This window comes from Simochromis diagramma, unplaced genomic scaffold (assembly GCF_900408965.1).
Source record: "Simochromis diagramma unplaced genomic scaffold, fSimDia1.1 OVJJ01000323.1, whole genome shotgun sequence".
NCBI lineage: Eukaryota > Metazoa > Chordata > Actinopteri > Cichliformes > Cichlidae > Simochromis > Simochromis diagramma.
The window spans coordinates 1-70933 of record NW_024386770.1 but is presented as its reverse complement, the minus strand read 5'-3'; the positions used below and the strand labels follow the sequence as shown (position 1 = coordinate 70933).

General features: G+C 42.0%; 4 protein-coding genes, 1 long non-coding RNA gene and 2 other non-coding genes across 12 annotated transcripts in view; 2 read left to right on the top strand and 5 right to left on the bottom strand.

The window, feature by feature from the left end:
- The window catches only part of LOC120737946 (rho-related GTP-binding protein RhoG-like), an 11300-nt gene extending 8628 nt beyond the window's left edge, over positions 1-2672 (top strand). Inside the window, exons 3-5 of the mRNA XM_040038903.1 lie at positions 295-454; positions 1814-1984; positions 2607-2672. Of these exons, the coding sequence (XP_039894837.1) occupies positions 326-454; positions 1814-1984; positions 2607-2672 (366 nt within the window). The 5' untranslated portion in view covers positions 295-325. The remainder of the gene's footprint in view (positions 1-294; positions 455-1813; positions 1985-2606) is intronic.
- A 24392-nt stretch (positions 2673-27064) lies between these two features.
- Positions 27065-27157, top strand: trnai-uau. The gene is given in 2 exon segments: positions 27065-27102; positions 27122-27157. It is a non-coding gene; the product is annotated as a tRNA-Ile (tRNA).
- Positions 27158-31112: 3955 nt separating this feature from the next.
- Positions 31113-34348, bottom strand: LOC120737593. Its single transcript, XR_005696774.1, has 3 exons — positions 33349-34348; positions 32965-33049; positions 31113-32555 (listed from the first exon to the last, which is right to left on the bottom strand). It is a non-coding gene; the product is annotated as an uncharacterized LOC120737593 (long non-coding RNA).
- A 7443-nt stretch (positions 34349-41791) lies between these two features.
- LOC120737307 (zinc finger MYM-type protein 1-like) lies at positions 41792-44650 on the bottom strand. Its single transcript, XM_040037924.1, has 3 exons — positions 43731-44650; positions 43193-43307; positions 41792-42985 (listed from the first exon to the last, which is right to left on the bottom strand). Exons 1-3 carry the CDS (start codon positions 44648-44650, stop codon positions 42458-42460), a joined length of 1563 nt encoding a protein of 520 aa, XP_039893858.1. The 3' UTR covers positions 41792-42457.
- A 4861-nt stretch (positions 44651-49511) lies between these two features.
- LOC120737315 lies at positions 49512-56765 on the bottom strand. The gene is made up of 2 exons (XM_040037932.1): positions 56604-56765; positions 49512-53154 (listed from the first exon to the last, which is right to left on the bottom strand). Exon 2 carries the CDS (start codon positions 52996-52998, stop codon positions 50326-50328), a length of 2673 nt encoding a protein of 890 aa, XP_039893866.1. The 5' UTR covers positions 52999-53154; positions 56604-56765; the 3' UTR covers positions 49512-50325.
- Positions 56766-56917: 152 nt separating this feature from the next.
- On the bottom strand, positions 56918-56990 carry trnav-aac. The gene has a single exon. It is a non-coding gene; the product is annotated as a tRNA-Val (tRNA).
- A 2950-nt stretch (positions 56991-59940) lies between these two features.
- Positions 59941-65224, bottom strand: LOC120737513 (complement C1q-like protein 3). Of its 6 annotated transcripts, XM_040038300.1 has the most exons (7): positions 64980-65222; positions 64744-64809; positions 63832-63894; positions 62261-62335; positions 60543-60674; positions 60365-60439; positions 59941-60265 (listed from the first exon to the last, which is right to left on the bottom strand). In XM_040038300.1, exons 1-7 carry the CDS (start codon positions 65188-65190, stop codon positions 60162-60164), a joined length of 726 nt encoding a protein of 241 aa, XP_039894234.1. In that variant the 5' UTR covers positions 65191-65222; the 3' UTR covers positions 59941-60161. The 6 variants fall into 6 exon arrangements, with proteins under 6 accessions (XP_039894234.1, XP_039894207.1, XP_039894225.1 ...); XM_040038273.1 differs by having other exon boundaries at positions 59941-60439; positions 64980-65224; XM_040038291.1 differs by lacking the exon at positions 62261-62335 and having other exon boundaries at positions 59941-60439; positions 64980-65223.
- Positions 65225-70933: the final 5709 nt, after the last annotated feature.

The window sequence follows — 70933 nt, the reverse complement described above, 5'->3', positions numbered from 1 at the left end:
GACAGAATAACCAAGGTGACCAAAGGTTTCCCACAGGGGACAACAACCTCTGAGTGGGCAGAAAAGACCGCAAAGAAAAACAACCACAAAGAGACAAAACATGAAAGAATAAAGACACCAGGTCACTGTGAACGAGCCAATCACAACCTAAAGAAGGTGAAAAGAGTCTGTTTATTCTTCGTGAGAAAAGATGAGGTAACCTCAGCCAGCGGAGCTGCAGGTTGTTTCCTATCAGGTCAGCTGTTTTTTCTGTGGTCTGATGATAGCACAAACTCACATTTCTGTCCTCCGCAGGTCACCGAGGGGCCAGAGGTCAGAGGTCATCATGCAGACTATAAAGTGTGTGGTTGTGGGTGACGGTGCTGTGGGGAAGACGTGTCTCCTTATATCCTACACCACCGGAGCGTTTCCCAAAGAGTACATCCCCACTGTGTTCGACAACTACAGCAGCCAGGTGAGTGCTCGCCCTCTCCCTCACCTACAAAGGTCACCTGACCTCTACAGCAGCCCAATCACAGCTTTGATCTGATGATTAAAGAGTTCCTGAGTGTATCTGATCACTGGCACGGGTGACACCTCTGTGGAGTCACCATGTAGCCGAGTTAGGCAACCAATCCGTGAAAGTTAGAACAAAGCGAGTCCAAACACGGGCCTCGAACTCGCGTCTACCCACACACGACATCATCGAAGGCCATGATAATGATCAGCTCGCGGGCCGGCGAGGCCGCCTGCAGCAGCTGCGTGTGTCTGATGACAGCCGTTAACCAGCTGATTAACAGCTGATAACGGACTGCAGTAAAAATCTATCTATAGTAATACTGTGTGAGTATTACAGTACCGTGCAGTACCACAGATACACGCTCACATGGCCTCCACCTTCGAGGTGGAGCGGGTCGTCTCCTCTCCTGCTCCAACAGCTCATGTTAAACATGTTTCTGAAGCTCAGGCCGCTGGTTATGTGGGATGTGGTCACCTGGCAGCCAATCAGAAGACAGGGACCATAAAGGGGTAGGAGCAGAACAATGTCCTTGCACCATTACATGATCACATGATCACGATCACAGCTGTGAGCTTCAAGTTTGTCTGTGTGATGTGAGCTTCACTGAGTCTGAAGCAGGTGACTGTACCGGTGAAGACTCCGCCCCTCGCTCTGCCCCTCGCATCCTTCGAGTCCTTCACACTGAAACCTTTCAGATAAAAACGACTTCACGTTCATGTTTTTCTCCCTGCTGGTAAAATAAAACGTGTCACCTGGGAAACAAAAACCCCTGAATCTGAAATAAAACCGTTACCAAGAAACAAATAAAGTCCATCCAGCTGTCGTCCACCAGGTGGGTCCGACACACCTGTGTGCTGGTCAAAGGTCAGCTGTGTGAGAACGCAGAATCGACCTGTGCAACAAAAAGCTGCTGTTGAGTCGGTGTCCAGCAGCTCTTAGTGCATACAGGAAGTTACAGCAATGCTCACTTCCTGTTAGATCAGATCCCGTCTCTGTGGAGCGTTATCAGAGCCGTAAATCAGTTTCTAAACATCAGGACGTCACACATGAGCCAGGAAGAGCCAGGTCCCTGTGCCTCATGCAAATTATATGCAAATAAAGGGGCAGTTTAGCACTGACCACGCCCCCAACGCCCCCCCCCCCCCCCACACACACACACACACACACAAACACGTACGTATCAAAACTGAGATCTGAGAGACAAAGTTACAAACAACACGACTGTGAAACTTTCTGTCATGAAACCAAACATAACTTTGTGTGTGTGTGTGTGTGTGTGTGTGCGTGTGTGCGTGCATGTGTGTGTCTGCTCAGGTGACGGTGGACGGCAGGATCATCAGCTTGAACCTGTGGGACACGGCAGGGCAGGAGGAGTACGACCGGCTCAGGACGCTCTCCTACCCCCAGACCAACGTCTTCGTCATCTGCTTCTCCATCTCAAGCCCCGCCTCCTACGAGAATGTCAAACACAAGTGGCACCCAGAGGTCAGGGGTCAACTCGTCAGCATCTTTACAGACTTCTGTTGGTAGACAGGGACGGACTGATATTTGTCATTCATGCACATCGAAGCCTCAATTTTAGCATTTCTCCGCCGCCATGTTGTTCGAGAGGGTCGAGTGCTAATTTATCTGCTAATGCTAGCTAGCTTGGTTGCATCACACAAACGCCTGCTGATCAGTAACATCCAATCAAAATCCTAGAATTTCATCAGAACTGGAGCTCAGCCTTCTCGTGCGGCTTAACCGCACAGTGGCCACGTTATTGGTCAGATCCTTTTAACTCAAAGTACCCAACAGGAACATGATTTTAGAGAGCACCTTCAAAATAAAAGCCCTGAGAAGTTACCAAGATTGTTTTTAGAAAGCCTAAATATTTTTCTTTCTAGTTTTCATTTACTAAAGGACAAAGCAGGCTTCCAGAACCTGACCAATCAGAAGAAAGCAGGGTTTTTTTTTACTTTAGTTTAAAAAGGCCCAGTATGAAATAAATAAGACTTATTTTGAACAGAGAATCATGCCAAGCAACTCTAGTGGAGCCCAAGAGTAAAATCAAAAGCTCTTTCCTGAAGCAGTCCAAAATAATAATGACCTTTGCTCTCGTCACCAGGTGTCCCAGCCACGTGTCCTCAATGATAGACAGATCTGGATAGATTCCAGTCTGGATTTAGGGTGAACCACAGCACAGAGACGGCTCTCCTAAAGGTTTTAAATGATCTTAGATGTAACTGGGACGCCCAAAAGCGCTCAGTCCTGGTGCTACTGGATCTAAGCGCAGCCTTTGATACAGTAGACCACGCTATTCTTTTAAACAGACTGAAACACATGGTGGGCCTCTCTGGTGCTGTACACAACTGGTTCACTTCCTGTCTCTCTGACAGAACTTTTATGGTGAGTATGGATACATGCTCCTCTAAGGTCCATAAAATGACATGTGGTGTGCCTCAAGGGTCGGTTCTAGGCCCTGTACTTTTTAATTTGTATATGCTCCTCTCGCAGTGTCATCAGGAGGCATGGAGTGAACTTCCACAGTTAGCTGACACGACAGCTCTGTACATCTCCGTGTCTCCTGATGACACCAGACCAATGGATGCCCTTTTTAACTGTATCTTAGATATACGATCTTGGATGGCAGAAAACTTTTTACAGCTTAACCAGGACAAAACTGAAGTTTTAATTGTCGGTCCTGAGGCTCAGAGAGAGAAACTCTTGTCTAAATTAGAGGCATTTTCACTATGTCCTTCGCTACAAGTGAAAAACCTGGGTGTTATTTTTGACTCTGAGCTTGGTTTTATCCCACATGTTAAACATGTAACCAAAATTGGATTTTATCATCTAAAAAATATAGCCAGAGTCCGCCCTATTCTCTCTCGGGCCAACACGGAGATGCTGATGCATGCTTTTATTACCAGTCGCATTGATTACTGTAATGCCCTGCTCTCTGGTCTTCCTAAGAAGAATATTTCAACTTTACAACTTTGCAAAACTCGGCAGCTCGCGTGCTGACGAAGACCAGAGGGCGGGCCCACATTACACCGGTTTTAGAATCGCTGCATTGGCTCCCCGTGTGTTTCAGGATCGATTTTAAAGTTCTTTTATTGGTTTTTAAATGTCTTAATGGTCTCGGGCCTTCTTATCTCTCAGATCTGCTTTTACCATACGAACCCTCGCGGACCCTGAGGTCCTCTGGCACTGGCCTTTGATTGTCCCTAAAGTCAGGACACATACTCACGGAGAGGCAGCTTTTCAGCGGTATGGTCCTCGTCTGTGGAACAGCCTGCCGGAGGAGCTCAGGGCCGCAGAGAACGTGCATGTTTTTAAGAACAGGCTCAAGACCCACCTTTTTAATTTAGCTTTTACTTAGCGTTTATTTATTTTATGCTTATTTATTCTATCCTGTTATTCTATTATTAATTTAGGATTTACCTAATATTTCTTGATTTTATTCTTATTCATTTTTTAATCTTCTTACTCTATTTATATTTATATTTATATTGTATCCTGTTCTTATTATTTTATCATTTTACCCTGTATTATCCTATTGTGTCATATCTCCAGTGTTTCCTCGGAGGGCGCTCTCTGCACCGGGGCTGTTATTGACCGTGGCTGCTGGGTCTCTGGGGTCCTCTCAGCCTGGTTGGGGGGCTCCTTGGCCTCCCTCCTGCTGTGTGCCCAGCCCGGAGGCTGCGGTCTGTGACCGGCTCCCGGTGCAAGGACGGCTCTCTGTTATAATGTTTCCTCACTTGGCTCATGCGAGCCCCAGCCCAATTTTTACTCTTTAAGTGTGCGCGTGTGTGTATGTGTGTGTGGGTGTGGGTGGGGGGATATATGTGTATTGAGAGTGGGGGGAGTGCGTTGGAGGGTGGGGTGGGCTGCTTTTAACTAGGTAAAGCACTTTGTGCGACATTTTTCTGTATGAAAAGTGCTTTATAAATAAAGATTGATGATTGATTGATTGATTGAACAACAGATGCGACGCTGTGCAGTCCTGCATCATGTTCAGAGGAGGCCATAAATGCACAGTTGGAGAAATAATCTGTAATCAGTCTGTAATGTTTATGATCATTTAATTTTAACAGAATATCAACCAAAACCAAAAAACACACAAGTTGATACTTGGGAGAGAAATATTTGTTGCCAAGCACAGCAGTAAGACGTTTGTTGCAGTTGGTCACCAGGGTTTTGGCCGCCTCCTCTTTACAGAGACTCTCTACATCAGTGTGTGAATGGCTGGATGACTGAATGTGTAAAGCGCTATACAAATACAGGCCATTTACCATTTTACATCTTCAGGTTTCTTGGCTTCTGCTTGGCAACTCAAAGCTTTAGATGAGATTTTCTAGCTAGGCAACTCGGGTCGAGCTGATGCCAAAGAGCCTTGATTTCATCAGCACTTCCTCCCAAGCCTTCTCTAATTGTTTAGATCAGTGGCAAGCTTCAGATGGGCTTTCGTGTGCCTTCTTGAGGATCTCAGTCTATTACAGTACAGTTTTTTACCAGTGATGTTCTTGGTGACTGTGGTCCAACTGCCTTCAGGTCATTAAAGCTCCTCCAGTGTAGTTTTGGGATGATCCACCACCTTCATCACGATCTCATGATGCACAGAGCTGGAGACCGAGGGCGATGAAGGTCATTTGATATTTCTTCTTCTTTCAGCCTTGTGCAGGTCTACAGTCTTCTCCCTGACATCCTTTGATAGCTCGTTGGACTTGTTGGACAGGTGTGCTGTTTACACATTCATGGTTGTGATCGATCAGTCACTGATCAGACAATCTGTGGGAGTCAGAATTCTGGCTGGGTTTTTTTTTCAAATACTTATTTTACTAAAAGACTGAGGTTTGGCTGAGTTTAGGGTTATTTTCCTCACTTTATATCATAGTGCTGGTCAATAAAATGTATTTAAACACAAACTTTTACCGGTTAGATACAGAACCGTTTACTATCCACAGTATTTTGTAGGCTCTGTGTCTGCGCTAACAGTAGCAGTGCTTACTGTTAATGCTGTGAGCGAGTAGAAGAGAGGTCTTCAGGCTGTATTTTCATTAATATGTGAGTCACATCATTATGTGAGAAATCAAGCAACAAAAAGCAGTTAATAAATTAAAATTGCTGCAGAGTGCATATTTAAAAGGCAAAAACATAATACTTCTGAAGTGCTGCTGTCTGTCGCGGTTTCAGTTTTACGCATATTTCAGAAAATGTATTAACTATTTAATATCCTCTCTGCTAAATACAGTTTGGCACAGCAAAGGGAAAGTGAGCTGTTTGTCTGCAGCTCAGCAAACTCAGCAGGGAGCAGCGTGTGACTCACACAAACAGGAGGCAATTACATTAAATGATCCTCTATAAAACAATAATAACGCTTTCTTATGTAGGGAACACACCGAGGAGAGCCTCAGAGTGACTTCATGAAATATTTACAAGCCTAAAACTGAGAAAATATCATGTTAAAATATTTGTACAATAAACAGAAAAGTGGCAGAAACACTTCAGCTCCTTCTCTACATTTATTCCAAACAATGCAGAAACAAAGCACGCATCACTTCCTGTGGAGACGGCGGTTGGGGGTTGATTGGCTTCGTGTTTAGACATCAGCAGGTGTCGAGGTCTTTTTTCCATCAGAGTATAACCATCAGAAAACCGGCGAAAAGTGAGGACCAACATTTCATTTTTCTTATTTTCCCCCTTTTCTTCAGTTTGTGTTCTTTTAGATTTGTTTCCACTTCCTGTTTTCTTTTCTTGTGTTTTTTAAGTTGATTTCCTTCCTGTTTTTGCCTTTTTCCTACCGATTTGATTTCATCATTGTTGCCATCTGTGCCTCGGGTCTATTACAGACATGTAAACGATGGCTGTGTTGATGTCAACCACTGGTTTAGTGACTGTTTTGGACTGTTTCAGTGGTCTGCAGTTAACAGCAGAGAAAATAAAACTGCACTGGAGATGCTCTTTAGATAGAAACTCCACAAACATGGTGGTAACGTTCGGCGCAGAGCACTAGCAGTCTACACAACACCTATACCTCGCACTTTTCATTCTTTAGCTCTAGTGGTCGGTGCTTGAAGCAGAACTTGTTGTAAATCTTTAGTTTTTGCTTTCTAATGTCGTCTCCTTTGCAAAGGAATCCCAGACTCCACGGGGTTGTTCACCTGTGCGTGTGCCATTTGTTTGTTATCTCAAGGTTGTTTTTACCTACTTGAGGCTGATGTAAAGACTGATTCATGTAAAGAACAAAAGCATGTAGTTCATATCTGGAATGCGCATATTTGGGTCTTTAATTTGGTATTTAATTGTGGAAAAACATGAGCTTGGCTTCACCTCAGCAAAGAAAAACAACCAATCAAAAACAGTTTACCAAACTAGAAATAAAGCCGCTGTGATGAAGCAAACAATGCTGTCCGTGTTGATGCGCTGGCGGCGTGTCGGGTAATGTTTTCCTCGCTGTTTGTTCTTTGTGAATCAGATTGTTTTGGGCCCGAGACAGAATGACTAAAAGACACTCTTAGATACTCCGATGCTACATCACTGCAGCTCCTTATCTCCGGAGCTCTTGTCCTACAGCTGTAACACGTGTACTTGCAGCTTGATCGACTGCCAGTGTGTTGCTGAACTGCTTCCAGATTAGGACTAACTGCAGTGTGAATTTGAGCTGCGATCATCCTTTTAAAGAGCACAATCATCTGTTTTCATTCACACAGTCATGCTGTCAGGGCAGGTGTCGAGTTCACATCTCACTTGTTCGGTGTCGCAGTTTATCGTTAGTCAGCAGGTTGTTACTGAGTCTGCCGCTCTCCTCTGGAGCAACACGGCCTGACTGACAGCCAAACGCTGCTCTGCTGGTTTGGCAGCGTTTGAATGCAGCAGAGGAAAGAAAGACAGAGATTTCACTGCTGTTCGAATGCTGCTGCCTCTGTTTTTACAACATTCAGCTGAACCTGTGCAGAGAATTAATTAACCAAGACGCTCTCTTGACACTGAAAATCTCTTTGTTAGTAAAATGGACAGAAATTGTTGCACAATGATTTTTCATGCCAGCAAACACAGCCAACAAGTGGAGAAAGAAGACGAGTGTTTTTAAACTAGCGCCCCCACAAGGTTGCAGCCATCTTTGATTCTAAACCCTAGGTCACCAATTAGCAGACCGCGGTCTGGACCCAGACCTTCACTCTATTTGGACACATTAGATTTTAACAAACTGTTTCTATTTAACTCTATCCACGGTTATTTTAATGATCTAATTATTTGTTCGCACAGTAGTCAAATTATGCACACAGGAAACACACCGACCAATCACATGCTTTGTAAATCATCCCATGTGACACTACTCAGCCAATCAGGTCATTTCTCCAGAGAAACGTCAAGAATATCTGTGTGTGAAAACAGAAACAGCGAGAGCAGACGAGCTGACGCTGTTACTAATATTTGTTCAGACTGTTCGTGTGAGACAGAGTTAAGGATAAAAGAGAAAGTGAAACTCAGAGCACACATTTTCTTTTTTTAATCAAGCGCTGAAGACACGTTTCTCAGAAGCTTCTTATCTTGTTGTTGACAGTAAATGAATGTTTGAGTTTTTTTTACCTGACTTCCTTAAATTTTAACTGAATACATTTTTCTAATAACCCTGAGTTCTAACCCCAGTTTGGGAGAATGATTGCGACTGGGAGGTATGAGACTGTGACGGGTGATGGGTACAAAAAAGCAGACTTTTTCATTTACAATTATTACACCTGCATTAATCTGAAATTCATATCAGAAAGAGTCAAAACAGTAGTCAGCGGTTTACACAGGTGTCTCTATACCAGGACTCCACGGGGAAAGATTAGCAGCAAGCCTGGGCTGCAGCGCTGTATCCAGAACTATTAATGCATCCATGGAGAAAAAGTAGTTTATTACATTAAACTCTGAATTTAGACTCTGTACCATTAAAGTTTGAGTAGTAGAGACCTTTTAATGTCTTTAATTCAAACCTGAAAACTTTTCAGACCTTCCACTGAATCAGAATCCAGATGATTTCCAAATTCATCCTAACTGTTGATCAGCTGACACAGCGAGATTCAGCTCAGGGTGTGACTCTAACATTAACAGGGTCGTCCTAATTATCCTTTCTTCATTCCTCAACAAAAATATGAAGAAAGAAGTAACTGAGATTTTTTTTTCCTTCTAGCTTTTCAGTGTAATCAAATCCTCTCAGCCATCAATACATCACTGCTGACAGTACACACACATCCAGTGATCGCACACAAACTCTGACAGCACCACACACACAATGACAGCATGTCCTCGGGCTGCTTTCCTTCTCACAGAGTGATTCAGTCTCCAGCTTTGCACACAGGCTGAAACACAACAAAGCCTCGCTGAGTGATCAGGGCTGGACTCCAGCATGTTTAACACACCACTGTGATGAGATGTTGTTCAGAGGTGCTTACTGCAGTTAATAAAAGCAAGCTGTTTGGTCTGCTTGGTGGATGGTGTGCTGCTATTACTCTATTTAAATGGATAATTATTGTAACGACTCAACAAAGTCCGAGACCTGCTGACTACTGGAGCCTCAATGGAAGCTACACAAACAAATAGCCCATCTACTCTGGAGCAATGGAAGACAGAAAGCAGGTTTAAGGCTCTTCTGCACCGGTTTCACATCCAGACGCACAACCCAAAGTTTGCTGGTAATAAATCACAAATTTAGAAACAAAGGAAAGTACAGGTCTGACTTGATTGGAAAACCTGAAGACCCCATCCACATAGAAAGTGTTTCAGTTGTTGCAAACGGCACAGGTGTTGGATGTAACAGGGGGAGGATACTGCAGGACCGCATGTGTTTCACAGGTCGAGAACTCTGCCCTGAACAAAATAAGTCATTATTGTTTCTACGTCGTTGTTTTTGGGAATCATGGATCAAAAAGGGAGCTCATCTCACACTGCTTCGTCACTGCTGATTGGCCACTAGTGGACACTGCAGGCGTCGGTTGCCAGGGTAACCCTCTAAGATCTTTCAACTCACATGCCAATGAATGCATCATTCACTCTCATTGGTCGACTCGATCGCCTGTCTCAAAGTTGGGAAATTCAAGACCTTCCAGCTTCCCATCCCAGCACTTACTGCACCCATCATCTCATCTTTAATCTCTGGTCACCACATCACTGCAAATGTCTTCCTTAAGGCTTTGAAACAAAGCTTTGGAAACCAGTGGATGATGTCAGTCTGTGCTCACAGCACAGTTACACATTTTCTACATAATCTTCTGTCAATGGAAACTCTCACTTCCATTGGTTGTTGCCAGTGTACTCGGGATTGCCCACTCTGAGTCGCATTTATTTTACCTGTGTTCACTAAGAGTCTTTGGACCTAACTGATATTTCCTGACTGTGTATGCTTCTTCACTAATTATGACTGACTAACCATTGAGCTCACAGTTACACCAAAGCGTCCATGCAGTATCTGTTGTGAAGCTCTGGAACTCAGGGCTTTGTAATCACTGAAGCCACTCCTGCACATCTTTCACTACACACACAGAAAGTTATTAGAAACCTCGGGTGTAGGATGAGGAGCAGTGCAGCAGAATCCTCCAGCAGTAACTCCTGAAAAATTTACATTTTCTCCGTGTTCACTGTTAGGAACGACAAGAATATGGTCAGTTCCTGTGAACTGTATTTAAAAAAGTTATCCATTATTCATTCATTGGAAAAGAAACATTCCTACCTACTACTGCCAGACCACTCCAAGATGAATGCATGAAGAGGCATTTAAAATAATGATGAATCCATGAAGCCAGACTTTAAGGCCAGTGGATTTTCGAGTAATGTTTGGTCTGTTAACCAGAGTTCCCCTACTCGCTCGCTATCCGCTCTGCAACCACAGCAAGCAACTCCTTTTCCAAACCAAGCCATCATGTGGTTTACATGAAAATCCACTTTCTGAGGAACTCACGTCAGCTCAGCATCAATGCTCACGTTCCTCATCCCGACATATACTACAGAAATGTCTCTCCTCAGCAGCAGCACGTAGACCATATGACAGCGGCTTTCTCCCCTACTTTGAGTCTAATGTTGTTGCAGTAAAAGCTGCAGTGAAATGTCGTAATCATGGAGGTTCAGCTTTATGTTGGATCCCTCAGACCCTGCTTTGCATTTCCTGATAAGGACTGACTGACCAGCACCATTAGCGTTGTGAGATAAACTACGGGGCATACTGTAGGCCATTCATCATTCATGCAGTACATACAATAGAGCCTCTGTTGTAGCAGTCTCTATTTTGGCTGATGCTCGCTCATATGAGGACTGCTCATGTGTAACTGTGCATGTTAGAGGTGGGTGGATCGATACCAATATCGATAGTATTGATACCAGTGCTGGAGAAATGAAAACATAAACCTGAAACATCCATCTATCCATTTTCTTCCGCTTATCCGGGGCTGGGTCGCGGGGAAAGCCTGAAACATGCACTATGGAAAATGTCTGAACCTTTTTGAGTTGATTGTCATTTCTGGTGATTTTAAGCCTGTAGCATATTTAAACACACACATTTATATTCAAGGTCTCCAAAAAACAAAATTTTAAATTACTGAAAGGTGTGTTTTGTTTTGTTAACTAATCATTGTGGAAAACCAAAATCACGGTGATTAAGCGGGCGTTTAATGTGTTCAGAACTTTTGAAACTCATGACAATTTAGGTTAAAAGTATCGGTATCAGCAGTAATGGCCCAGGAACCCGATCTACTGTTTGCAGTACGACATCATTAGTGTGCGTTAGGAAAGGAGCTTTGGGAAGAGAGGCTGATTGCTGTTGTGAAAGCCAACTTAGTGTTTGTTATTAATGTCATACTGTTAAGTCTGAACATATGTTAGTCAGGTAGATGTAGTATTAGGAACACTTTAACCTCCTAACACCCGAACTATTTCGTGGCATGTATTTTACTTTTTTTTTTTTTGCTATTTGGGTCGTTTGGGACCTGATGAATTTAAAACAAAGAATTACCAGATCTTTTTTTTTTTTTACCTTATTTTTGTTTCTGAGACAAATGACATCCACATATGAGGACATTGGTTTTAAATTTTGATAGAACAGTGGCAGTATAACGTCCTCGTAAGTGGTTATCAGGCCCTTGTAGAGAAAAATTAAGTATTTTGGTCTAGACATCCCAAAATGCGATGTCCACATATGTGGACGCCAGGTCCTAGGAGGTTAAAGGAGGACAGTCCAAAGCTTTCTTATTGTATTCTACTAAATTAGCTTTGCATGATTTTCACTTCACAGTCATCCTGATTATCTCTTGCTGGACCTCGATGCAGCCACTCGGTTCAGTTTTAACTTCTCCAACTTTAAGCAAACTTTTTCACTGATCCGAGAGAGAACCAGATTCACAGTGGTTACGTGCTCATACACCGACCTCCCTATCTTTTAAAACTATTACTTTACATCCAATTGGTTGGAATACATTAGGCTTTACAGGTGTTCCTAATGAAGTGGCTTGTGAGTGTTCTCCAATTTTAAATTTACACTGTGCTAAAATCAGCCTGGCAGGTTTTTCTCCAGTTTCATGTGATTAAATATTTAAACTCAGAGCTGTGATTTCCTTAACTTACCTGTTCACAGCGAGTCACCAGACTCCATTAAAACATCCTGAATTTTTCTCAAGTTTCTCTGTAGTCAGAACACACTGCATGCTCTACAAACCTCAGAATCAGTTTCTTTTCATGGCTTTCATGCAGATAAACACATCTGCTGTTTGATGAATTTATGATCCACAATCTTTCATTGTTTAATCATACTTTACTATAAAAAAAACAAATACTTCATTATCTCATTTAAAAACAAATGACAGTAGCCGACAGATGTGGTGGATTAACCTCAGAATAAAGTGAGACGTGTCATCGATTCCCAGGTTGTACTGAGCTCGTTAAGACTCTTTAAGGGTAATTAGGCAGCTGACAGCGAGTAAAAGCCTCTGTGGCCCACAGTGTGTGTGTGTGTGTGTGTGTGTGTGTGTGTGTGTGTGTGTGTTTAAAGTACTGTTAAAGAGCAGCTTATATATCTGTGCATGTTTGTCTGTTTCTAAAAGCACGTCTTCAGGTCTGCATGTGTCTGATGTTTGCCTCCGTGTATCTTCATGTACTTGTGAGGGAACGAGTGTGCGTTAAACGTGTTTTCCGCTGCTCCTTAATGTTTGATAGGTGGGGAGTGGCGGGCGCCGCCTCATGTATTTTTAAAGCAAAAGTTACCCCAGCATTCTCTGTGCTTTGTTCTGCCTTTTAGGTGGCCTACTTTAAACTCTGCTTCAGCAGCAGCAGAGAGCTGCGCGTCATAAACAAAGCTTTCACACCTCTGAAGCTCAGAAGCTTCAGCTCTCAGTAAACCAAATAAGTCCAGATGTTTCAAAAAGAAGAGAAAATATGCACTCACATGGAGCTTGTTGTTCTTATCCTATCACATAGTCTTAACTTTTCCTTTTGATTTGGATTATTATCTGAATTAAAGTAAATGATGTGGTGATAAAGCATTGATAAGCTATCAGTACGGCTGCAACACAAGGCTGTTGCTAAAACTAGTTCCAAAACTGAGTCGAGACAGAAAAACAGCAGAAATAAACAGTTTCCAGCCTGATAGAAAACTGTAAGGAGAGTAGGTGGTGGAGGAGAACCTACAGAGGTGGAGGTGGAGGTATGCTCCAGAGAGAAAATGAATGAAAGTAAGACAGAATTAATGAGTGACGCTGCAGAGAGGTGCAGGCAGGGTGGAGTGGGTGGAGTGTCAGCAGTCATCAGTATGTTATATGACTGATGACCAAGTTTGTCACAGATTTAAGATTTTTTTTAACATGCAGCAATGTTTGTCCTTCTGAAACATAAAAACTCTTTAGTTTCTGAAGTTCAGTGAATTCAAAAGAATGAATGTGTGATTGGTGTGAACTTAAACTCCCCTGTGAGGAAGATGAAGTTCGTAACACTGAAAGTTTCCTGTTGGACGACTCCACACTTGTGTTTCATTCCTTTCCTCTTTTTTCAGAAACAGAAGGTCTATTTCTTTTCTCCGTCTTGGCCTGAACACTCTTGAAAAATATTATTTTAATCTGAATAAGCTGAGACGTATATGGATTAAAAAAAAATTTATAATGTTAAATAAATCACAAGAAATTAATGTAAAGTCTTTCTTTTGGGATCCTCTTTTGCTTTTTCCATATAACCTCAAATTTATGTCTGTGAAGGTTCTCAGTCATCCAGGTCATCATAGTCAAAGGAGCTTGCAAAGAAAAGCGTCTGGACTTCTTTAAGTTGCTTGAAGAAGCTTCTCGGATGAGAGGTGAAACGTCTTCAAGCAACTTAAAGAAGTCCAGACGCTTTTCTTTGCAAGCTCCTTTGACAACCTCAAATTTCCAGGACCAAATGATTTTTATCATTTCTACAAATTCCCTCACTCAGGTCTCAAAGCCTGAACTTCCTGTGAACTTTGGTAACATAGACTTTAAACTTTTCTGGCAGCACAAGACATTAAAATAAGATGTTAAATGAGTTTATGTCACACTAAATAACCACACAATCTTACTTCCAGCGCCTCCTTATTTGAGGGGTGACTGCACAGAACTGTCATCTGACGCTTCGCCTGGGAACGCACTTCTTCACGGAGTCGTGGTTCAGACGAACAACTTCCTGTGTCCGTGTAAAGCTGCGTGTTGGCCTGCGGTGTGAGGGAGGGCGCTGTGTCGGTCATCTATAATGCAGGGAAAACACACACACAGTATCAGAGTGTGTGAGAGCTCTGCGTGGTTTCTTAAGTTCAAGGTTTTTTGATTAATGTGGAAAGAAATCATTGAGCTGTACACACGCACGCCGTCTGCCTTTCTCTCCATCTGAATACGTTTCTAAGGTTACTGTTAATAACCCCGAACTGCCTTTTTACCCCGAGTGTAAATTATAAATAACGCAACACATCCACGCTGTTGTTTGAGTCAGTAAGTCAGCCCTGAATACACGGCCCGTTTCATCCATATAATAATAATGGATTGCATTTATATAGCACTTTCCGGGGCCCTCAAAGCGCTTTACAATTCATTCACTCTCACATTCACACACTGGTGATGGCAGCTACATTGTAACCACAGCTGTCCTGGGGCAGACTGACAGAAGCGAGGCTGCCATATCGCACCATCGGCCCCTCTGACCATCACCAGTAGGCGGCAGGTGAAGTGTCTCGCCCAAGGACACAACGACCGAGACTGTCAGAGCCGGGGCTCGAACCGGCAACCTTCCAATTACAAGACAAACTTCCAACTCTTTGAGCCACGATCGCCCCTGTTATGATTTATTGATCAGAGTTCTGAATAATGAACAGTGCGTTTAAAGATTCAGGTGCCTGCTGGGACATGTTTTGTATTTCAGGTTAATATTTCATAACCAATCAAATAACGTGAATGTTGTTTGTGTGGGAAAAACAGGCAGATTTTCCTTGTTACTCACCCTAAAATAACAGGTCCCCGTCCTTCCTCCTTCCCCGCGTCAGCTCCTCTGAGGTCAGACAGATTAGATGACACATATGGATACAGGATGTCGTTAATGAAGCTCAACTCATCTTAAAATGTTTAATAGCCTGATCTGTAGGCTAATAAAGCACTGCTGCTATTGCTCCTGTGAGTCCAATATGAAGCTGTAATAATGAGAAAGCCTTTCACAGGGACAGCAAGGGGGCTTCTTAATTCTTACACAACTCTGTGTTAGACGATATCAGCCATATCGTGCTTACTGTACATGTATGTCTCGCTGATTTACAGGTTTAATTATGCACCTGATAACACTGGCCTGAAAGCACGGGGCCTCGTTAATCACACCCGTCAACTCTCCCAAACTTGATTAAGGGAAACTTTTGTCACAGTTACCGGAACCTAACTTTTGTTAAACCGTCCACTCAACATGACCTTCTCCAACGTGAGCATCTGTATGTAAGGGCGTCTTTAAAGAAGGCAAAGACAGCACGCACAACAACATTATAGAACAGCTATTATCCGAGCAGAGCGTTGCAGCGCATGGCCTTCATCGGGCAGACATAAAAACACCATGTGACACAGAGCTGAGGTTTACTCTTTTCAAATGCTGTTGTTCAGTTTTGCAAGTGAAAAGACCTCAAGGATGAATGCTGGCTGGATGAGAAGGTGCACTTTGGCTAACATCATCACCTTCCTTTAATAACACAGTCCCAGGAAACATGGCTGAAACCCTGACATCATCTCCTGGGTCAAAGCTAAAAAGAACAGAACCACAGAAAGACACATGGTGATGTTGTTTCCATCTACAGGGTGGGTGATTTATATATACACCGTAATAACATGGGGATGGTTGGTGATATTAAAGTCCTGTTTGTGGCACATTAGTATATGTGAGGGGGCAAACGCCTCAAGATGGGTGGTGACCATGGTGGCCATTTAGAAGTCGGCCATCTTGGATACAACTTTTGTTTTTTCAATAGGAAGAGGGTCATGTGACACATCACACTTATTGGTAACGTCACAAGAACAACAATGGTGTGCTTGGTTTCAACACAACTTTATTCTTTCATGAGTTATTTACAAGTTTCTCTTTGTTCACAGCCATTGACATGTTGAAGAGTTTAACACGTGAGGAGCGGATCGAAATTGTGTTGATATCTGGTGAACGCAGTAACCGGGTCATTGCAGCAGATTTCAATGTAAGACACCCTATGAGACCACCCGTCTCCCATGCTACAGTTAGCAAACTGCTTGCAGATCGGGATGACCCAGATCGGCGCACAGAATTTGCAGAATGGGCAAAACAAAAATTATGTATACCAGTGTATCAGCTTTGTCCATCAATATCTGAGCAGCAAATGCCAACATTGCACTTTAAGGTAACAGTAGCTCATTTTCACAAGTGCAGAGATCCAGCACAAGTCTTTACTGAGCTAATGAATGTAGTAAGGGAAATTTTCCATCTATCATTTTCTTCCACTTGAACAAATCTGAGTCACGACTGCTCATGAATTTATTCAGCTCACAGGGCAAAACAGATCCCAGCCAGGTCTGTTTGTCCCCACAATGGGCAACTGCAGCTTGGTGCATCTTCGTCAGATACTTGGTGTCTTGTTTGGTCAGCCGTACAGAACAGCATTTTCTTTCTTTGAGGACTTTGATGACAAGATGAACCAGAATCCGCCAACGTTTGAAAATGATTGGACTATGGCCAGTAAGATTTATTAGAGAAGACAGGACTGACTTGAACTTGAAGTACAAATTCCCAGTTTATGAACCCAGAGGATCTCACAAAACTCTCCCAGAAAACATCAGACATTAGCTGCTGACGAGGAAAGACCTGATGGAATCTCCAAAGAATGAGCCCAGAGTCAGAAGCACTTCAGCTGAAAAAAGGCCTGAAAAACACTGGAGATGCCAAATCGATCTACATCTTAACTCTCACAAATATCCAGGCTGTAAAAGAAGCACCACAGTGGTCAGCCATCTGCATATGGTCACTCTGTGAGAAGTTAATGCAATCTCAATCACTGCAAACATGAAATCAAAGAGTCTGGGCTGACAAGTATTGAACCAATTAGAAAAAATGCTAACATTTACTATCTATTCTAACTTATAAAGCAAGAACAAAAAAAATCCCCTTATTTGAGGACTCTTTGGGAAGTTGCACAGTGGCTGAGCGAGTGTTTGTACTTTCACACCGCCATATTATCATTACCAGATACTGCTGATCTGTTTGCCTCTGGGCTGATGTGGGAGATGGAGGAGCAATAGCTTCCTCCATCATCGTTCACTGTAAATGTCAGAGCAATTGTTGACGCAGCACAGCACCTGCTCTTATCCTCACTGTGTAAAGAAAAACCAGTGATGATATAATAAAAAATGACTCGGTAATGAGAGCTGAAAAAGGCACTATTATTTATAAGCTGTTTATTTCAAGCATTTCATGACAAAAACAGAAAACAGTAAATCCGCCTCAGTAAAACCCACAAAAGACCTTTAAAATATTATAAAGAAGCTTAAAGAGCAGCTCCAAGAACACCAATAGCCATTTAAGTGAAATCTGTGGTTTTTCATGATGAAGCTGCCAATGCTTCACCACAGCTAGCTGAGTCACAGACAGCTGATGGCTTAGATGCTGTTTGACATTGTTTAGTATCATGAATTACATTAGCTGGCGAAGTCATTTGACAACAATCTACAGTAAATGGTAAATGGACAGGTTCTTATATGGAGCATCCATACACTCATAGTTTTTATTTATTAAGCTGAGCTACTGTGATACACTCATTCTTTTTATTTTTATTTATTAACTTACTGAGTGGTGTTGTCTTGTTTGTGTTGTGTTGTGTTGTGCGTAGTGCCACCGTGGGACAGTTTCTAATTTCATCGGACTGTTCTAGGTATGACTGTGCAATGACAATAAAGAGTTATCTTATCTGTTATCTTAACTGATAGTGTTAGTGATTCACGGTTTCTAAGCTAACAGTAGCTAATGTTCCTCACTAACTTATAAACGTAATAAATGTTACATGATGTTACATGATGCACATGATGTTAGCAAAAACCAAACACTTTTTTTATGAAGTTAATGTGTACTTGGCATAAAAAGCATCTAATACATGAAAGCACCGTTGCGTAGAGCACATTTAAGTGCTTAATGAATATTATATCAAAGTAATGTGATTATTCAAGGACGTTTTTGGTTTTATGTTAGACTTTTAACACCTGAAACCTCCAACACAGGCTCTCATTTCACTAAAAATTAGATATTTAAAAAAAATACTAATTAAATATTATTTTGTAAACAGATTAAAGGTGGAACACTAAGCAGAGGTTCTTCCCATCCATGAATTCCCCAGAGAAACTCTTCAGGTTACTGCCCTGAGTGCATGAAACCACCTCTTTTAATCTGGTTTGGACCAAAATTCTGTGAGTGTGTTCAGTTAACAAGCAGGGCTGAATATTTCATCACGTCCTCACTCTGGAGCATTAATCCAGCTCTGAGTGTTGGGCTGCTGCTTTGGGAGTCAGCTGACTCCCTAAACAGGGTTGTCTTGTCATTTTGACAATTCTGTTTACCTGTCACCTGTATGTGTGTGTGTGTGTGTGTGTGTGTGTGTGTGTGTGTGTGTGTGTGTGTGTGTGTGTGTGTGTGTGAGTGAGTGAGTCTCAGCAGGTGAAGCGAACCAATTACAGCAGCCGTGCGCTCGCCTGCGTCCCTCTCAGCTGTAACAGGGGAATGTGCAGTGAAAGCAGCCGTAAGTGGGAGCAAAACTCTTCTGAAGCAAAATGTTTTTGCTGATTTCAGCACCTCAGCTGTAAGCACAACAAATTGTGTATTCCCCCTCCTACGCACAGTTTCCCTGACACACACACAAACACACACACACACTGCTGCTCTGTAGAAATGTGTGTGCTGTATACAAAAAGCATAATCTCATCACTTCCATTTTCCTTTCAGAATCTGGACATGTATACGGGTTAAAACCAGCAGCTTATTTTTTTCTATTTTCTGGTGATGAACAATAACTCTCCGTCTACATCCAGCCTTCCCATGCTGCGGTCTGCACGGAGGGTGATGTGTTCTCAGTTTTAAATAAACATAATAAGATTAACAAGAAATTAACCAGGAGAGCTAAACAAAAAGAGGAAAGGGTAGCGTGGAAACATTAACATTCTGCGGGGAGCACTCTGGTAGCCTCGGCTGAGCTTTGATTTATTAATCAATTACTTAACCAGCAGAAAGCCAAAAGGGAAACAGCTGACTGGGTCTTCGCTGGTAACCACTTCCCAAATGGGGATTTTTTTCCAATTTCCTTGTTTCTTTGATAACTAACTCAACATGTTTGGGTCTCTGACTGCTGGGCAAAGTGTAGAATATTTTGACTTTGACTTCAGGGATTATTGGTTAGAGAGGAAACTGCCACGGTGTCACTAATTCATGTGTTATTATTTAGTCTTTCATATTCATCTGTGGGTGGAAAGTTTAAACTTTATGACGTTGGAGAACAGCTGCAATAAAAGAAGAAAATAAAAGTAAAGTAAGTAATAAAAGTTTTTATCTTTGGTTTTCTCAGAGACAGACTGTGGAAGCGCAGCATAAAAACTTTAAACAGCAGAAATCAATTTGTTTTCCAGAGACTGAAGCTCGTCTGTTGCTTTGTTCCTCAGACACAGACAGCACGAGGTTTTCTATTTGTTGGACGACGCCTGCAGATGAAAACTGTGAACAGAATCAGACTCAACTAAAGAAAAACATGTGAAACTCTCTGCAAACTTTTCAGTGGTTCATGTTTTACACAAAGTAGTTACGACTTCAAAACAACACGGGAAAAATGCCAAACTGGAGATTGTGTTTAACGTTGAGGTTGCTGTGACACTAATGCCAAACAAAGTTTATCATAATTTAATTCAGAGCAGTTTCATCTTTATGGTAGAAGGTGTCTCTACACGTTATCATAGTAAAAATAAAGATAAATGCACTTAATTACTTCACTTGTCACCTCCCTGTCTCCAACCACTTCCTTAACAGTATGGAGGAGTAGTGGCGCAAACTCGGATCCTCCTACACACAGGAAGTGACTAGCAGCAACATGGCAGCTAGAGATGACTGACAGTCATGTCAATTCAGTTCGGTGTAACTTACATGGCGCTGAATCACAACAACAGTCACTTCAATGTGTTTAATATTGTAAGGTAAAGACCCTTTAGTCATACAGAGAAACCCCAACAGTCACACCACCCCCATGACCAAGCACTTTGGTGACAGTGGGAAGGAAAAACTCCCTAACCCGGACTTGGCATTCCACCTTTTCCCCATTTATAAGCAGATTGTGCCACAGATTTACAGATTTTCACATTTGGAGTGGTTAATTCTCAGCACTTTTACTTTGCATGCTTCTACAAACTGCCTCGGTGTAAGATGGAGGTTTTGCAAAAACACTAGAGAAGCGATCCCGTGGTCACCAAATACGACAACTTGCAGATGACTCTTCTTCTTCTTCTCAAGTTATGAAAAGAATCGATGACAAATGGTATTTCTGAGGGAGACCAGTGTCCATCATCAGTAAGTCTAACTGTGGACCATCTGGGCAAACTCACCCAGTATGTCAATCATCTGTGAGAGAAAGATGTGGAGTAACACTTCTGCAGCTGACAGCTATCCGGTCGTTAAGTCTGACGTCATTAGCCGTGTCTGGGTCTAAACTCCGCTGCAGGTCCATATATCAAACGATCACTATGGCATTACTGAGAGTTGAAAAACTGTCTAAAGTCTTTCATCTTTAATAAAATGATCAGCGTTCTGCTCTACCAGGTGTAACAATTGAGTTTAACATCCAGGCATCCATGAAAACGGAATTTATGACATTTAACGGAGTTAGAAGTTAGCAGGAAGTTAGCTCGCTAGCTTGTATCTAAATACAATATAGCATGTCCTGACTGCGGGGTTTTGGAAACAAATTAAAACGTACAACTCTGTTATCACTTCCAACATAAATGAAGACAGAAAACTAAACAGCAGTGACGTTTGTAGGGTTACTGAAGTTGGGCTAGCTGGTATTTAATGATGCACTACGTGACCGCTAGCGACACAGCTATGTTAGCATAATATAAACAAGCTAACTTTATTCCCACTTGATAAAAGTTAACGTGATCACTGACTGTTTTAGGAGCTTTTTGAGATCAAATAGAAGAAAATACAAAACATTAAACATGTTAACGACACAAAAGCCATATTAAACGCAGACTACTTTAGGCCCGGAAGTAGGATTCGTCACGTCATCACTTAACGACCGGATAATCAGTTTACTCTGGAGTTGGCTGATTATTGGATTATTAGAATATGTGCTGTTTATAACCCAGAGAGATTTAGACTTTTGTTTTGATATTTGGCTGACCCTGTGGGACTCTATACATACTGATTAAGCAAAACCCACCAGACTTCCATCATGGGTTCTGCTCTTGCTCTTGACGAAGGCGGTCGCACTTTTCTCCTCTCCTCCTCTCCCTTAGCTTCCCTGCTTAGCCTCTTATGTCCTTGTCTAGTCTCGTGGTTTTTTTGTATTTTCTCTGGAACAGTCTCTCACAGTCTGTTCTCTAAAACCTAAAAGAGGAATTATGGATTGGATCAACTGGTCCCTAAATGCAATTGACACCCCTTTCTCAACAAGAAGTTTGGGCTTGGGTGAGCCTGAGTGCTGAAGATATCTACCTATTTGGAACCATGGTAACAGGGTTCTGGCTGATCGGAGCTGGCTTGGCCCTGACTTATCGAAGAATTAAGAAAGCGGAACCAGCTGTTCAAACCCCCACAAGGCTGCCCGCTGGGATTGAAACGATGGGAGAGGCGTGAGTTTCTCAAAATGGGCTCATTGAGTGCAGCACGGATAAGATCTTGGAGAGGCTTACGGCTGCTGTAAATACTCAGAATAAGATCTCTGACTGCAGACTGGATTACATCTCGGGGAGGCACACTGTCGTGAGCTCTCAGAAATCGCCTCTTTGAGCACAAGAATGACAACATCACAGAACGCAAGTATGGCGAAGCTCGCGGCTCTCCAACGGGAGATTGAGAGACCAGTGTTGGACTGTTAGAACTGCTTTGAAATTCATATGAGCTGTTCGCACTAAAGTAAAAACCACCATCACTTCATGCGGAGACCCCTTTGGCACCAGCTGCGGTCTCAAGGCTGGAGCTGAACAACAACACCCTGATAACGACTGTGTTTAGTCTGTTCCTTCCCATTCCATGCAAGGCCACCTGTGTTGGCTGGAAGACTGTTTACTTAGCCTGGCAGCGCGAAGGACACTGTCTCAACTGAACTCTGGACACGCACACACACATACATATACACTGATATGCACACACTCCCCCCCTCCATCTCCCTGTTGGAGCTCAGTCTGGGGGGAGTTATTTTTTTCTCCTTATCTTTCCTCATGTGGTGCATTTTCCATTGTTATACCTCTCTGACCTGTCTTCCCCATGTGATGTTTTGTGTAATGTATGTATGGTCGGAGGGTAAGATGGCGCCGCCATTGCGTGCAATACGTCGGCAGCCTTATGAAATTTCCCGTTGTGGGACTAATAAAGGTATATCAAATCAAAATCAAATCAAACACTCTTCTTTCTGTCTTTTCCACCTTTAATCTGATTTCCTCTCCTCCTTTCTTTCACCCTCTCTGCCTCCCAGAGATGGTGAGGTAAAACCAGAGAAAAAGAGGGAGAGGAAAGCGAGGGGGCGGAGAAGCCATTTGATAACTGAGTGACCTGGAAATGTCAGAGATGAGGAGCGAGACTTTCTACAAGACACACGCACACACTTTTTCCTCTCACACACACTCGTACAAATTTAGAGTCTCACACTCTTTCTTTCTTTCAGACACACTTTTCAGGGTGAGACGGCCCCGCAGGTGGTTCTTCTTCTTCTCTTGTAAAAGGACGTTTGCCTTTGAAGCAACTGAATCCAAATCAAAAGGGAGCTACGCAGGAAAGTTGTATTACATGAGATATGAGACGTGTTTGTACGCCGGCAGCCCCACATGGTGACGGGAGGTAAGTGCTGGCCCCCTGAGAGTGTCACTACCATAGACAATATAAAAGACGAACGTATCCACGGTGACGCCCCCCACTGGTTTGTCTTGCTATGGAGCCTCTAGATGAGTGTTTGTGCTGTCACCATTTTGGTATTTGAAACAGGGTGTGACACGCAAGGCGTGGACTCGACTGTGAATCCAAACAAAACAAAATGTATATTTTATGCAGTATGACCCGAAAGAGACTGAGCCATAAACTCCTGGCAGTGTTTACAGAGCCAGGAGTTATAACACCTGGTTATAACGAGTGTCGTTATAACCAGGTGTGTCACACCACTACTGAAGTTCAGCTGAATCACGAGAATGTGAAGAAATGGGAAGTTGATTTAAGTAACTTTGAATGTAGCATGAGCAATCATGCTAGGGTGGGGTTGGTACTTCAGAGACTGTTGGTCTGCTGAGATTTTCCCACACAACCATCCTCAGTGTTTACAAAGAATAGTCTGAAAAAACAAAAGTATATCCAGTGAGCGGCAGTTTACAAGCTAAAGTTTGGAGACAGTTACTTGAGTTGCAGTTTTGAAAAAAGCGTTTATATCCACAGTAATGATGAAGTGTCACCATTGAAGGCTTAGTTTTATGCTAATGTTGCAGACTCATTGGTTCAGTATGTTAATGCCTGAAAAACAACAGCACTGGCAGAGTGTTTAACAGATGAACCTCACAAGAGGATGAATGATGACTCACCACAAAGCCTGCTAAATAACCAACACCTCCACATCCACGGCTCACTGTGCACAACAGAAGCTGTTCATCATAAACGGGGCAACACTTTTTGGCGTTCTAAACCATCAATCTGACACCAAAACTCTGGTACCAACAGCAAGGAAGGGATCAAGAATATTACCTACAAAACAGCATCTGGAAACCATCTTTGCCTTCAATAACTTTAATGGCACTGTGCACTGAAGGGTCCCTGCGAACAATTTGAATGGGATGGATAGCAATGACTCACTTCCTTCTGATAAGTTGATGGCGTAAATCCAAATTGAAATCAAAACAATTACGAGGTCTTTGAGGTCTGACCTGTATAGTTGTTTTTTTTTTACTATTGCCACAAATATGTGCCGTTTCTCATGACACACATTGGTTGGTTTAGGCAGGTGGAGGGACTCACAGAGGGGCTGTGTAAGTAACAGGTTATTTCACACAGAGGAATGATTCTGCATTTTGTCATTTAATTTCCTCGTTTTATACACACAACTCTCACCTTCAGTATTACAGTATACAGTTGCTCATGTAAAGGAGGGAACTGCACAAAATAAACCTTACACTTTATTTTGTGCACTTTTCAAAATTTCTGGTTTTGTGTTGCAACTCTACAACTTAGTCTCTTAGGAAGTGTAGCCCTTCCTACAGGTGACAGCTGCTATATCTTAAATGCGATCACTTCTAAACAATAGTTTTGGCCATGTGGTATAGATGGTCCATGAAGTTTGCACTTAAAATTGTCGAGCTAAATTCTAGTGCGTGATTAGTTTTCTGCGTAACATTGATGCAACTTGGCACACATACAACCACCAAAATTGCTTGTTTTAGCTGACAGCTTAGAACTCCACAAGGTCACTGCTGGCTGTAAAAACCAACCCTGACACAGGAGGAAGAGTGGGTCAGAGGGTCGCCGGTCCAATTACTGGTGACCCTGTAGTATCCTTGCTACTAATTCATCTGTTGGAGTGTGTGCAAATACCAGACAAAGTACTTGTCTGCACTGTATGTACATCATATGTACATCAGCCCATTTACCATTTGAGAGGCTCACAGTAGAGCTGCTACTCATCCACATTGAAGGACTAGGATGCCCTTTAGTGGAAGCAGAGAAAGCCCTGGGGCAGACCCAGCTTCAGTGTCCCCCAAGATGAGCTGGATAAAGTGGCCGTGGGGAGGGAAGTCCCGATCTGCCTGTTTAAACCCAAACCTGGATAAGCAGCAGAGAATGGATGGATGGATACGTCAAAGTGCATCAGTACTAAGAGTTTCTCTACAAGTGACTGCACGTTCACGTTATCTCAAAGAAAGCTGACCAGTAAATGCAGAGTGAAAAATGTATTCAACAGACTTTATTTCTTCTGATCTCTGTTTAAAACATAATATCTCCGGCCGATTAAAATCAGCCTTAAGGCGGGATGATTAATCATAACACAGCACTCGCTGCATTATTTTTCAGAGTAAACACAATCTCCACACATGATTGTGACAGCATGCCCACTCCTGTTATTCTCCTTCATATCAAACTGTTGCCCTCTTCATAAACCCTTTGGAGTTATACTGTGTTGTGTTTATTTTTCTCATCTTAATCCTCTTCATGTCTTTGTGAAGCCGCTGAACTCGGTTATTTATTTGCACACTTACTCACTTTTCCCATTGTTCTCCTCCTCGCTTGGGAAATTTGTCAGGTGGAGTTTTTGTTTTTTCTGACTGGAATATTTTTGGAAACACTTCACGGTTCATGCTTACAGTTCAACCATCCATCCAGTCTGTTATCCATCAATCTGGAGAGCCAGCAGGGCTCCATCCATCATCCTCACATACAGCATCCAACATTTACTCGTCCATCCATCCATTCTGACAGCACACAGGCAGGCCACATGTTTATTCATCTATACTTCAATCCATTAATCTCATCACTCATTAGTCTATTTTGTCTACTAATGTTCATCACTATCAATCCTTCTATCATTAATCAAGTCACACAGTTGAAATTATTGAGGGTATGCAATATATATTGTAATATATCTATATCACTAAAGCACTTCTGGATGGATGGAAAACTGCATTTCGTTGCCCTGTACCTGTGCATGTGCAATGACAATAAAGTTGAATTCTATTCTATTCTATTCTATTCAATGATTCGCCCAGTAATTAATCAGTTTTCCTACTTCACAGCCTGATATCTTGACGAAAGATGAAATGGCCACAATAGAAGGATCGACCTGTCTTGAGGGACTAGGGATACATTTTAATGTTGGTGTTCCTGCTAGTCAGCACTAAAAAAATTAGTTGGTAAAACGAATTGTTCATGTTTTATCAACATAAAACTCCAGTTCCATGTTGGTTTAAACATGTTGTGGTGCTACTGAAGCGATGTGTAACCACATTTGGCACCTGTGTGTGGATGCTAGCATGCAACAAAGGAAAACAACTGGTGCTAGTAATGCTAACATTAGCTACCTTTGGTAAGCTAATCTTTTCATGTGCGTGCAGGCTTATACTAATTATGCCCCACATGTCCATTGGACTGGGCTCTGTTTTGAATGCAGACTCGCTGAATATTTGTTTCTCTCAAATAAACTTTGAAACCAATATAAATTAAACTATGATACAGTATGTTTCACGCCCTGTTTGCAGGTCTACCAGATGTTTTTTCAGTCCTCCGGGATAAATCATCCTTACAAACAAGAAAAAGTAGCAACAATTTTTTACACCCAAACCTAGTTTTATTTACAAAGTTATTTTATTTTCCATCTAAACGGTTTGCCTTGTAAACCTAACCGAGTAGTTTTACTCTTGAAACCTGATCAAACACTAATGAAAGATTTTTAATGGGAAAGTAATACCACAGAAGGTTTCTCAGGGGTGTCAGAAGTAAAATGATCTCCACCTTTAACACCCCCAACCCTCCAAATGCAGACATTTACCTGCTTTAAAAATCCTCACTATGGGGAACATGACAGGTTAGATTAAAAAACTAGTTTTATACCACAAAAGAGAGAGAGTGTGTCAGGAAACACTAAGCAACAGCTTTAATTTGCTTAGGTTTCGATAATGAAAAGCAGTAGATGTGAAAAAACACATTACAGATAAAGTAAAGTTCAGCTTTCTGAGTTGCTAAGGTTGACATATCTCCTGAGAGGACTCATCCACACAGGAAGCCACTAGCAGTGACATCTTTCTGTGACAATCATCAACTTCCAGGTACAATAGGTGAAATAAGAGCAGGTGATCAAAAGTGGACAGAAGCAAACTGCTGATTGATACATCAGGACATCGTTTACCTGAAGCTCCAGTGGCGCAATCGGTTAGCGCGTGGTACTTATAGGCAGTACTGGGCTGAGCAATGCTGAGGTTGTGAGTTCAAGCCTCACCTGGAGCAGTGTCTTTAGGCTTATCCTTACTTATAATAGATAAGACAAATAACAATAGTATGTGAGGTGCCTGTAGCTCTGGAGGTAGAGCAGGTTGTCATTTCTGGGACCAACTATTCCAGTCTCCATGCCAAATATCCTTGGGCAAGACTCCAACCCCATGTTGCTCTCTGATGTGTGTGCTTATTGCAGATAGAACAAGCATAGTGAATGAGTGATCAACAGTCAAATCTGTTCACATGATACAAAACATTAAAAAGCATGCCTCCTATTTAAATATTCAATATAATTTTTCAGTTTGAGGATTGTTTTGTTTGAAATTGACAACTCAATTTGTTTCTACTCAGTTTGTTTTTACAGAGTTGTATCTTCAAAAAAGATAAATTAGCAACAACAGTTGTGATGCACTTGTTCATATACTGACTCATCGAGCCTTTCCATCCACCCATGATGCGGGCAGTAATTTATCCATACAGTTTTAGTTTCAATCCAGTTCATTCAGTCCATCTTTCCCCCCGAACCTACACAGATCTTCTATTTTCCCATAAACTCAATCATCCATTTAACAGACAACTGCCTCCTGATTAAAGAGCAGGCTCATAGAAACAGAAACTCAGTGGGAAAGAAAATGGTCGCAGACGTTGCATCAAATCGTATCATCACGCCAAATTACCCACGAGTCTCTGCTCATTTTTCTCCCGTTGTGTCCAATCTGTCCGTCTGGCTCCAATGCTCCGCTGGGCAGTGCTGATAGGCCTGACAGGTTTCTGGATCCTCCTCGGATAACTGGGCCAAAAAAAGAGAGAGAAAATGGATCTGGAGGGGACAGGAAGGCGCTGACACACTAAAAACTCTTAAATCCCTGTTTGGATTTGTGGCAGTTTACAAACAGGGACGAGTAACACTAAGTATAGCTGGAAGGAGGAAAGAGAAAGTGTGAAGAAGTCCGCTGGATAAACTAAATCTAAACACTCTAACTAGGTCATATGGATGGATGTCCTGAGTTTGGTTTATTAAACGTTTTTTCAGGCCCCTCAACAGAATGTGACACCATAACTCACACTGATAACATCTGCACTGTAGGAGTACAAAACACACACTGGATTCCATGGTTAAGTGTAAAAACCTGCTAAGATAATCACTAATCTTCTTTATTGAGTGGTTTTGGTACCTAAACCAAGTAAATATCTGGCAAAACAAACTTCAAGCGCTCGTCTGTTTGACGCTGCTATTCTTTAAAAGCTTTCCTTCAGGTTGTTTGTATGGATGTTCTAAAGGGAACAAACAAAAAGCTGACATGAACATTTTGGTTTATGGTTTGTTTCCATTTATATATTTTTATTTTAGCTCTGAAATGGTGGATTAAGCAAAGCTGATTGTTTTTAAAAGATCTTTTTGTCATAACCGTCTGCAGAACATCACTGATGACCTTTGTGGCAGTAGGAAAGAAGACATGGTCATTTTGGACACGAGGATGTGCTGCTTTCTGACGGGGAAACTTTGGACTTTCCAACTAAACAATCTGAAACAGGCCTCAGGTTGTGTCTTTTAGATGATTTGGTGTAAGGCCAGCTTTTTTCTCTCATTTTCTTCTTCTTACTTCTCCTTTCTCAGTCCTCCTCTTCCATCTTGTATTCCCCTCCTGTCTTTCCCTGCCTAAGGCCATATGTGCTACGCAGTTGTTCCAGCCATCAGTTTGTTTCATAAACCTCCACTTCTTCACTCTGCTTTCCTCCCCTCCCTGCTCGCGGCCATGCAGCTGAGAATTAAGAAGCGTGATGACCTCCCACCTCAACTCACTGATCATCACAAGGCAAACATGCACCGAAACACAGAAAGACAACCGCAAGGGACAAAGGTTTGGATCTGTCTGAACGAATGTTCCGTCGCATGAGTGAGCTGTGTGCAGTTGATTTGGGGTTATCAAATTGTATGCTGGTTATGTCCATCAATGCTTTTACATGTCGAAACATCAGAGTCTGTGTAGATGGTGGATCCGAAGGAGGCAGCCTCTGAAAAAGGACATCGTGTTACTGAAAGGTCTTGAAAGCTTGAGTCTGATTACATTCATCAGCAATATCAGTAAGTACTCGAAGGATTTAATTCTTCCACTGTTACCTTCTTCAACGACATGTGTTGCTGCCATCAGAATCAAAATGTCACTTTTTGTCTGTCTGCTTTGTTCTACTGTGAATAAAATACGAGTTTCCACGATTTGCAGATCATTGACTTCTAGTTTTTATTTACACTTTACACACCAACCCAACATTCTGGAAGTGAGGTTGTGCCTTCAGCACATGTTGCTGAGAGTCTTCAGTGGTGAAGCAATAAAGGGTATAAACTCAACGCAGAAGTGCCTTTATGTGTTTGCCTTTCAAAAGCCATCCAGTAAAACTAAACAACCGATGACTTTGTGGGCTATACAGCATATTTTAATTCACCGCATGAAACATTCATTCCAATTAGTCAATTTTGTCACTCTAAATGTAAGAAGTAGGATTACATAGGGTTTGCCCATTGGCTAACAACTTGTGGTTGACAATTAATTTCCAGATGAGCTGTATCCATTCCTTGGTTTTGAGAAAAGCCTCAGCTTGAAACTTTATATCAGGACTTCAAAAGCTGTTTGGTGTCACAGTCTGTCTTTTACACTGAGCTTTTTAAACAGGGACAATTTCATAGTTAAGCCCAAACCATTTACTGCCTACACCAAACCAATTAGGTTTTATCTATACTAGAAACAGATGAAATTAATAAGAGGATAAAAATCAGTTGCTGTGACAATGTGCTGAGCAGTGATTCGCTGGCAGTACCAGTCCTTCCGACCTCGAGCTGTGGACTGTTTTTAAAAGTGGGTCACGTTGTGTACCTGACATAAAAACAGATGTAGGGTCATAAAACTGTGGTTCAACTTCACTAAAACTGAAAAAATGTGATCAAAGCAGGAAAGAAAGTTATTTAAATGTATTCATGGTGACAATAAACAGGCTGCTTGATCGTTCACAGTCGATGTTAATTGTTAATTTCAGTTTATAGAATGCCATTTACCTCATCAGTTCTTCTTTCTATATAAAATGAGTTATGCCTTTGGCTCTTCCTCCCTCAGGAGTGTGATAAGCAGCGTCTCTTCCCGACAGTCAGTTTGAATTTACTGATTAGCCTTCAGCTAACCTGTGGACGACAGGATCCACCGGCTCATGTCCGTCTGGATTAGGGTCCTCTGTTAATTCACCTTGTTGCTCCTGGCAAAATACCAAGTCTGGAGAAAAGACAGACAGAAGGAAACAAGAGGGAAAAAACAGCATCTGCAGAAAGAACAACTTCCAGGAATGAAGAAAAGCAAAATGTCTAAAAACAGAAGTACTTTCTCTCTATGGTCATTTTCTTCTTCCTTGGTGTGTTCGGTTTCGTCTCCTCGCAGTCGTTCATCATCCTCAGGTACATTTCAGGCTGACGGGGAGGTTAACGTCTGGCGTGTTGAGTGCTCAGCTTGAGTCGCTACATTCACACAGCAGTTGCAGCTATCTTTAGGTAATTTTAGCGTGACACTCCAAACTGCAGCGTAAACAGTTTTTAAGCATAACATGAGGAGTCAGAATAAAACTTACTGACCCAAAGAAATGCTGTGATGTATATGAATTAGCAAACATTTACTTCTCTTTGAAACACGGCTACTAACAATGCTTTTTAGCAGTTAGTTTCTTATAATGGACATTTTACTTTACAACATGTAACCCAATGAAACTTTAACATTTGGAGGGAACAAATAAAATCAAACAGTCTCAGCAGTTTGTAAAATACCCGCAACATTTAATGTTTTCAACTAACTATATTTTTACTTCTCTTGTTTTTTTTCCGTTTCTGGGTCCAGGCTGCTCCTGCAATGGATGAGGCACATAGTCTATTGACCCCCCAAGACCCAAGCAGCCACAGGAAACAATCACTGATTATTACATGGCGTTTATTTATGAACTACTGAGGGAAAACAACAGAACAGGAGCATCAACACTTCAGCGTCAGCCGAGGCCAAAATGATAAACAGCACAAAGCTAAGCTATGATGCCCGCACTTATAACCCCATGGAGAGAAAAAAGAAGCAAAACAAAGACAGAGTCTGACCTCCTTGTCCTATCCAAAAACAAGAGAAAACGATGGGTTAAAAGTAACAACAGCTCACCCCTACCCACTCCACTTCCTCAACTATTAGAAAGAACCTCAGCTGGCAGCGTCTAGTTTACGAAAATTAAAACAGCCATTTTTAAAATCAGGCAATGGGGGAAATGGCTACAAAAAAACAACCCCGTGTTACCAGAGTCTAAGGAAATGCCACAGTCCGAGCAGCAGGTATACTCTTGCTTTGACGTCCTTCTTTGTAGTAGCGTTCATGGCCCATATTAATTATGTTGCGGGACAAGCAGACCCTTTGCTATAATGAGAGCATGAAAACAAGGTTGTAACTGAAAATCAGTCAATTTACCCGACCCAACCAACCCCTTCAAAATATGAAACTGGTGGTGTACTGGGGGGTTCCATTTCTGACTCGTCAGGCTTCAAAAACAAAAAGTTCAGATTTACTGAAGTCTTGAAGTTTTTCAATGAGAAAAAAATTCCATAAACTTTTCCAGCTCATGTGTCTTGCCTCGTGGCGCAATGGTAGCGCATCTGATTTCAGCTCAGAAGGTTGTGTGTTCAACTCATGCCGAGGTCAAAATGAGTGCCTTCAACTTCCAAGTCGAAGCTGAAGGCACTGTTCTGTTACTACACATTGTTGAATTGACAATTGAAGAAGTTTTTTTTGTTCAAGAACAACTTTATCTATTTCCAAAACTCCCTAAACTTTTTTTGGCTACCAACTGGACCTTGTGACAAAATTGTGTGATCTGTTTTCTCATCACATCTGGGTCAATTAATTTCTGGGGTTGTTTGTTTAGGAAACATGTTGGACAGAACTATGGAGCCAGCAGAGTGGTAAAATAAATGCTGCACATTCCTCTCCAGAGCCACCTCCTCCAACCTCCACCTTTTGCTGGGGGACACTGAGGTGTTCTCACACCAGCTGAGAGGCATAGCCTCTCCACTGGGTCCTTGGTCTCCCAGTTTGACATACCCAAAACACTTAGCTTCATGTTGACCAGTGAGGAGGTCTTGGTATCTGCTGGCTTATTTTTGGCTGGCCTTGTGGTGTCTTTTGGTAGTCCTAGTTCTGTTGACCGGTCAAATTAGTCCTTTTACAGGCCTGCATTTAACAACTTGTGTAGAGAGGAAAAGAAGGTGTGCAAGTGGGACCTTGTGGCGCAATGGAAGCGCATCTGATTCCAGCTGAGAGGGTTGCATGTTCACCTCATGTCGAGGTCACCCGAAAGCTTCCTCAGTTTCAGCATTCAAGGTGAATCTGGGGGTGCATTCCTATAAATTAATACACAGAAACTATGTCTTTCAGAAAACATGCCAAAGATTTAAAATGTATTCATGTTGGTTGAATTAATGACTGGAAATGCTAATTTTCTCTGTTCAAGAAGAAGCACTCCTTTATCTATTTCAAAGAGGTTCAAATGTCTTTTTCTTTAAATGAAAACAACCAAGAAGAATGTTTGAATATTTACATGAATAAGTTCTCTGTGTGTGTGTGTGTGTGTGTGTGTGTGTGTGTGTGTGTGTGTGTGTGTGTGTGTGTGTGTGTGTGTGTGTGTGTGTGTGTGTGTGTGTGTGTGGCAGGTAGCACACTAGTTATCAGGTCTGTCCAGCTGCTTCATGCTCTCTAAGCACTTTACCAGTCGACACAACACTCCCAGGAAAAATAAAAGACATCACTCACGCTCACATCCGTCTTCAGTTTTGCTGTGTACCAGAAGCATTCACGTTTCTGTCCTTTCTGCTCTCGGTTGTAGAGGTTCGACTTTCTGTAAAAAACATCAAAGTCACTGTTAGCCAGGCTTCATTTAAAGTAGAACAGTCTGTAAAGCTGCCTCTCACCATGTAACACTGACATATACCCCCATGACCCAGACGTGTGGACGGATGGACAGACAGATGGCAAAGTTAACCATGCAAGTTTGATCAAAGCTGAGATTCAAGGATCTTCTTATAGTCTGTGACTTTTCACATTTTTAATATTGTTTCCTTAAAAATGTCATTAAAACTCATTCTTATTTCATCACTATAACATTTAAGAAAACAATCTTTTTTTCCCCTGATTTACCTTCATGAGCTGCAGCACATAATTTCCTCTGGATTCAATAAAGTAGTCTGATTATTATTCTGATTTAGTGCCTCTCCTCCCCACAGGTCTGAGCCTACATACGTCAAGTCAGCGTCTTCCCTGTCTGTAGATGCCAGATGGAGGAAACCTTGAACGGAGAGCACAAAGCAAAGGGGGTACAGCCTTTCACAGGACCTGGTTATACAACAGGTTATCCTCCCTTCATGCCTTAAATCGTAACGATTGTGCTGTGACGTCCCTCATAATTACAGAAAAATTTACTGCTGCAATACAAGCATCTGAAAATGTCTAAAAAAAGGAATTCTATCTATTATTTGACCTTTTCTATCAACATCATAAAAAACAAATGCCTGGAGCATGTGTGTTCTTGTGTATTTAGAATTTCTCAGGCTCCAGTCGTGCGATGAAGTGACGTATTATCATCCGGTGACTTATCATTTACTTTGGAGGGCAAAAGGCAGATGACAAGCCGAGTATGTGGAGACAGCGTGCTGTTAGAAAACAAAAAAAGGACAAATATTTCACTCATCAGCAACTCTCTGTTCCACGTTCAGCTGGGACTGCTCTCAGCCATCAACACATTTTTTGTGAGGACGTGCAGTGACTTCGTTCTAACCTGCAACCAAATTTAAAAGGAAAAAAACTTTGAAAGCTCGTGTTAAAGTATTTGAGTCTAAAACTCAAACTGGTGCTCACAAAGATAGAAATACTCACTCCCACACATGCTTCCATCTTTCCAGCCTGTATTAATCCTGGAAGCTTCCCTCACCGTGACCCAGAAATTTACCGATGTACCTTATGGGGACTTAATTTTTGTCCCCCGAAGGAAGATGAGTCCCCAAGTTGGGAGTGTGGGGAAGATATTTGTCCTCCCAAAACGAGTAATACAAGTACACACATGCACAGGCACACAAACTGAGTCCTGAAGGAGATTTAGCTGTGACTCCAGATGATTCAGACAGATTTAGGGAATTGGAGAAAACAGATGGTGTGTGTGTGTGTGTGTGTGTGTGTGTGTGTGTGTGTGTGTGTGTGTGTGTGTGTGTGTGTGACTGGTTCCAGATTGGCTAAACTGGAGGACAGGAGGAAAAAGGAAAATGTACATTTCGGAAGCTAAAGTCTGAAAAAACATTCCATTGGTTGAGTAAAACTGAAGTGGGCGGGGCCACACTCTGTGCATCTCTGCCGCCTCCTTATCGCAACAGCGTTGGGACATCGACAGCAACCTCCGAAGCTGTCAGCGCAGAAGCCCAAACATCTGCAGTTCTTCTGATGTCCACTTGATGTCGGTCTGCACGGAGTCCAGTATCAAAGCAGAAATAAACACGTTTACAGTCAGAACTTCAGAACAACAACGTCAGCCATCCGGATACTGGTGTGAGAGGTGTACCCCGTGTTGACCATCCTAGAAGTCCAGGCTCCAGTGTTGGTAATTAGCGTGTATCTGTGTGCGAGTCTTTGACGTTCCCACAGTCCATGATGCTAATCCAGCTTCTACACTTCTGATGTCTCACAGAGGGAAAGAAATCAGAAACATCTGAGGTGAGAACCACGGATGGTTTAAAGAAATGCATTAAGGTTGGGTCAGATAAACTTCTCCCAATATGAGAAGTCTTTCATGGCTTCAGCTAACGTCCCCCTCTGTGGTGAGCAGCTGAGGTCGTCTCTGTGTTGGCCGGAAACAGGAAACACGCTGCGTCTCATGACCCTACGAGGTGTTGTCACTTCACAGCACAACATATGTGGAAGATCAGCAACCTCGGACTCAGCCAGGTGGTGAAAAGGATCTTATTCCTCTGTGTTTGTGTGAGTGTGGACTTCCACGCGGAGAATCTTTCCACTTTCCAACATGCTGTACTCCCCTGCCTCGCTCTCTCCCTCCCTCTCTGCAGTCCCCCGTGTGTGTTGTTGGTGTGTTTTTGTTCCCAGAGCACATTCGCTTTCTGCATCATTCAACAGCCCTCCAACCATCTACCACACACGCACAGAGACACGGACACAAACGCCAATGCGGATGCATTTCTTTCTTTTTCTTTTTAATTTCAGTTCACGCACACACAGACACGCAGATTGAATATTTAAACCAAGAGGATCTACTCCGTCTCACTGAGTCAGTTGGATGATGTCATTTTTGTTTTGTTAGCGTAACAACTGTTTTAAATCATGCAAACTCTTGTTGCTCTGTTTTTGGTCTCCACCGACGCCTGAGGGAAATATTTCAGGGATTTTCTCCAAATGCAGTTGCTGAAAAAGAGTCTTTGACAGTGAACCAGAACCCATGGGCTGTCTCTCTGGACTCAATACATTTATTGGACTTTACTCATTAAAAAACATCTGAACCTGATTTCAATTGAAGTTAAATGAAAGTGTTGTTCTTTCTCTCACTGTGAGCCTCAGGCTTTGTCATCATTGTCAGATCTCATGCTGAGTATCAACCGTGGTTTCACATGTTTCAGTTGCATTCATTACCTGCTTTATTTTGGTATATTGTGCATTTCCTGTTCTTCTTCCTGCATCTGTACTTTATTGATTTTTGCCTCTGAGTTTCAGTGTGGTACTGTCATAGGATGCCGCTGTGTAATTTTCCACAGACAGCTATAAGTGGTTTTCTTCCAAAGGGGAAGCACCGAGGAGCCACAGCAGCTCACAGTCCACATAAAGGGGGTCACTGGCTCTCTGCTGGAGCTCCAGACCTCCTCCCACATTAACATAAGCTGTGCGGCAGGAGCTTCATCATGGCTGTCCACAGCACATTCAGTAGGTGTAGCACATAGATGGTGCTTCATGGTACTTGTGTACTGTGTGCATGTGATTTTCCCTCGGCCGTCTGTCAGGCTGTTGCATGTCCTAATCTTGCTGTTTGTCTAAATTGATTTCAGTGAAAGGTGTTGCATCAGGACAGCAGTGCTGCAGGAGCACGTCACTGTTTTGTTTTCCTTCCATTCTCTGGTTCAGGCTGTGAGTGAGCTCTGCAGTAACATCCTGAGGCATCTCAGGGAGAACCACCTGAACCGTGCCGCCTTCCATCATGTTTTCATGAACATGAGACAGAATTTTTAACAGCAAAGTGATAAAAACTTACCGGGAAAGCACTGCACGTGTTGTGCTTTATGAAATAGTGATGGATTTGTGGAGTATGGTGTTTGTCGGGTAGGTCACAGGTAAACATCCAACTCTGCAATTCTACCAAGTCAGCTGTTTTTACACTGCTCCTTCTGTGGCCTTTAAGTGCTCATATCTGCTTTTCCTTATTTTCTGTCATATCTTTGCTCTTACAGCAGAGGATGCTCGTCCTAAACATTGATTGATTGATAGAACTGAGGCCTGGGATAAGGTACAGAAGGATTATTTTGAACAGTAAATCGTACAACTCCACTCTGTTAGAGTCCGAGGATATAAAGGAGCAGAATGGCTTCACTTTAACACGTCTGTGGTCCTGTGGGTGTTTTAAGAGCTTTTTACAAGCTATAGTTCCCTTCATGCTCATGAAAGATGTCAACTCTTTATGTTCTATAGGTGAAAGTCCTGCACTAAACAAAAGCAGACAAACCCAGTGAGTGCATGCAGTTAGTTAAATGCATCTTTATTTATTTCATCTATCACCTAAGTTACCTGCAGTTTGCAGCTTGGCCTTCTGCAGGTTGTGGTGTTTCTGCACCGTTCACGTTATCAGGCCGAGACGTCATCTCACCTTAAGGCTCCAAAACCTGCACAGGTCCTGACGAGACAGAGGTAGCTTGGGTGCACCTGAAACTGCAAAGTGTTTACAGAGTTTTGTTTTAATTTATGCAACCAACAAAAGAGTATGACAGGACAAGGAAGAAGGAAGTTTAAAGGTAAGAGGAGGTAAGGAACAACAGACGAGGGAAAGCGAGAGGATATCACGGAAGAAGAAGAAGCAACAAGGGGAAAATTTGTAGAAAAAGGACAAGGAGGGTTTTGTTGGGGTTTGCATGGAGGAATTAAGCCTCAGTGCTTATGTAAGACGCCTCCACAAGACAGAAGGACTTACATAACAGGAGAGGAAACAGGAGGATCACAGTGAAACTGTCTTGTAAAGGCTAGAAAACACTGCTAACTGTCCACCTGTGGCTGACGAGCAGCTTGTAGCCCTGACAGTTCAGGGGCTGACCTGCTGGTAAGCATCATTTAAGGGGGTCTCCTGGGAACTACTGGCCCTCCAAAACTTTATATTCTGCCTACACTCGGATATTCTGAACCAATAATTCAGGCATTTTTGTTTTACAGTTTCAGTTTTTTTAAATACCTTTCTGTGAGTCATTAGAGGCGCCACAGAACCATCAGGTACTTTGCAGCATCCAACATTCTGACTTTTCTCATCAAACAACACTTCAAGTCAGTAACTTCCTGACAACCACCACAACTGGCTTCTTCACAAGGAAGTTTCTGTTGATGTTTAACAGAGCGACAGGGTGCCTCAACTGACCAATCAGCATGCACATATTTTCCGCATTTGATTGGTTCAGAATATCCGAGTGTAGGCAGAATATAACATTTTGGAGGGCCAGTAGTTCCCAGGAGACCTCTTTAAACGATGCTTACCAGCAGGTCAGCGCCTGAACTGTCAGGGCTACAAGCTGCTCTTCAGCCACAGGTGGACAGTTGGCAGTGTTTTGGTTTCATTCATTCATCAATTTTGAGGACAATCTCACGAGCACCCATTTTTTCACCTCCATTTGAACTGAAGCAAATATCTGTACAACAGTATTAACAGGAAGTGGAGTGGCCCCCAAAGACACAGACAAGCTCTGGCTTCTGGTCCTCTAGTTCTGACTTTGGAATAAATTCTATAAAACCTCTTCTTTCCTTCACCTGTAAAAAGGAGGAGTAAAGTACCATAAACCATCAGAATGCACATTTCTGAATTCTACACTTGCACACGAACGAGTCTTTTACAGATTAACTGAAAGACTGGTCTGAAACCAGAGCGTCAGTTCAAAGGTTGCTGCCAGGAAAATGACAAATGTGACTTTGAACCCATTAGTTTATCATTGTGTGTAAGTGGTTTAGATTCAGAGGAGTAACAGGTCTTATGAACTGTGGACAGATGGATGGACACCTCACCATGACATAACCTCATCAGACCTTAGGTCGAATGAGGTAAAAAGGAAAAAACCATAATAAGAGATCATTTATCTGCACTTGTGGAGCTGGATCGTTTTCACTGTATGTCTACAAAACACACATCACATCATGCTGTTAAATCCCATCTGCGGTTGTGGTCACTGGTAGTGACGTCTTAGATCGTAGATCTTAGTAGATGCTGGATTTTGTATTCACAAAATACTCATACAGTAACTTCTCATTGTCAGTTGTGGCCATCTTGGGTACATAGCAGAAAGAGAGAAACCACCCAAATTTCCACCAGCAGGAGTGGGACACGTTAAATAATAAATAAATTTTTATTTCTATAGCACCTTTCAAGACAGAATCACAAAGTGCTGCACATAAGATTACAAGTCATAAAAAGATTTAAAAAGAGAAAATAAAACAGGCAAAAAATTAACCAAAAGCAGTTTTAAAAAGGTAAGTTTTGAGTTGTTTTTTAAAAACAGCTGCTGAGTCCACAGTTCTTAATGGGGAGAGAGTTCCACAGTCTCGGGGCCACAGTGGCAAAAGCTCTGTCACCCTCAGTCCTCCTCTTAGTATTTTTTATAGCAAGTAAGCCCTGATCAGATGACCTCAAAGACCTGCTGGGGACATCGGGCTGTAGCAGATCAAAGATGTAGGCTGGTGCCAGTCCGTCCCCAGCTCTGTAGGTCAAGACCAGGATCTTAAAATCAACTCTAAATTTAACAGGAAGCCAGTGTAACTGAGGTAACAACGGTGTCACATGTGAGTACTTGGAGGATTTCGTCAAAAGCCGCGCTGCAGCGTTTTGCACAACCTGCAGACGATCCAGAGAACCTTTGCTTAGACACATAAACAGCGAATTACAATAATCCAAGCGTGACGAAATAAATGCACGTATAGCAATCTCCAGTTCAGAGCGAGATAACATCGGGCTCAGCTTAGCCACATTTCTTAAATGATAAAAACAAGACTGAACCAGAGATTTCACATGCCCATCCAATGTGAGACTCGAGTCAAAGGTGACACCTAAGTTACCATTATAGCTAAAGCTAACCAGCTAAGAAAATGATGTGACAAAATGGGGTTGTTGGCAATCAGCTGGTGAAGGATTGCAAACATAATTTCAGCTAAAATGCGCCCCGTACAGTTTGACACAACGCTACCTCATCACCTGGTCGAGCTGATGACTCACACACTGAAGGCTGGAGTCCTTGTTGCAGCAGCCTGGGGGTTAGTGAGCTGCAGACCATTTCCTCTGTTATTAATGAAACTGTACTAACAGGGAGATTTAAAATGAGAAAATCAAGACTTCACTTAAACCTGGATTATTTCCCTGCCTCCACACTGTTGAAACTAGCAACACACAGTACAAAAGATGGATGTAGTCACTGTGACCTTATCCATTGGTGAATGAAGCCTACTTTTCCTTTGATAAAGAGGATTATGCAGAGCCAACCTTTGTCCCTGGTTAATTCTCCTTTCAGACTTTAAGAATGACTCCAAATTTACAAAATGAACATCTTCTTTTTTTTTTAGTGGGAGTTCAAATGAGTGTCTGACTTCATAAACTAATCAGGTAGTGATGTGCGGAGGTGAGTGAAGAAGGTTGTTTCCTAATGGATGGCCATGAGTGAGACTGCAGGTTTAAAGCAGTTCTTCAGAAGTTGCTTCCATCTTTTATACTGTCTGAGAGCTGAAGTGCAACAACTTCTTTAACTGGGAGATAAAAAAAAGAATGTGTTTCTTCTTTTCTGTTTCGCCTCCAGCTCAGTTTCAGTGACGGCTGCAGTCAATGAACTAAGATTTCAATGGAAAAACATCAGCCAACATGCCGTGACTACAGTAACTGGCAGCCCGAGGCCACTAAAGTGCAGATTTAATGAGTCGGACTGTCACAGGAAAACATTGCGTTCAGCTGTCTTTGTGCAGCTTGCAGGAATACTGTTGAGACGGACGCTCACTCCTGACCTCCTTACAGCCTGCCTGCCACGCTGGTGATCGAGGAAATGAAGCTGTCACTGCTCTTACACTCCTTTCATGTCGGTATAGATAGCAGAAAGCCTTTTGCTCAGCGGGCCAGTGTGAGCCGGTCTCCTATGATTTAACTGCCGAGGTCGACTAAATCTGCTATGACTGAAGTCTGCAGTGCTGCGCTGTGCTTGTGAAGTCTGGTGCTTTACTTGAATATTTCCATTTTATGCCACAATATACAATCCACATAACACAAACAGAGACAGTCCCTGTTAATACTGTCGCCCTCATCCTTACACAACCCTCACCTCAGCATCCAGTAAATACAACATTAAACACAAGAGGACATTCAAAGTAGAGAAATTCTTTCATACTCACTATGAAAGGGGGGGGTTCCTCTAAGCATATATCCTTAGGAAGTCCAGCCCTAACTATATGCTTTAGCAAACAGGAAAGTTTGAAGCCTAATCTTGAAAGTAGAGATAGTGTCTGTCTCCTGAATCCAAACTGGAAGCTGGTTCCACAGAAGAGGGGCCTGAAAACTGAAGGCTCTGCCTCCCATTCTACTTTTAAATACTCTAGGAACAACAAGTAGGCCTGCAGAGCGAGAGCGAAGTGCTCTAATAGGGTGATATGGTACTACAAGGTCATTAAGATAAGATGGGGCCTGATTATTTAAGACCTTGTATGTGAGGAGCAGGATTTTGAATTCTGGATTTAACAGGAAGCCAATGACAAGAAGTTCTCAAAGAAAGTTAACATGATTTCCTCCTCCAGCAGCAACATCCATTTCACTCAAGCATCAGCCTCTGGGGCTGAAAATGAAACAGCTAAGGAGCATGGAGAACAAAGCATCTGGACTTCTTTGAGTTTCTTGAAGAGGTTTCACCTCACATCCCAGAAGCTTCTTCAGTTCTAAGAGCAATTGATGGAGAGTCCTCGATTTTTTAAGGGAGAGGAAAAGTGTTCCGGTCCCCGAAGGTCTGGCCGCGCCTAGACGGGCCATAACAGACGCGGAGGTGCACGGTCCTTCCCTTGGGCCCTCCCGCTACTCCACTGCCTGTTACGGCCACCAGGCACAAGGCGCCGTCCCCGGTACCGTACAGGGATCCAATCCTGGTCCTCATCCAGGTAGACCATTTTGTGTTGTCGTGTTGTGTTGTTTGTATTGTCCTGTCTGTGATGAAGCCTTTGTTATCTAATAATAAAGTTTTGTGTGGATGATGCAGCCTTTGTTATTATAGTTTAATAAAATGTGTTTGTTTGTTATTTATGAATATAGGTATGAATCAGTGGCGGCTCCTGAAAAAAATCTCAGGGGGGGCAATTTTTATGATATCGACTAAAATGACCCATTTAATGAGTACATCAAACAACACAATTTTAATTTGTTGCTAGGTGATTAACTCATACAGTGATACCTCATGCCCACTAGATGGCAACACACAACAGAAAGCTTGGCTTGACCTAGTGTGGTCTGTGCATCTTGGCTTTACACAAACCAGAATGATGAAGTTTAATTCTGATATACAAATTTAATTACTTCAAAATTAAATGTGCACATGGTTGGACTGTGCACCAGAGCATAATTCAAAACAAGTAAGCAGGAGCTTTTGATAGAGGCTACTGAAAACATTGATGAAAGTTATTGGTAATAAGCAATTTGTATAGACTCCCATATTCTGCCTTGTATAGATTTGTGAAAATGAAAATAGAGTGGTAGACATTTTGCCTGAAAACAGCATTTGAAAATAATTATAGAGAGGTTAACACAGCTATTTGTATGGTTTTGTAAATATGAACAACCATCTTCAGGCCATTTGTATATTTGGAAAAAATGAACAACCATATTCTGGCCATTTGTATAGATTTGTAAAAATGAACATGAACAGATTTTTTTTTTTTTTTTTTGAATGAATGAAAAATAACTATTGAAAACAACAACTGTAAACTGATTGGGGGGGTGGGCTAAAGAGAGAAAGAGAGAGGGATGGAGAAAGAGAGTAAATATGGTTAAGGGTTCTTATTTGTACAAGAACTTTGCTCGTCTGTCTTTCTGAGTGGCAAATTTCTCGATGACCCTGGTGTTGAAATCAGGAAGTTCTTGTGTGAGTTTTTTCTCTATGGACAGCATAGCCAGAGCGTTGAGCCGATCCTGAGCCATATTGTTTCTCAGGAAAGTTTTTATCCTCTTTAAAGTAGAGAAACACCTCTCCGATTCTGATGTTGTCATTGGTGTGGTGATGAGGATGTTAAGAAGACTTACAGTTTCGGTGAATGTGTCTTGAAGGTTGTTTTCCATCAGAACCTGATAGAGCGCCAGCGCACCACTACAACTCTGAAACTCCTCGTTGTCGTAGATCAGGGACAGTTCTGTTTTAAGTCTGGCTTTGTCCAATGAGGGATAGGCTTCCACTGTGGTTTGTAGTGCTGCATCTGGAAAATTTTTGCTGTGTTGTTGGAACAAGTCTCCTTGCAACAGAGTGGCGCTGACAAGGTGCTTGGTGAAAGAAAACCTCTCCTTGGCATGGCTCATAATGGTGTCGCACACCTATCCAATAATATATAATTGGTAAGAGTTAGATTCAGTGGTAAGACTTTGGCACATGTCTCATGTTAATCATTATTCTGAAAAAAAAAATCTGTCTATAACAAAACAAAACAGTCATGACCACTATATCAAATGACATCTGACAGCATCGTCATTAGATTTTATCTGATGATCCGATTTAAATCAGACCAAGCAGCTAGTGCTTACCTCCAGTGCCAAATGGTGTTGCCTGTCTTCCCCCAATGTTCTCCGTCTCTTTGTGGGTGGGTCTTGAACAGGTCCCCTGTACTCCTCATCCACAACCAGATTAGGAAGTGCCTCCCTGATCCAATACATAAGTTTCATTAATGGCTTCTGAAAACTGAATAGGGATATATTAACCAAACACAAACCAAACAAAGGTTGTGTTCTAATTACCGGGAATTACCGGATTTAATTAATAACCGGACCTGGTTTAATGGCTGGGGGAAAACCAGTGCAAGTAATAAAGGCCCTGGCCATAATTTCAGGAAATAGCCTATGGTATAGGCTACATCAAATCATTACTGGGAATATACTTCATCAAATATACTTAATCAAATATTTTTCATAAAATTACTTCAAAGGCTGATATAAATCAAAATTATCTGAATTCCATTAAACATTTAAGTCACAGAACACAGAATATATGCAGAGAATTTGATAGAATCTATGCATAGATAATTAACATTTATTCTAGGTTACATATTTATGCTTTTATGCCTACCTGATAGCCTGCATGCGGCTGATGAATGTCTGGGTGATCCCTGCGATGGTGACAGAATCGATGTTTCTCTTCTGTAGGTGGTTATACAGCATGTCTACATGTGGCATTATCTTGTGAAACAAGGCCAGGAAAAAACAGAAAGCTTCGTCTTCCAGCATTCTCACGAAACCACCGGCATCTCTCTTTGTAGGGGCATCAAATCCTTCACTGTTACGGATGGTCTGAAAACACCTCACCAGATCGTCTTTATGTTCATACACTGTATTCACAGCACGACTGTTGAAGTTCCAACGGGTTGCCGATGCACTTGGAAGTCGGTGCGCCACCACCTCGTCAAGCACTGCAGTCCTCTTGCTCGATTTAGTAAAAAAAGAAGCGAATCCTGCTATGTCGGAAAAAAAGTGACTGATTTGAGGGATGTGGGAGGTTGCTTGTTGCATTACCAGGTTTAACTGATGGGCATAACAATGTACGTAGTGAGCGTTAGCATAAATGTCCTGTATCTTACGCTGCACTCCTCCAGTGGTACCCCTCATTACAGCGGCCCCATCGTAGGCCTGGGCGATCAACTTTCTCTCTTGTCCCTGGGGGAGGATGAAGCGCAGCCTCTCCGATAAGGCACTGGCTATTGCATCTGCACAAGCATTGGGTAGCTTGATGAATTCAAAAAAACGCTCTTGAATGCGGTTTCGTTGGTCAATGTATCTTAGCACCATGACTAACTGACAGTGTGTAGAAATGTCAGTGGTTTCATCAGCTTGAATGGCTAAAAACTTCGCTGCCTTTACTTCTTCCACGATCCTTTCTCTCAGAACTGCCAACATGCAATCCAGGATCTCGTTCTGGACTGTTTTCGAGGTGCCTTTAAATACAGTAGCATTTTCAAGGTGTTGCCTCAAGTCGTGATCAATTGATGCCATCAAGTCGACTAAACCTCTAAAAATCCCTGGATTGTCTGAGGAATCACTTTCATCATGTCCCCGCATTGCTAGCTCAAAAGCACCACAAAACTTAATACAATCGATGATTTTAGATAAAATATGACGGTTTTTATCTACCTCTTCGTTGTGCCTTCTTAAAGCAATCCGATGTCCATCATCTAGCTGCGCCGCTATGCTAGTTTTCCCTAGCACAGCTAGCTTTACACTGTTGTCCATATGAACTCGTGAGCTTTCATGTTTCTTGATTCGTTCGGAGAGGTGCTTTAAGTCGGTTTGTCCAGATTGTGTCCACGTCAAATCACACTTGTCACTTTTGAACAGTATGCACGGGAAACAAAAAAGTGCATTAGCTGTTCCACAGCCTGTCAGCCACGACTTGCGCTGGAACCAACTCCGACAAAAAGTCCTGTTGTATGCTTTTGACTTCTCCTTCGTTGCCTGGGTTAGTTGAATTTCGGGCTTGTCAGGTCCCAACTCTTTAACTTGCAGTTTTTCTGCCATTGTCCTTCTGGCAAAAGGGTAGGTTAGAAGCGATCTAACCGAATTTGGGGGAGGCTGTGCCTCAACCGTTAACAATACCGCTGCCATCGTCTCTCTCTGACCTTATAGCTCACTTAGGCTACTGACTGAGGTAAAATTCTAGAACAGCAAATCTTCGCGCGTTTTCTGCAGGGGCGCAATTTTAAGCGCCCCCAAACCATTTAATTCAGCGACGCTGATAGGTCAAATATTTATTATTTTCCCCTGGCAACCATTTAATGATAGGCTATTTCGCTGCATATCAAGGGCGCTTTGACGAGCGCCCCAGAAGAAGAAAAACACCGTTTGTTGGTTGAACTTTAATGAGTCAGCTGGTGAAAATGTTAAAATACGCCTGGCTGTATATGGGCACACACATAGTAAAACTATCATTGATGAATTTTTTAAAAATATATATTTTTACTCCTCCACATTTGGGGGGGCGGAGCCCGAGCGCCCCCTATGGGCCAGCCGCCACTGGTATGAATGATAATGTATCTAATTGATAGTGCTAAAAAAGAAAAATGAAAAAAATGGAAAAAAAAGTGCTTTTTGTAAAAAAATGAAAATAAAAGAATAAAAAAAACGAATTAATTTTTAATAAAGTCAAAATAGGCCAAATGGTAGTGTGCCCGGGGCAACGTTTCGACCCCACAGGGTCTTCTTCAGGCCAGGGTACACGCGGTACAAACAGAAAAAGTGGCTGCTGTGAATAATCTGGAGATGTTGCTCCTTTGGCTGTCAGGGCAAGAATGTGGGCGTTAAGGCGTCTGGGAAGAAGTCTCAAAATTGGATTATAGATAACAGACAGGTGGTGTCATAAGCCCCACCCTCTGTTCAAGGACAGTTGTCCACAGTGGACCTTAGATTACTGTCACCTGGACGACTGAGAACCTTCACAGACAGTGAAATGTGAAAAACTGCAGTTCCTCTTTTGGCCACTTGAGTCGGCTGCAAAACTGAGTGAGTCCACATAGAATTTCATGTTAAAACATCCAACTTTACAGCAGAAATAAACATGTTAGAGCCTGACACAGGAAAAAACACAGTCTGGATAGACGATTTCTCTTTTATAGCTTTGCTTGTTTGTTTTGTTTTTATGAATTTCTCATTAAGTCATCAATTTAAGAGCGTAGTCGCTTGATAGCTATTGCAGGACAGGGAGCTCAGACGAAGCGTTGCAGGAGAGGACCTTTAAAAAAAGTGTTGTGAGCATGTCGGTGCAGGCTAAAGAAACCACAGCAAAATGTGGAACAGCTGACTGCACAGAGTAAGCCTCCATCATAACTGACAGTCTGTGCTCCTGCCTCACTGAAACCGAGTCAGGGCTAAATGAATCCTGGATATCTGTGAACTCCAGCTTTCATCTGCTCTCGAGGTTTTGTGAAGCAGCTGTCAGGTGGATAGGTAATAAAGTGCTCGGTGTGTGTGAGTGTGTTCACAATGAGAGGTGTGAATTATTCCCGTGGACATGACCCCCATCACCAGCATGAGGGCGCACAGGATGAGTGCAGTTACATGTGTGTGTGTGTGTGCTATACTCCAAAGTGTCACACAGACAAATCTGAGCTCCCCAAGCAGCGACACGCTCCATCCCCAGAGTGCCTCATCTGCACCGCCATATGGACGTGCACACTCCTCACCTCTGCAGCTGCTCTCCCACACATTTCCCACTCGTCTTCACCGGAGCTCATAATCTGCTCAGAGACTCTGTGGGCTCACAGCAGAGCTCTGTCATAATCCAACAGGACCAAAGTGTGCTGCTCCAGCCCGTCCGCTTCTTTAAAAACCTTCATCCATGCGGGGACGGAGGCTGCCGGCTTCACCATCACAGACTCGAGACTCAAAACTTCTCCCATCAGTGTCCGTTTTTCACCTGAACTTAGAGACCAAACCCTGAGAATTATCTCCAGATGTGAACAAACACCAACATGTGATCCCCGCATTCACCCTTTAACAAATAACAGCACATGAAGGCATCATGACGTGTTACTTTCAGATTACATGTTACATGCTGCAAAACAGGAGCAAAGATTTTTGTCTTTCTCCATCAGGAGAACCGGGACGTGTCCTGGTGGCTGCGGTGCATCCATAATCACACGTGGTTAAATAACACACAGCAAAATAAATCTCTTATCTGCTGTTGAGAAGCAAGACTCTAATTTTGAACCTGTTTTAAAATGCTTCTGTTTTAACAATCTGTTAAAGAAATGCCTCCATGTTCAGCACACGAGGATCACTGACTGTTTTAATAGATGTCATATCCAGTGAGCCCTACAGTCAACAGATTTGGGAGTTTTTGGACCGGTTTGTTGGTCCAAAAGTCCCAGTGTGGGAATATCAGTGGGAAATTCAGTGTTCATCCTCCAGGATACTTTGAGAGTCAATGATAAGAAGCGCTGAAGCTGCCCAGCACCCGGCTGAGACACTGCGTGGAGGTTTTTCTCTTTAATCTGTCACCTAGTGGTCACTCAAAATAAAAGAAAACTTTCAGCTTAAAAATGAGACTTTTGTGAGCTTTTAATCCAGTGAGGTTTCAGTGGATTTGTTCAGGATTCAGAAAAATGTGTTTTTTCTCTGTGATGTCATCACAATAGAAAAAAAAATCAATGTGGGCAGAGAAATAAAACACTGAGCACGTGCAGCAGGCCAGGAGAAACCCAGACTCTGAATCCTCCTTAATGTGGATCCTTACTGCTTCTCCTCACGTCAGTATATATGTGTGTGTGTGTATCCTTTCTGTTTGATGTCACACAGAGAGGAAGCTCCTAATATGGTTATCTCAGGCACAGAAGCCCCACCCACTGGATCTTCAAGCGTTTCTTTTCAACAGTTCATGAAAAAGAAGTTGGTTTAACGGAGAAGCTAAACCACTTACTTAACAGAGGACGAATGAAATCAAGGCCCAGACTGACAGAAAGGATTATTCTGAACTGTGAATCAAGCAAAGCTACTCTGCTGGTGCCAGAAAGGAACACAACAGCTTCTCATCAAAGCGAGATGAATGGCTGTTGAGCTGAGCTGCTCTGTGGACGTTTTGGGCTACAAGATGGCGTCTCCTTTATCGAAAAATAAAAGCTGCAGACGGTTTCTGTTTAACGTGCACTCGGCTGAAATTCCAGTGAGAAAAAAACCTCTCCAATATAATCAAAATGTAAAACTTCATTTTCTGTGCAGTTAATCTAAGTGCATCGTTTTATATCAGTTGTCCTGTTGCAAATGTATAAACCTGGCCTTTGGCTCCATCTAGTGGACACTGAACAGAAACACTGCAGCTTCATCTCCTCTCCTTTGTTTATTAAATGTCCTGAAGGCTTTCAGAGGAACTGATGAGTGACACCTGTTTAATTTGAGACCAAAAGCATCCCAGCTGCAGCCTGCAGAGGATAAATGGGCCATGACAGAGTGCATGATGGGAAGCCCTGAAAAAGCCTGACTAAATATGGTGTAATGATCAACTTAAAAATTAATGTACCCATCATGTGAGGATATACTAATGAAATTTTACAAGTCAATTAGTCTCATTGGGTTATTTTTACACTTTGAATTGAATCACTTAAAATGCAAATTGACTCCATCAGTTCAAATCTGCAGGGTTGGTTATATAATCCACTGGAAGCCTGTAATTATTGTGACAGCACACTGCAAGCTGCATTAGTTTAGTTGAAGCACATTTGTGATTTATTACAAGTCCACACATGTTTGTGCAGGTTTCAACATTTTTAACAGGTGTTTTTAACACATTTACAATATTTAGTAAGGAATAAAAGATTTAACATCCTGGGCAGGAGCTGCAAGCTACAATCCTGCAGTCAGAACTTCAAGAGCACTCGATGTCCCATTAATGTGCATGTTGTGATCACTTTTATTTACCTGGGCCACGCATGTCACGTTTAATGTAAAAACTAAGTTTAAAAAAGTATCCACCAACTTTTTAAGGGCTGACCAGACTAACAAACCGATATTTTGCACACAGACAATTTCAAAAGCTAGAAAACACTGAATCTTTGAATAAATTTGGTTTGCCAATAAAAGTTAAAAATGATGACTTCTGATTTTCCTTCACATATAAAATAAACTAAATATGAACTGGAACATCTGTACCCCCTGCCAAAACATCTGGTCATGACTCGAAAGCTCAAAACTCATTTTCTTTTTTTCATGTAAATCAAGAAAATGAGTGACGTGAACATTAAACCACAGCAGTGAGCGCTGCTCTATGTATACTTTTACAATAACAGGATATTTCACCGACTTTTGATCTTTACTATTGAAATAAAGTCAAGAGACAAATAATAATGAACACTGACCAAATTTAAGGTGGAATGTTTTCTTTCACATTTTATTAAATGACAGAGGTGACATCACGAATCAGTCAAAACAATTAAATACCAATGCCAGCCGTGACCATTCATTCTGTCCTCTTTAACTCACGTCACTGATGGCTGAATTTCGACCGGTTTACATTAACGTGGATAGTCTACTTCGTCGTCTGTTACACTCCAGTCGTAACGCACCTAATGGTAAGCAAAAGAACTCTACTGTGAATAAAGCAGCACTGAACCAGTCGAGGAGGCCCAGCAGTAACACGTCGTTCACATTTTAGAACCTTTATCGTCTAAGACTGCAAAGACCCCACATCCTGAGACACAGCTGGATCTGCTGGGCACTAACATTAAACTCTGATTTCAAGAAATCAAGTTAGAGAATCTTTATTTTTCCTGCCCCTGTAAACACCTGCAGCACATCCTAAAAATTTATTTGGCCTTCCTGACTGAATTCAAATATGATCAAGTTTCAGTTTTTTAAATGCAAGTATTTCTTCTTCAAGTTAAAAGATATTTGCTACAAGTAATCCCAAGATGTCAACAGTTAAAAAAAGAAAAATGTGATTGTGAGAGCTGTTTTTTTGCCACTTTATAGACCAAAACAAAACTCGATCAAGCAGTCTCATCCTCTTTATGCCCACCAAAGTCAAGTTGGATTTTAGGCACATGCTGAACAGAAACAGGACCCCCATTTCTATATGAATGGTTAAGGTGAATTTAACTGATTTAACCTGGTAGATATAAAGCAGTTCAGTCGCAACTCTATCCTGAAAACTGACATTTGAAATACAAACAGCAGCTAGAACTTTATTCTATCTCGACTTCCATATCAACAGGCTTCAGTTTTCGGACAAACACAATGTCATCATTGTCATTATTAAGGTCCGGCTCGCCAAAGTCATCCTTCGGCTCCTCTTTAAAGACCACCTGGGAAGACTCAGGGAACTTGGGGGCCTCGAAAGGGAGCTCAAAAACTTTGGTCAGGTAATCCCCTTTTCTGCGTTTTTTGCCAGTCATGGCTAGGACCTGTGAGGCGATGGACCAGGCGAACTCCACCTTCCGGTGGCTCTGAGAGCTCAGATCGAAGTTGTACTCCAGAATCTCATACAGAGCAGGAACGTATCGGTTGTAATTTTGTTGCACATATTGGTGCAACTCAAACAAAACTCCTCTTGTCAGAACCTTCAAATCAAGTTTCGTTTTGGTTTCTGATTTGGAGCTGAGGTCGAGGTCCAGTCCGATCTCCTTGCAGTTCTGGTAGTCAAAGCGTTTGATAAATCCACCAAAGCCATCCAATTCCCCTTCTAGATCTGGGTCCCCATCTTCGGTTGGTGAGTGTGGAATCTCTTGCAAGTTGCCATTTAGCGGGACAATCATATTTAACCACCTGTTGATTTTCGGTGACATGTTTTGCTTTTTCATCAAGCTTTTCTGTGTTGTGTACCATCTCTGGATCTTCTGCGCGGCCTCAGTCTCACCACTTTGCAGATGAAGATCAAAATTGTGCTCAAGGATGTCATTAACAGTATTGCGGGCCTCACCACACAGCTCCTTTACAAAGCTGAAGATCTCAAGCACAGCGCCTGTTGTCAGGATGGTCAAATCAAGCTTCTGGTCTGACGGGCGTTCTACGGTTGACCAAAGATTTAGACCCAACTTTTTACAAAAAGGGTGTTCTTCTTTTTCAGCTTCTTCCCTCTTTGCTGAATCTGATGAATCTAACCCTTTCTGCCCTTGACTCTGGAGTTCCTGTTGAGTCTGAAAACTGCTGGTCACATCAACCATGTGGTATATCTCAGGGAGTTTGAAAGGCTTGCAGAGAAAATCCATATTCTGACTCTTCGGGTGGTTCACAAGATTTTTATGTTTTGCCATCATGTAAACTAAGAAATTGCGCTCATGTTGCTCATCTTGGAGCGTAAGAGTAAAGTTGTTTAAGAGAATTTCAAATAAAAAACTGCGTACACTCCTCGACAAAGCAGTTCCTAACTTGAAAACCTCCCACATTACCCAGTTGGTCAACAGTTGTAGATCTAAGCTCCGTTTTGGTGAACAAAAGTTGAAGTCTAATCCGATCTCTCTGCAGTGGGCGAACATATCATTGACTCGGCTTGACATCAGGATCTGTTGTGTGCGAGCGGCGCGCCTCAGCCACAGCCTCTGCTTTGGGGTTTCTGCACAGATTCCCTCAGAGAACAGACACCAGTACGATTCTTGACTTGCATCCTTTGTCTGTGTGGGTGACAAAGAAGATTTGTGGCCATAACTCAGAGGCTGCATTGGTGAGATGAAGACTTCTTCCTCTTCTGGCTTTACATCCTGCAGCACGTTCATTTCTACCTCTGTTCCTGACAAACAACTTTCAGGTTCCACATTTTCTGGCTCAGCTTCTGTTTCTGACTGCAATTCGGTCTCAAACTCAACAGGACACATGTATGACAAATCATCCTCCTTCATCTCCTCCATTTTGCTAGCCTGCTGCTTCCGTGTTTGTCTTTTATTGGTGGCCAGAATTTGTGCTTCCAGTTCTTGGTTATCTGCATCAGGTGTTTTTCGTTTTTTACCTTTATATTCCAATTTATTCTTCTCAGCCGGGATCTTAAAAAGTTCCTTTCTGAAAGTGTCTTTGTCCTCAGCTGTCAGACAGGTGTATTTTCTCTCTATCACCCTGTTTAGACACATTCGGAACTGAGGTTTATCAAAAGCATAACCAAAGTTGTGCTTGACCAGTTCATAAACTAGGTAAGTGTGTTTTCCACACAGCACTCGGGAAAAATCAAGCATCTCTATCATCACACCGTTGGTGAGCAGACTTGGGTCCAGTTTCTGTTTGGGGGCGTGACTTGGTCGAATAGCTAGGGTCACACCAAGTTGTGCACAGAAAGGGTTAGCGCCCAGTGTTTTTCTTAAACGGATTCCTCCTTGTTTTTTTACAGTGTATTTATTGCTAGCATCTCTGGTAGTTTCAGCTTCGTGGTTGTCTGAAGACTGACAGTTCTTGCTGGAGACAGTGAGCACTGAACTATCAGCAATTTTGTTCCATTTTGGACAGTATCGTCCTGACACGTCTTCTTTGGACCCGGCTAAAACACTTGGATTTGGCAACTGAAATGTTTCTTTCCATCTATTTGGCTTCATCTTTATTTGCTCCTTCAGGTGTTTAATTTTGTTGTGGACACGAACTGCATAGATGTAGCACAGACTGTCATTGTTTATGTCAAAGCCAAGGTCGAAGTTGAACTCCAGCATTTCGAACAGGAAATACTTCTCAGACCTGGTCACTGTTTTGGCAAACTGACAAATTTCCAGCATAACACTATTCGTCAGCAGGCTCTGATCCAACTTCTCCTTCCTTTCAAGTGCCGCATTGAACTCCAGACCAATATCAACCAATTCTGGGAAGGGGACTGCTCCTTTTTGATACCTAATGCCATGGGCAATGCGGCGCTCCCAGATGTAGCTCTCCTCAATGCCATCCATATTGACATTTAAAGCCCAAAGTCATTAGAAACTGCTAGATTATGTCAAAAACCCTGGTCCTTGCTCAGGCACCTGGCTAGATTCCTAGACAGCTTTCTTGTAGAGAAAACAAGATATTATCTGAAGGCATCATCTTCACTGCCACATCTTCTCAGTCTGTAAGTAAAGACAAAACAGTTTCAATTATTTAGGCTTAGAAAAATCTTAAAGCAACAGGATCTGATTTCATCAAAATCCATGTGATGTATGCATTAAAAAATATTGAGCACTTGTAAAACAGAGTTAAACCGTGCTTAATAAAAACAGAGTAACACAGACTTAAAATCTAAAAATACGTTTTTGGAGCTTCATTTAGCTGCTTCCGGCGCCCCCGTGTGTGGCAGCCTGCTACAGCAGCTCTGCTCATTCTGAGTTTCTTTCTTTCTCATCTTTTTTTTCCTCATAATTTTTATAACTAACATATTAGCAATTAGACTCTGCAATCATGTTCTACCGTTTAGACTTCCGCAGGCACAAACATCCTCCACTGCAACCACTGAACATCCAAGGTATGGACATTGAGGCTGTGGACAGCTACAGGTACCTTGGTGTTCATCTGAACAATAAACTGGACTGGACTCATAATTAGGATGCCCTTTACAGGAAAGGGCAAAGCAGGCTGTACCTGCTGTGGAGACTCAGGTCTTTTGGAGTGAAGGGCCCACTCCTGAAGACCTTCTATGACTCTGTGGTGGCCTCAGCTATTTTTGATGTTGTGGTCTGCTGGGGCGGCAGCATCTCTGCTGGGGACAGGAAGAGACTGAACAGGCTGATCAGAAGGGCCAGCTCTGTTCTAGGATGCCCTCTGGACCCAGTGGAGGTGGTGAGTGACAGGAGAATGGCGGCTAAGCTGTCATCCCTGATGGACAACATCTCCCACCCCACGCAGGAGACTCTGACAGCACTGAGCAGCTCCTTTGGTGGCTGCGGCACCCACGGTGTCCCCACTGCTGTCAGACTCCACAACAAAGACTTTTACAGCTGATCAAACACACAAACCCACACACGTGCAATAACACTAAGTGCAATACTCTTTTTCTAAAAACTTGTATTTTTACTCAGTTGTATATATCATTTGTATTCTATTTTTATCCTATTGTTAGGATTGAAACGAATCTTATTGGATTATTTTATTCTATTGTATTCTACTGTATAGTATTTAATTTTATTCTACTCTATTCTATACAGTTGTGTTCAGTATATTATTCGTATTGTATTCTAATTTTTGCAATTTAACTTTGCACTGTCCACTTTCTGCTGTGACAAAACAAATTTCCCACATGTGGGACTAATAAAGGTTATCTTATCTTAAACTACAGAAAGAATTTGAAAATTAGTTTAAAATATGCCACACCTAAGTGGTTTAAGTGCAAAGTCAAAATAAAATGCAGTCAAAGTATAAAGAAAAGAGTATAAAAAAGACATAAGAAAAGCTATACTTTTATCTATTCTCTATTCTTTTATCACTCTTATGTTCAGATATCCCATATGTGCATAACCTTCACTGCTGATAAGGAGTATTTTTTATATTTTCATATTACTATGTTTTATGTATTACGTGTATTTGTTTTATATCAGTTGAGACTTTGTGTGCATTGTCTATTATACAGGCAATGTGTGGACTGTACATTGAGCTAATTGTACTGTGCACACACTGTTTAAGGCCTGCGTAGCACAGATTGCCGCACTCTTTTCTTCCCGCTTTTGAAAGTGGAAAATATTCATTTTGTACACATCAGCACAAATCAGTAAAAAGAAAGACTGTCTGACAACGCAAGTCAATAGATTTAAGGTCATGAGGATTTTACATATTGACAGAGAGCACTGCAGTATCAGCAGATACCAGACACCAAAATACTGTGTGAATGTGTCACTAATGCAGCTTCAAGAAAAAGGTTGTGCGAGATAATGCACAGTGCAGAAATGATTAAAGCTCAACCTGCAATAACGTTTTACTTCAGCTGGTGAATATTTTACTGTGAGTAAAAATATTACTTTAGCTTACTGTTTTGTATTTTAAAGTATTTTAATGGAAAAAATAATTGATGTAAAAGATGTGTTCGGGGACTCAGTTTTATCTTTTAAACAGTAAAACACACATGAGTTGTGTTCACTTCAAATCCACAGTACACTGAGAAACTAATTTATTTTAAACTAGTGGCATGCAGTACTGCAAGATTTGGTAATGAGCCGATAGCAAGAAACTACAGGGCCAGGATCAATTATACTAATACTTGTTTTAATAATTAAGGGTGATTCATCATCAAATTGCCAGATCTGAATAAATTTTCATGACCATTAAGTGTTTTTGGGGGATTTTTCCTTTGGATTATGAATTAGTTAAAACCCAGGACATAAATTATAAAATGTTTAAGTCTGCAGCACATCTACTTTCACAGGTAACACAAAAGGGTAATTATATTCAATCAAACCTGAGCCATATTATATTTGGTGAATTTTCATTTGCACTAAATGTTTTTCTTCAGTGCTTCAGTTAGATGACTGCTCTGTGCTGCAGCGGTACTTAAACAGACAGTCAGGTTGCCTCTTTGATGAAACCGCAGAAACTAAAGTATCAGTCGCATTAGGCTCATATCGATCAATATCAATACAATGATAGGTTTCAATATCATCGATATTTGGATCGATCCGCCCACTAATATTTTAAGCGTTCAAAGTCCAGCACATGGACTCATGGCTCATCTTTCTTAGCTTCTCCTATTTATTCTCTGAAGTAGTTATCATCACTGTGGGTGTAACATAATTGTGGCCATAAGCGTGCTGTGAAGGCGCTGTTTGCACATTTAAGAAAATGTGCAAATAAGACAAGTTTGTTGTCCTTTTGTTGTTCTGTCACGACTGTGAGTGTGGCTCATATTTTTAAGAAGCAAATAAAGATTTCATACAAGCAAAACCCCTCAGTTTTTATTGACATCTAATAACAACAGTAACATGCATTAACAGTATTCTTAAGTATACTTACTTTTACCTTTAAAAAAACATTGAAATGATTGTTACAATGGCATTAATGCTCATTAAGAAAAAAGGGTCAAAGTGCATTATGGTTCCCTAATTGTTTGCAGATTTTCTTGCATATGCATCATTTTAAGAAATTGCTAAAATATGACAATTTTCGTATGAATATGGGATTTTCCTAGTCTAATTTTTAAAATGAACGAACAGATTTAATCTTGAATTCTTCATTGAATTGTTTTCTCCAATATTTATCCTCCCTGGCGTCAAATTAAACTTTTACTCCACCTGGAATGGCTGCATTACTCTTTGCAGCAATAGCCTGCAGTTCTGCACCAAACCAGCGGATTTCAGGTATTTGAAAATCTTAGATTCTTCGCTTATTGTTGCGCATGTCATGGGGACAGGGGTGAACGGTTAGCTTCACAGATTTATGTTAAAAGCGAACTCCCCGAGTTTCCTGTTGAGTTTATGGAGCTGCAGAAACACCAACATCGGCATCCGCGCTAACGTTAGCTTAGGACTGCAAAGCTAACTGTGGGTTGTCTCGGCGGGTGGACGGAAGCTCCGAGGGCAGAAATACAAGCACTTACCTACAGCTGAAGCAGAAAACGAACACATCGGTGGTTGGTGAGAGTTAGAAAGTCTGTGGCTGCATAGTGTTTTTTAAAGCACGTACTGCAACACGGCGCTAAACAACAGCTGCAGCAACACATGCGTGCTTCCTGAGTACGGGTCGCGTTCAGGGACACATGTCGGACAATTCAGTTTTCACACAGTCAGTTTATATTTGTTTCACTTGTTACCCACAACGCACCAAAACCACACGACTGCATGGCATATGGTTTGGTTACTTAAAGAAGACAAATTAATGAAAAAAATAAAGTGAAATAAGATAAATAAATGATGTTTCCGCCCGGTTTCGAACCGGGGACCTTTCGCGTGTTAGGCGAACGTGATAACCACTACACTACGGAAACCGTGTGGCGGCTGAAGTCACCTGAGCATACTTTTTAAAAGCTTGTATGCGGTCTACCGGTGTCAGGTCGGTTGCACGAGTGTTTACTTCTCGCCAGCAGCCCCCAACCTTTTTTGCGGCATGGACCGGTTTAATATCCGACAATATTTTCACCGACCATTAAGGTGTCACATACAACAAAATAAAATGATACGACCACGACAGTGGTATTTTGTAAATATAATAATAAACGCGAATTCACTATGTAATTGTGTAACTTTATCAGCAGGGTCCTCCTGAAATACGCCAACAACAATGAGAGTAACATCCTCCTCTCTGCCCCTTAAGGGTCTCTGGTCGCCATGGTAACACGTAAATATCAATCAATCAATCAATCGATCGATCAGACCTTTATTTGTCACATGCAAGTTTGCACCTGCAGTGGAATTGGACAACCAACCATACATACATAGCACAGACAGGTCGGAGACAGGTAGTAATTTGGAAGAACATTGAAATGTACAATACAATGGGCAAATGGAGGAGGGAAAAAGAGACCTCTACTCATACTGGGCTCCTTGTGGGAGGTCAGCATGAGAACAGAAAACAAAAAAACTCCTCTGCACAGAGAGCACATCACAACCCCATGAAGCACATGACAAGCAACTGGATGGGTAAGGGGGTGAGAAGTGAGCTGATTACACACAGCCATCTTGCCATGCGCTACTAATCCAGCGCTGGGCCTAGACCTGCCGTCTGACCCCGGCCTTGGAAGCCTTCGAAGGCTTTTGGAGTCCAGGATGGGGGTGCGTAAGATGGCGGCAAAGAGTCTAAATGAGTGGTCCGAAGTGAAGGATAAGCTCTGCATAATGTAACAAATGGCTCTCGGAGGAGGCGTATGCCCTTTTTCTCCTCCTCCTCTCCCTTAGCTTCCCTGCTTAGCCTCTTGTGTCCTTGTCCAGTCTCGTGTTCTTTGTATTACTTTCCCTGGAACACGCTCTCACAGTCTGTTTCTAAAACCTAAAGAGAATTATGGATTTGATCAACTGGTCTCTGAATGCTATTGACACCCTTTTCTCAATGAGAAGTCTGGGCTCGGGAGAGCCCGAGTGTCCTGGAGGGACTTTCCCTGCCGGATACACGATGGACGGGTGGCAGAAATGGAGGTTCGTGTGCCTGGCGGGACTGTCGATCGAGGACGCTGAAGATATCTACCTATTCGGAACCATGGTAACAGGGTGCTCACACACACAAACTACACCCTTTTTGGCTCCTACCTCAAAGCACACTGTGCGCTGTTGATCTTACGTGCTGCACAATAATGTTTAATATTTAGTATTTACTGTTATATTCCCATAGATCATCGTGATGTTGTTTATTATGTTGCTCTCTTTTTCTTCTGCTTGTTTTCTTTTTTCATTCTCAACAGGTGAAATTAAAAAAGTATCTACTGTTATCTATTGTTAGCTAGTTTATTGTGATGGTGTTGTTTTTATTATGTTGCTCTTTGTTGTTTGTTTTCTCTTTTGGTTTTTTATCTCCATACAGATGATCCAGGTGTTTTGTTTGCTTTTCTTTTTTTTCTTCCCCCCTTTCTCACCGTCTCTTCTCTCCTCTATTTTTCTTTCTCTCCCTCTCTTTCTTTCATTCTTTCTCCCTGTCCTATCCCCCAGGCATGTCTGTCCCGTCTTTAAAAAACGAAAATAAAATAAATACATAATTATAATAAAGGTCAATCAAATGGACCAATATGGCCATGATGATCCACTTGGTAAAGTAAATCCACTTGGCATCTTTCGTGGCCTTCAGACAACAATGGCTAAAGGTCCAAACGGGACAGGCAAAAAAAAAAAAGGAATACTTTGAGGACCTCCCTATTTCCACTGACACGTCTTCCATAGAGGAAGGCTTTTCTTTCAATGTCTAGCTAGCCAAGTGGTGCAAGGCTTTCACTTGGGTAGTATCTCATCTCTGAAATCAACAGAATGGTTGGTGATAAAGACATTATACAGATCCATTGTGGTGAAGAAAGAACTGAGTGAATAAGCAAAGGTCTCAATTAACTGGTCGATCTACATCCCTACCCTCACCTATGGTCACGAGCTGTGGATAGTGATCAAACACATGTAAAGAAATCAACAGCATTAGTTCAATGATGCTTTTATTTTGAAAGTAAAGAATAGAAAGAAATAACCCCGAGTAAGTTTGCAGTCAGTTATCTGTGTCTGGATTCATCCATCCACTCATCCTTTTCAGGGTCGCTGGAGCCTATCCCAGCTGTCATAGGGCAAAAGGCGGGGTACACCCTGGACAGGTCGCCAGTCTGTCGCAGGGCTAACACACAGGGACAGACAACCATTCGCACTCACACCTAGTGGCAATTTGGATTATCAAATTAACCTATCCCCACAAGCTGCATGTCTTTGGATAGTGGGAGAAAGCCGGAGTACCCAGAGAGAACCCACACAAACACAGGGAGAATATGCAAACTCCACAAACAAAGACCCCGGCCTGATGGTGGAATTGAACTCAGGACCTTCTTGCTGTGCGGCAACAGTGCTAACCACCGTGCCACCGTGCTGCGGTGTCTGGATTCAGATGAAAAATAAGGAAACATTCCTCCACAGCACTGACACACCTTTTTATATCAAACTAAATCAGCTGTTTACATTTTTATCATGATAGTCAGATTAAGTTTAACATCTGTTAAGAGTTTAAGAAAAACACCTGCATGATTATCAAAGAAGAGAAAAAAGAGGAACTGTTGGATTTTGCTCAACTTAACAGGAAAGACTCCAGTTAAAAGCAAACATATGGGCCAGCAGTCACCAAAATAACAAACTGACCAACACAGGACAGTGGAGCCAATAAAAAACGATGCAGTTTACCAACTTATAGAAAATAGTCATGACCTAATGGAGGAGCAGCACTTTGTGAAGAGCCGACTCAAAGAAAGGACAAAGAGAAGAGAATCACTGAACATTTAACTGGATTTATTTGAATCAAAGATAACAAGAAGAAGTAAATTATCTGAGTCAGTAGAAACAAATAAACACAAAACTAGAACCCAACCAGAAAGAGAGAGAGAGCAAGAAACTGATTATGGCAAATGATTTACTTCCTGTTTATCTAATGGCTAAGCTCCGCCCACACAGGTTAGTCCAAACAGGAATTGTTGGAGCTGTCACACCTCTCACATGGTGAAAATCAGATGACCACTGAAGGTGGTTTGATGGTTTTCATTGTCATATGTCCTTGAACCAGCCCAGAGACGTACAGTCACCTGATCTCCAACCTCTAGAAGCAGTGAGGCTCCATTAGAGGCGCTTGGCCACCCAGATGATTGACTTTCATATGCAAGAAAAATGATCTCTTCATTCCTGAATAGATAAGCACCTGTATGTGTGCTGTCACGTCCTAGTACTTTCCAGTCAAAGTGGTAGGCTCCTCTCACTGGTGCAGTGAAAATACCTGTGGGGCATTTGTTTTTGTTAAATGGAAAATCAGCTGTTAGAACATCTGGAACATCAGCCTGACATCAACATAGCTGAGAAGTGACATTCAGTGTTATTACCTGTGTTTTTGTTGTAGGCATTTCCAATGTTTGTGACAACATGTTTGAAGACCAGAGTAGTGTGGTCATTAAAGGGTCCAGTATCTCCTTCACCTTGATCCAGCAGAGAGGCTGAGAAAGCCACCTGTGTGACTGAGAGAGAGAGAAAATTCATTTTAAACTTCCTGTTTTAGAGTTAGACTCTTCCCAAAAAAGTGACCATGGCAAAAACTTTACAGCTGAAAGCGTTTCACTGTCACAGAAGAAATCAAACTCTGTCAAACTGAAATTTGATTGAATCTATTTTTGAGGATCCCAAACTCGTCCTTTAGATCAGACAGGAAGGTATTTTGTAGCTTCTGCCAAGACAACAAACTGTGTTACTCAGTGTTTTAGTTGCATCTTGGTTTGTGCTTCAGACAAACATGAACTCAGTTTAATGTCATTCAGTAAATTAGATGCAGCAATGAACTTAATGTGTGTTCTGAAGCTTAAAGAGTGCTTTCACTTTGATGACCTGCACAGAGTGGGGATACACCTGTAAACAACACCTCTGTTAATCACAGATAACAATCACAAAAATCCTCTACTCGCTCTCCTGCTCCCACATTATTAGAACTACAAACATGGCTGCAGTTTTTATTTATTGCAATATCTGAGAGTCAATATTTTACGGTTTGGACTGGCTGTAGTTTCAAATACTAATTTCTGGCTTGAACTGTGGTGCCGTGCAAACGTGGAGTTTTAGGCTTAAAATTAGAAACTGGTTGAAGGACTTACAGGCAGACAAACAAAAATCATCCATTCAAAACATTCTGACATCCTGTTGCCGGTTTCACGCTCATCAGTATTTGACTACTCAATCACTTGGAGTAAATCAGCAGTACTGACTCTAAATTGTAATTCATATATTGTAATTTTAAATTGCTATTGGGAAGAGTTGTCACCATTAAAATTATGATTCTGCTTAAAAGAAACTACACCGATACCTAATAAACCCTCTCTTAAAATCATCACTGGTAGGTCTAAAAACATGACGGTGGTCTACAACTACCAAATTTGTATCACTACTTCTGATCCAATAGATTAAAAATTGATTAAACCAAGCTTATTAGACAGCTCTTGGCTGGACCTGGAACAAATTTCTAATCTGCCTTTCATATACTCCAGTATCATGACTTAGTTATCTTAATTAATTCCCATCAGGCTGGGAATTCTTAAAAATAAGAATTCCAAGTCTTCACTTATCCCATGTAAATGAACACCCATTAGGAACAATCCAGGTCATAAAAAGAAGATATGAAATTTTCGAGTCATGAGTAACGTGTCATAGTCTAGAACAGGCCTGCCCAATCCCAGTCCTCGAGAGCTACTATCCTGCAGCTTTTAGATGCATCTCTACTCCAACACAGCTGAATCAAATGGTTTGATCTCTTCAGCATGCCATCATGTTTGGCAAAGCCCTGATAACAAGCCATTCATTTGATTCAGGTGTGTGGGAACAAGGATGCATCTAAAAGCTGCAGGACGGTAGCTCTTGAGGACCGGGATTGGGCACCCCTGGTCTAGAACATCTTATGCGAAACTGAAACTTGAATTAAAATATGGAATCAGCAAAAGTAATTTTCTTGAATATCAGCAACTGAAAGCCTTCATGTGAAAAATGTGAAATGTGTCTGAAAATGTGTCAAATATAGAGATATTTCAGCATTTCTATATTTCAGATTTCGACACAGTACCATGTTGCTGCTGCTTCATCTGGTTGGCCTCAGTCCTCTGGTTCTGCAGTTCAGTCTTCAACTTTCCTGCTTGTTCTGAGAAAAATGTAAAATTGTCCTTGAGCACAAACTAAAGACATTTAAACACAGTGACACCACTTTATGGACAGATTATAAAGTGATGAGCCAAATGTGAGTCAATTATCTGCACCTAACATTTCTACAGAGCAGAGCCCACACCTCCAGCAGAGCTTCAACAGCATCCCGAGGGAGAATGGCAACATTGAGTCAGAATGGACCATGTTCTGCGCCATCATTGCTAAAGCCATGGCCCTGAGCTGTGGTCGCAAGGTGGTTGGTGCCTGTCGTGGTGGCAACCCCCGAACCAAATGGTGGACACCGAGGGTGAGGGGATAGCCACCAGGCAGAAGGAAGAGTCCTATCGGGCTTGGTGAGCCTGTAGGACTTTGGAGACAGCCGATAGATACCCACAGGCCAAGCGGAACATAGCTTGGGCAGTGGCTGACGCAAAAACTTGAGTGCTGGAGGAGTTTGGAGAGGCCATGGAAAAAGACTTTTTGATTGCCTCAAAGAGATTCTGGCAAACCATTAGGCGAATCATGAGGGGAAAGCCGTGCTCTACCTGCACTGTGTATAAGGCAGGTGGAGCACTGCTCACTTCGATTGAAAATATTGTTGGGCAGTGGAAGAAACACTTAAAGGACCTCCTTAATCACACTGGCATGTCTTTTGAGGAGGAAATATAGTCTGGGGATGAGAGGAACTATTCGTCTATCTCCGGAAGTGAGGTCACTGAGGCAGTTAAACAACTCCTTGGTGGCAGAGCCCCTGGGGTTGGATGAGGTCTGCCCTAAGTTCCTGAAGGCTCTGGATGTTGTAGGGCTGTCTTGGTTGACACGCCTCTACAATGTTGTGTGGAGATCAGGGGCAGTACTTCTGGATTGGCAGATTGGGCTTGTGGTTCCCATCTTTAAGAAGGGGACTGGAGGGTGGGATTCAACTATAGGGGCATCACAAAGTCCATGCCAGGGTGCTGGAAAGGAGAGACTGTCTGTTAGCTGAATCTCAGATACAGGAGGAACAATGCAGTTTTTGACCTGGTCATGGAACACTGGACCAGCTCTTTATCCTTTCAAGGATACCTGAGGATGCATGGGAGTTTGCCCAACCAGTCTACATGTATTTTGTGGACTTGGAGAAGGCGTTTGACCTTGTCCCTCGGGGTGTGCTTTGGGAGGTGCTTCAGGAATATGGGGTTATCTGGCTATTGCTACAGGCCATTTGATCCTTGTAAGACCATTGCTTGGTCCACTTAGCTGGCAATAAGTCGGACTTGTTCCCAGTGGGTGATGGATGCCGTCAGGGCTGTCCTTTGTCACCGATTCTGTTTATAACTTTTTTTGTACAGAATCTCTAGGCATAGCCAAGTGTCCTGCCCCAAGTGGAGTAGGAACTTGCCCCTTTAAGTATCTTTGGGTCTTGTTCACGAGTGACGGGAGAAAGGAAGGGAGATCGACAGACAGATTGTTGCTGCACCTGCAGTGGATGGATGGATGGCTTTCATACAGTACCTTCTGACAGCTGCTTCAGCTGGTTGATCTCAGTTTTCTGACTCTCCAGCTTTGCTTCTAGTTCTGAGAAAATACCATAGAAATAAAAAGAAAAATCTCACTGACAGCACACAGTAATTCACAGGTTTTTATCTATAAGTAGGAAAGTAACTGTGGCTCTCATTCTGTTCATGCTACACTGAGCAGTGGCCTCCTCCACGTCCCCACATCCTCCACCTCCACCTCATCTTTATCCACAGTCTGTGAACTCTGGCTGACCACTCTGTGTTTTCTGAATGTATGTAAAAGATGGCCACTAAAGCTTACCCCAGATCACTGGAAGAGTGATTTGGGTTACATTCTGCCATGTCCCGTGTGTCATTTTCCTGTCTACTCTCCACTGTTCCTCCCCCGATAATGACTAAAAATGCCTGAGGAAAAAAAACAAGATTTGAAGGCTAATCTTTTGGTCATATGTATATCCAGAACTCACATATACTTTTGGAGATATTCTCAGCTGCAACATTAAAAAAAATACCACCTTGTTGGAATATTGATATTACACAGCTATGTCTTCATCCATGAAGAGTTTAAACATTCTGGATGTCTAACAAGGAAAAAGAGCAACTTATATCTGCAGGTAGAGATATAACACAGACTTTAAATGATGGTTAGAACTGTTGTGTCAGCAGAAACTGGTGTTTAAGTAAATGTTGAATTATTTGGTTTGGAAGAGTTTGCCATGAAGAGGAGCTGTGAGCTGTTTCATTATAAACACATTACAGTCAGTTCCTGATGTTGAGATGAAAAAAAAAAGGTTTTTTCCTGGTATAAAATAATAGGATATTTTGAAATAAACATTTTTTATAGGATTTTCTGTATGAAAAGACATAATAAAATAAATCATACTCAATGATGGTTTCCACACAGTACCTTTTGACTGCAGCTTCAGCTGGTCGATCTCAGTCTGTTGCTCTATAGCTCCTTGGTTTGAAAGAACTGCAAAATAAATTTGTTTCCCTGTACCATGAGTTTCTATGAAGACTACTTTAATATTTCTACAACAAAATATTCAGTCTCATAAGAAAACACATAACCATGAATGTTGGTCATTCCTCTTTCTGATCTTCTGGATATTTCTGAAGTCACATTGATGTATGAAACTGTACCTTGATTCTCTGTCTGTAGGACAGTGATCCGCTCATTCTGCACAGCCAATGAGGCGGTCAGCTCTCTCAGCGCAGCGTGGAAGTCCTGTGGACAGGACTGGTGGCCTGCAGTCTCAGTCTGATCTGCTGACACAGAGCAGACCAGAAGCAAAAGTGGGAGAAACATGATGATCTTCATTCTGTTAACAGAAACCTGCTGTATAACTGTCATCTGTTAATCTGAGAGTTTTATAACGAGGGGAAAAGAGGCGTGGATGAGGAGCTTACTGCCCCACATGTCCCCTCATCCTCCACCTCACACACTGCAGAGCCACAAGACCACGCCTCCTACAGGTGCTGTTGGTGAATGATTGAAGAAGCAGACTGCATGAATAAGCAATCAGGGTCATGTAAACAGAGCAGAAATGAAGAGATATCGTCCCAAAAGTTTGATTCTGTTCATCAGTTCCCAACACTCCTTCACAAACAAAGACCATCCAAGCATTTTCTGTAATCCTAAAACTGGACTTTGTATGTAAATAAATGTAACATTTTTTTTCATTGAATGTTGGCTTGATCATGTCAGCTGTGACTTCACAGAGCAAAAGAGAGGAAACCTTTGTTTGTCAAGCTTGTTGAACAAAGTACAATTCGATAATGCTCAAAACCTCCAACACACTGACATCAGCTTCTCTATGATTACTGGAAATCAACAGATATATTTAATTTTCTTTGTAAATAACTGCTCATTGCAAAGCCTCTGTCCAGTAAGTGGGCGTCACAAACTGTGGGCAAGGAAAACCCACAAAATAAACTCTTGCTTTTTCCCAACAGACCTATTGACTTGTCACAGTAGTGAAAGTACAGGTGGAACTAATGTCACTTCAAAACCAACCACACAAGTGCCAGTGTGTTAGAATATCTCCACCAGACCCAATTCAATTTCATAATTTTATTCAATTTTAATCATATGACCCCCTATGAGCAAGCACTTTGGCGACAGTGGGAAGGAAAAACTCCCTTTCAACAGGAAGAAACCTCCGGCAGAACCAGGCTCAGGGAGGGGCGGGGCCATCTGCTGCGACCGGTTGGAGTGAGAGAAGGAAGACAGGATAAAGACATGCTGTGGAAGAGAGACAGAGGTTAATAACAGATATGATTCAATGCAGAGAGGTCTATTAACTCACAGTGAGTGAGAAAGGTGACTGGAAAAGAAAAACTCAATGCATCATGGGAATCCCCGGCAGCCTACATCTATTGCAGCATAACTAAGGGAGGATTCAGGGTCACCTGGTCCAGCCCTAACTATATGCTTTCGCAAAAAGGAAAGTTTGAAGCCTAATCTTAAAAGTAGAGATAGTGTATGTCTCCTGAATCCAAACTGGAAGCTGGTTCCACAGAAGAGGGGCCTGAAAACTGAAGGCTCTGCCTCCCATTCTACTTTTAAATACTCTAGGAACAACAAGTAGGCCTGCAGAGCGAGAGCGAAGTGCTCTAATAGGGTGATATGGTACTACAAGGTCATTAAGATAAGATGGGGCCTGATTATTTAAGACCTTGTATGTGAGGAGCAGGATTTTGAATACTGGATTTCACAGGGAGACGATGAAGGGAAGCCGATACAAGAGAAATCTTTCTCTTTGTAGTCCCTGTCAGTACTCCTGCGGCAGCATTTTGGATTGACTGAAGGCTTTTCAAGGAGTTTTTAGGACTTCCTGATAATAATGAATTACAGTCGTCCAGCAATAGGAATAATAGGAAGTAATAGGAAGACACTAATGGTGTCCACCATTTGGTTCGGGGGTTACCACACCGACAGGCACCAACCACCTTGCGGCTGCAGCTCAGTGCAGCAGCATTGCCAATGGAGGTGCTGAACATGGTCCACAGTCTCCCTTGGAATGCAGTTAAAGCCCTGCTGGAGGTGTGTGATGAAGATCTCACAGACTGGGACCTCTGCTAGGCATTCCCAGCACACCCTTACTGTACGTTTAGGTGTGTTACACACCGGCCTGGGGGACTGGAGTGCAACACAAGCAAAATAATAAAAAGAAGTAAATCACACAGCCACAGCTTTACAATGACTAGTCGTTTTATTAACTTGACAGGTAGCGAGCGTCAAGGTGGGCATGGCCAAAACAACAAACAAAACACACTGGAAATGAATCAGAACTAACTTACGTACAGGGAGTGCAGAATTATTAGGCAAGTTGTATTTTTGAGGAATAATGTTATTATTGAACAACAACCATGTTCTCAATGAACCCAAAAAACTCATTAATATCAAAGCTGAATGTTTTTGGAAGTAGTTTTTAGTTTGTTTTTAGTTTTAGCTATTTTAGGGGGATATCTGTGTGTGCAGGTGACTATTACTGTGCATAATTATTAGGCAACTTAACAAAAAACAAATATATACCCATTTCAATTATTTATTTTTACCAGTGAAACCAATATAACATCTCCACATTCACAAATATACATTTCTAACATTCAAAAACAAAACAGAAACAAATCAGTGACCAATATAGCCACCTTTCTTTGCAAGGACACTCAAAAGCCTGCCATCCATGGATTCTGTCAGTGTTTTGATCTGCTCACCATCAACATTGCGTGCAGCAGCAACCACAGCCTCCCAGACACTGTTCAGAGAGGTGTACTGTTTTCCCTCCTTGTAAATCTCACATTTGATGATGGACCACAGGTTCTCAATGGGGTTCAGATCAGGTGAACAAGGAGGCCATGTCATTAGTTTTTCTTCTTTTATACCCTTTCTTGCCAGCCACGCTGTGGAGTACTTGGACACGTGTGATGGAGCATTGTCCTGCATGAAAATCATGTTTTTCTTGAAGGATGCAGACTTCTTCCTGTACCACTGCTTGAAGAAGGTGTCTTCCAGAAACTGGCAGTAGGACTGGGAGTTGAGCTTGACTCCATCCTCAACCCGAAAAGGCCCCACAAGCTCATCTTTGATGATACCAGCCCAAACCAGTACTCCACCTCCACCTTGCTGGCGTCTGAGTGGGACTGGAGCTCTCTGCCCTTTACCAATCCAGCCACGGGCCCATCCATCTGGCCCATCAAGACTCACTCTCATTTCATCAGTCCATAAAACCTTAGGAAGACCAGTCTTGAGATATTTCTTGGCCCAGTCTTGACGTTTCAGCTTGTGTGTCTTGTTCAGTGGTGGTCGTCTTTCAGCCTTTCTTACCTTGGCCATGTCTCTGAGTATTGCACACCTTGTGCTTTTGGGCACTCCAGTGATGTTGCAGCTCTGAAATATGGCCAAACTGGTGGCAAGTGGCATCTTGGCAGCTGCACGCTTGACTTTTCTCAGTTCATGGGCAGTTATTTTGCGCCTTGGTTTTTCCACACGCTTCTTGTGACCCTGTTGACTATTTTGAATGAAACGCTTGATTGTTCGATGATCACGCTTCAGAAGCTTTGCAATTTTGAGACTGCTGCATCCCTCTGCAAGATATCTCACTATTTTTGACTTTTCTGAGCCTGTCAAGTCCTCCTTTTGACCCATTTTGCCAAAGGAAAGGACGTTGCCTAATAATTATGCACACCTGATATAGGGTGTTGATGTCATTAGACCACACCCCTTCTCATTACAGAGATGCACATCACCTAATATGCTTAATTGGTAGTAGGCTTTCGAGCCTATACAGCTTGGAGTAAGACAACATGCATGAAGAGGACGATGTGGACAAAATACTCATTTGCCTAATAATTCTGCACTCCCTGTATAGTGAGTCAACCCCAAAAGAAAATACAAACCTCTAACCTGTCTCCCTACCAGAAACGAGGAGAAAAAGTTGTAAAAGAAACGGCTTCCCACCACTACAGCTACCATGTCCAGATACTGACTCTCTAAACTGTTTTTACTGCAGCCTAGCTCTGTCACACGCCATGAAGGGCCCCAAACGCGCAGCTCACTGGAAACAGGAAGTAGTAGGAGAGGCTGCCGGTAGTGATGTGACGTTCTGTATCGAGGCTTCGAAGCTTGTGTCGAGTAATTGAGGGGGCGTTTCCGCGATGCGCGTATCGAGGCTTGCTTCATTTATGGGAGGAGCTGAAAATGATGACGTCCGAAGCCTCGCTGCCGGCTGTACCACGTGACTGGTTCATGAAGTGGTTCGAACTTTGCCGCGAGCTATGACAGCGATATAAACCCTCAGACTTCATTCAAAAATGTGGGTGTTTGATGGAGAGTTGTTAGTGACAGTTTGGAGACAGTTTGGAGGTTTATGAGAGTGAGGAGAGAAAGCCAGGAGAAAAGGAGCCGCTAAGAAGAGGAGGATGTCCTCCCTGTGGGAACATTTTGATTTCATTCCTCCCAACAAGGTATGGAAATTTCTACAGAAGATGTATTTTCATAATACTGATGGTGCAAAACAATTTATGTTAAGCTGTCTTTACTTTTGTACAAGGTGAAGTGTTTGCTATGTGCCAGGGAGCTGGGATATAACAACAACACCTCATCCATGCTTAGGCACTACAGAGCTTTGCATGAGAATAAGGGGAACACCGATTATGGAGCAAGACCAGGTGAGCCATCAAATGCCATGATAATAGCATGCAGTAATGTTACTAAATGATATAACAATATTATACAGCTGTTATAAGTTACGTGTGTGATATTTATATTTGTGCTTTGTCTTTATTGTCTTTCCTCAGGAGAACAATCTCAAATAGATGAAGAGGCCATTTAGCATTGTGGAGGACAAAGGATTTAAAAGATTTTTTAAACCACATTATAGTATTTGCAGTGTAACAGCAGTCAAAAACCTACCAAGTTTATTTAACAGTGAAACACGTCAATGGAAGACGCAATTTTTTTTAAGGAGCAGGTTCGTTAATGATTTACCGTGTTACTGTACAACAGCAGATAAACTTTCACCATCTCTCGTTGTGTAAATGAAATCGCAACGTGCCTATTACCTTTAAGATACACCTGAAAATTTCTGTTGGTTTACTCTTATTTCAAACAACGTTTCTTGTAGATCTGTGTAGAGCTGACTCAGATGGACTGGATTTCCTGCTTTAGCAATCCCATCAAACAAACGCTGGAATGTTTTCTTCAGCCTAGATTTAAGTTTGCTATTACAAACTGTGCAGAAGTAGAAGTAGAAAAAATAGTGTTTTAAAAACAAGCACAGGGTAACTGTATTTGTACTCTTGCTTAAAAGAAAGAGTGTTTTATGTATGTTAGTCCATCTCTTGAGATATTAGTAAATGTTCAATTTATGCAGCAGCTTAAATCTTCAGATCAATAGTCTTACTGAAATCGATAGATATTAAATATATTGTAATATGTGTCTCTAGCACAGACGCGATCACTGCTGTAGTACATCATCTCTCTCACTTGGAGAACAAAGACTCCTGCGTCAGGATGCTCTTTGCTGGCTATAGTTCATTGTCATTCCCCACAAACTCACCTATAAACCATCAGGTTTATAGCTAGGATTCAACCAACAACACAGCACAATAACGCTGGCAATTAAAGTAGTGAACAACATTGTGCTACTCTTTTTCATGACTTGAGGAAGGTTTTTGTCACAGCTGATCATGACATTTTGGTAAACAGACTAAACCTATTGTTATTTCTATAAATGCTGTAACTTAATGTCAGCTTGAACACAGTGTCCATGTTGCTGGGTCGTCTCCTCTTTTCTCACAGTATTAAATGCAAAGAAATCCAACTTCATTTTATTCTCAAGTTGTTATCAACGTTTCTTAAGATTAAAACCATTTAAGGGACTGAAATTGAAAACGTCACATCTAATAGGTATCTAGGTATCATTGTAGATCAGAATTTTTTGTCATTTGAAACTCATACTGAAAACTTTTTACACAGTCACGTGAGTAAATTCTTTCAAAGTGAACCCAAAACACTGACTAATCAGTAAATAGGGAAAAAAGAGCCTTTGTGTAAAATTGTCAAACATTGGCAAAATGATTTAGATAAGCTC

Excerpts from the sequence above, each read along its gene's own strand:
- LOC120737315 (XM_040037932.1), bottom strand. The coding sequence starts at position 52,998 with ATGGATGGCATTGAGGAGAGCTACATCTGGGAGCGCCGCATTGCCCAT.
- LOC120737513 (XM_040038273.1), bottom strand. The coding sequence starts at position 65,190 with ATGACAGTTATACAGCAGGTTTCTGTTAACAGAATGAAGATCATCATG. Across the intron at positions 64,810-64,979 it reads CCTACAGACAGAGAATCAAG|TTCTTTCAAACCAAGGAGCT; the intron begins GTACAGTTTCAT and ends TTTATTTTGCAG. Across the intron at positions 62,336-63,831 it reads GCTGAAGCAGCTGTCAGAAG|AACAAGCAGGAAAGTTGAAG; the intron begins GTACTGTATGAA and ends CATTTTTCTCAG.
- LOC120737307 (XM_040037924.1), bottom strand. The coding sequence starts at position 44,650 with ATGGCATCAATTGATCACGACTTGAGGCAACACCTTGAAAATGCTACT. Across the intron at positions 43,308-43,730 it reads AGCCGCATGCAGGCTATCAG|GGAGGCACTTCCTAATCTGG; the intron begins GTAGGCATAAAA and ends GTATTGGATCAG. Across the intron at positions 42,986-43,192 it reads AACACCATTTGGCACTGGAG|GTGTGCGACACCATTATGAG; the intron begins GTAAGCACTAGC and ends ATTATTGGATAG.